Below are 71,845 nucleotides of genomic sequence, written 5' to 3'. Positions count from 1 at the left end.
CTAATGATCTTCATTAATCTGCTGCTTGGACACACCACACACATCAAGACCTGAGGGGAATGTCACAAAGCAGGATCAAGGAGTTATCCACCTTACTTTGACAAACATATATACTGTGCTGTAACCTTCTGAATAAAACCCGGCATTGACCAGCATAGGCTACCAGCCTTCATTGTGTTTTCTCTGGTGGCCAGCATGTTTTTTTGTGGTTTTGCCAGTGACCAGCCTTCATTGTGTTTTGGCCAGCATTATCTTACTTTATGCTGGTTTGCAATATGATGTCTAACTAGAATCCAGGCTGTGTGGCTAGCCAACAATTGGGACTTTTATTCAACCCCAATTTACATTTGGAATGACTGTCAGGATTAGAAAAATTATGAAATAACTCCAGACATCGTCTCATACAATTCAAGGTATTACACAGATTACACTATTCCAAAACCAAACTGCATAGGATATTTCCTGATACATCCCCTGTGTGATAAATGTCAGGCTAGAATAGTGGGGAATAAGGGGGAGGAATAAGTGGGAGGAGTAAGTGGGGTGGGGGGGGGGGGGTGACATCTACCCTCTTTCTTTCTACCAGTGCTTGTTCTGTATGTCGTGTTCTGTATTATTTGTTTTGTACCCAGAACTCTGGGTCTTGTTGTTTCTGTCTGCTCTTTTATGTTTAGATAAGAATGGTATACTTGTATTTTATACCTATACACCATTCTTGTGTGTGTTCAATAAAAACATAGGATAATGATGGGTGTGGTTTTGTCGACCAGCTTGACCAGATAGATCAACCAAACTCAAATCGCGGTCCGGGTCTGGACCCAGAGAAGGGTCAATACGGACCGGGTAACATCGCATTCAGTCATATCAAAATGAATACATTATTTTTAGGACAGCTTTCAAAAATCAACTGGGCATGACGTTATTTCTAACTCAGCAACTCTCTCTCTCTTGAAGCAACCCTCACCTCTACTAGTTCCCCGTCTAATTCAACCCCTCGTTTTACCCAACCACATAAATGCAAATATCCTCTGTGGAACCTCGGGACAAACAGACAGAAAGATACAAAGATTTGACCACTGTTCAAGTGTTAATATCACAGATGGAAGAAAGAGCTAAGTTAGCAGTATCTTTGTTAATATGACATGTTAAAAAAATACTCAAAGACGAGTGGACGGAAAAGTATGCGTACAAAACCAACGTGCCTGACATGCAGCAAGTCCATCGTCCTCGTGAAAAGTGTCAACATTAAGCTCTATTATGACACCAATCACATCCCAGATCCACCAAAGTCAATTACCTGACAGCCAAACAACGTGCAAGGGACTGTTCATTGCGGATAACTTTGGTTTTACTGACGCTGAGATGGTAAAATAATCCTTGTGTGGAGTTACTGACACCTTGCTTGAATGGAAAATATAAAACTGATCCCACTGTCAGATTCCACAGCAATGAGAACTGAAATATTTGCTGAAGTTTTGACTTAACAACTTGATGAGGCCACTCAAAATGCACCATGTACTTCATTAGATGTGGATGATTCAATGCCCAGCTTGATGACTTCACTGTTGGAAGAGAACTGCTGCTAATCCAGAACCTTCTTGGTCATAAATGTGACAAAATTGTCAGAGGAAGAAAAACAGATTTTCAGATGGGTAGATGTCACATCACTGCAAATGGAGTTGATTGAGCTGCAAGGAAATGTGGCTTTGAAGTAGCAGGCTTATGATTGTGACCCTGCCACCTTCTGGGGAAAGATGGTGCTTGCAGCTGATGTCCCAGTTCTCAAGTAACTGGCACTACACATACTGACCATGTTCAGCTCCACATACAGCTGTACATCAGCCTTCTCCATATATATATACATTTTTTTATAGTACTTTTTACCCCTTTTTCGTGATATCCAATTGGTAGTTACAGTCTAGTCCCGTCACTGCAACGTCCTCTGAAACACAAACCCACACAAACCCACCATGCTTGCTTAACCCGGAAGCCAGCTGCACCAATGTGTCGGAGGAAACGCCGTACAGCTGTCAACCGAAGTCAGCGTGCATGTGCTCAGCTGCCACAAGGAGTTGCAAGAGCACTATGGGACAAGCACATCCCAGCCGGCCAAACCCTCCCCTAACATGGACGATGCAGGGCCGATTGTGCACCGCCTCATGGGTCTCCCAGTCGCGACACAGCCCGGGATCGAACCCAGATCTGTAGCGACACCTCTAACACTGTGAAGCAGTGCCTTAGACCGCTGCGCCACTCAGGAGGCCCTCCACAATTAACTTCATTAAAAACAAATACCGCACCAGGCTCACCAGTGTCTCCGAGTTGCTCGCATGCACACCATTTGTGCCAAATTTCAAAGCATTGGCAGGAGACAAAAAGTGGAATTTCTCTCATCAAATCAAATTTATTTGTCACATACACATGGTTAGCAGATGTTATTGTAAGTGTAGCGAAATGCTTGTGCTTCTAGTTCCGACCATGCAGTAATATCTAACAAGTAATATAACCTAACAATTCCACAACAACTACTTTATACACACAAGTGTAAAGGAATGAATACGAATATGTACATAAAAATATATAAATGAGTGATGGCCGAATGGCATAGGCAAGATGCAGTAGATGGTATACAGTTTATACATATGAGATGAGTAATGTAGGGTATGGAAACATATAAAGCGGCATTGTTTAAAGTGGCTAGTGATACATTACATCAAGATGGCAAGATGCAGTAGATGGTATAGCGTACAGTATATACATATGAGATGAGTAATGTAGGGTATGAGAACATTATATAAAGTGACATTGTTTAAAGTTGTCACGCCCTGACCTTAGAGATCCTTTTTATGTCTCTATTTTGGTTTGGTCAGGGCGTGAGTTGGGGTGGGCAGTCTATGTTTTGTGTTCTATATTTTCTATTTCTGTGTGTTTGGCCGGGTGTGGTTCACAATCAGAGGCAGCTGTCTATCGTTGTCTCTGATTGAGAACCATACTTAGGTAGCCTTTTCCCACCTGTGTTTTGTGGGTAGTTGTTTTCTGTTTTTGTGTCTGCATCAGACAGAACTGTTTCGGTCGTGCTCTTTGTTTTGTTATTCAGTGTTCTATTAAATAATCATTAACACTTACCACGTTAAGCTTTGGTCCACTTCTTCAAACAGCCGGTACAAAAGTGGCTAGTGATACATTTAATTACATCAAGATGGCAAGATGCAGTAGATGGTATAGCGTACAGTATATACATATGAGATGAGTAATGTAGGGTATGTGAACATTATATAAAGTGGCTAGTGATAAATTGATTACATCAATTTTCCATTATTAAAGTGGCTAGAGATTTGAATCAGTATGTTGACAGCAGCCACTCAATGTTAGTGATAGCTGTTTAACAGTCTGATGTTCTTGAGATAGAAGCTGTTTTTCAGGTCTCTCTGTCCCCACTTTGATGCACCTGTACTGACCTTGCCTTCTGGATGATAGCGGGGTGAACAGGCAGTGGCTCAGGTGGTTGTTGTCCTTGATGATCTTTTTGGCCTTCCTGTGACATCGGGTGATGTAGGTGTCCTGGAGGACAGGTAGTTTGTACCTGGTGATGCGTTGTGCAGACCTCACTACCCTCTGAAGAGCCTTCCGGTTATGAGCGGAGCAGTTGCCGTACCAGGCGGTGATGCAGCCCAACAGGATGCTCTCGATAGTGCATCTGTAAAAGTTTGAGTGTTTTTGTTGACAAGCCGAATTTCTTCAGCCCCCTTAGGTTGAAGAATAGCAGTTGCGCCTTCTTCACCACGCTGTCTGTGTGGGTGGACCATTTCAGTTTGTCCGTGATGTGTATGCCGAGGAACTTAACTCTCCACCCTCTCCACTACTGTCCCGTCAATGTAGATGGGGGGGCTGCTCCCTCTGCTGTTTCCTGAAGTCCACGATCATCTCCTTTGTTTTGTTGACATTGAGTGTGAGGTTATTTTCCCGATAACACACCCTGAGGGCCCTCACCTCCTCCCTGTAGGCCGTCTCGTCGTTGTTACCCTTAGGTATCATCTGGAGGAACTCCACAACAGTCACGCGCTATCGCGGGACAACCAAACCAAGCAACCTAGCTCACATCCGGAGCTCAGAGACCGAAGGAATGTAGATGACAGGAGATTTCAGCCTCTTTCTCTTGGCCATTCGGCCCACAGTGAATTGGGGCCTCCTCGCCAACACAACCACAGCTTGACTTTTCCTCTTGGCCTTTCGGCCCACAATTCCCCACGGGAGAGTGCAGATGCTCCCCGTGCACTTGGCGGGGATCGCCTTGACAAAATCGTCAAAAACTTCCGCCTCTTTGACCCCGTTCCAGGAAAGCCAAATGACACAGACATTCTTAGCAGGCATAGAGGACGCCTTGGATGGCTACCCAAATGCTACGAATGCAGACAGGCTCTACCTTTTGAAGCGAACGTCCAACAGACACGTGACAATTTTCATCCGTCTACAAGAGCAACACGTGTAAAAACGACCATGCTAAACTTGCCACTGTTTTGAAAATAGAATTCAGTGGTTCTGCGACTCGCAAACACGATAGCTCGTTGGCTAACAATATCAGACAAGCTCGAAATGAACATCCACAAGCCTACTATCACCGGCTTCGTTCAGCTTACTTTGGCATGCTCACTGAAACCGGAATAAAGATCTATTACCATTTAAACAACTGTTCCTGTCAAACATGTCTCCCAACTTCATTAACTACTTGGGCCCTACTGCCCACGTTGGGTTGCCAATCTCGACACTCCGAGAATTTGCAAGCACCGCTTTCGAAGCATCAAAAGCAAGCCAGGCTAAGAGCCCGGACACCTCGACTTTCGAGCTTAGGCGGGAACCATCACTCGAATTAGAAGGTGCTGCATCGGGGACATGTGCGGTAAAAGATGACGATCAACGGGGGTGACTACCAAGTAACCACTACCCCGACAACCACCGCCATAACAATAGCTACGATGAACGTCCCCAATCTAACAGGTCTCGTAGAGGTCAACCTAGCCAATATGCCCCTGCACAAAGGGTCAGGACCTAAGGGTAACAAGCGTAACAAGGGAAACAAAGTGTTCAACAATGATCTAAACGCTAACCGAAATGATCTAGAAGCTCTGATAAGAGATGTACTGCATCGTAAGAAATCTGAGAAAGAGGACAAGGATAAGTCATCAGGACTAGGCGTAATATCGTTGGAAACCAAGTCCGCCGAAACTCATGCAATTCGAGAAGACGCAAACATTTCCATTACCCCCGCCCCCACTCATCCCTGTCCAGGAACCGCTCGTTCTAGACACAAGCCCGCAGGTTTTGTCTACAGACTTGGATACGGATGTGGAGATGCACAAGATGAGCAGCTTTGCAACAGATGATTCCTCTCCCATTCCGCTAGAGGACCCACTGGATCACGTAGGTGACTTATCTGTCTTGGAAATCGACACAGATTACAAACCGCTCCGTTCTCCCAACCCACTCCATTTTGTTGGGGATATGACGAGAAAAAAACAACTCGAACAGGCCATACCTTAGAACAGTCCTGGAGGACTGTTTGACCTGTCACAATCTGATAGATTCGGGTTCGACAATTTCCCTCATATCCAAAACCTTGCTGGATGAACTAAAAAGGGCAGTGGACCCTGCAAAACGTTGGTTGAAAACGGAACGTTGCGATACGAATCTTCGAGGCTTCACTCAAGCTACCTCGCCCCTAGCCAAACGTCTCCTACTTAAACTCAACTTCGAAAGCGTGTCACTGATCCACCCCGTGTCTGTGACTAGCATCAAAATTGAACGGATGCTGATTGGGATCGATTTAATTGACCGTTTGGTACCACTAATGGATTGGAAAACCAATCAAATCTGGTCACAAATACCTATGCCAACTCCGTTGACTTCACCACATTGTGCAACGACGTGGGTTCGACGTCAGCATCTGACACAAACCCGGTCAACTTGGCCATGAGCCCGCCATTGGTGGCAAATCTTTAGGAGAGTTCAACTCGGAACTTAACCGAACATGAGGTTTTCCTGTGTGGCTTGGGTGACTCACCAGCCGACACTTACCGCCCTCCTCTGGTAAGGGGCGTGTGCCTAAACGGCACTATGGTTGAGGATGCCAGACTGCCAACCTGGTCAGAAAAATCTGCAATCAGTTTGGAAATGTTCAACAAAATTTAGAAAACGGCTAACTGCCACCCCCTTGTCCCGAAAACGTTTAGATTTCCACTGGGAACGACTCCCCAGACGACGCTCACCGCAATAGGTGTGTGTGTGCTATCAATCCGCATTGGAACCAAGGAAGTATCTCACTACCTACTGGTTGTCGCGGACCTCCCACATACAGTCAATGTGGGAGTGGACATTTTGGTAAGATTGGGTGTTAAACTCGACACCATACACCAAGTTCTTTGGTCTTTGGCGTGGCCAAACCAACATGCCTTGTCTTTCGACCTGGTGCGAATGGCATCCGGGCAGACTATTCCTGAAGCTTGCAAGGTGATAATTGAGTCCGCCATGTTGATTCAAGAACCACAGAGGTATCTGTAAGACTGAACCTCGCGCCCGGATACCGGATGGAAGGCACCACTGCGTTCTTCCAACCCTCTCTGCAACTATTCGACCTGGGGCTAACTATCAATGGCAACCCGCTGTTTGAACTAACCGCTAGATCCACTTACCTCCTGGCACAAAATCTGACTCAAGCGGATATTTCCATTTCTCAGCACACTCAGCTAGGAATATTGATCGATTATTCCTTCCATGATTTTGAACTGGTTGTTCCCGTGATTGAGCCTCTTCCGTCCTCCCTAGACCTAGATGGAGAGGGAGGTACGCTGTTTACTTGTCAGTCAAAAGCAATCGCACTAACTCCTGTATTACCACTTGACGACACATCAACGTTCAGGCTGGATGTCGATTCTGACAGCAACCTGTTAATATACTCCAGCGTCACGGAGGATGATATCGTGTCTCCTCCTGCATGCGAAGTACACTCTTGTGAGGTAACAACCGATGACTCTCTCAAAAGTGACATGCCATCACCACCCGATGAAGACCTGTACAATGTCACCGAACCATATCCTGGTTTCCATGCACAGGTAATACAACTACTTTAGGAGGCTGATGCTCTTGTAAATGACACTGAACGCCATCAGTTGAGAGAATTGTTTAACAAACACAGTGAGATCTGGTCAACAGACTCACTGGATTGTGGTGTTACGGGTATCCATGTGGTGCGTATTCCTACGCCACCCGGAGCAACTGCTCCCGTGTGGCCTGATCTGAAAATAACGGGTAAATGGCGTCTTTACCGTTGACTATAGAGAACTCAACAAACTGGTTCCGTTGTCTCGTTGGCCAATGACACAGCTAGACCAAGAGTTGGCAAAGGTGGCCAAGTACTTCTCCACCATCGATGTGGCTAATGGTTTCTGGACCATGACAGTCGACCCTCATGACCAATACAAGTTGGCTTTCACATTCAATTGTTGCCCATTCGGGTATGGGAACTCCCCCTCAGAGTTCAACATCTTCCTGCACAAGGCAATGCCAGACGCAGCATCTAGGGGGACGATAATCTACGTGGACAACTTTCTAATGAGAAGTGAGACTTGGTCACATCACCTCAATGAAATGGACCACGTTCTCACCCAACTCGGGACTGCAGGGGCTAAGTTGGCCATCATGAAAGGACAATGGTGCAGGACCAAGGTAAACTACGTTGGGCTTCTGGTGGGTGCAGAGGGCATCCTGCCACAGTCTAACCGAATCCAAGCAGTCCGCAACACCGAGACACCTACGAACCTCCCAAGAAGTGCGCAGCTTCTTGGGAGTATGTATTTACTCCCGTCAATTCATCGAAAACTAAGAGGACTTGTCAAAACCGTTGACTCGTCTTCTTCAGAAAGACACTCCATTCGTTTGGGATGTCACTCACAGCGAAGCTGTGGCTTCCTTGAAAAACCTGCTTTGTGACGGCACCCTGCCTGGTATACCCCAACAAAGACAAGACATTATTTTTGGAAGTCGTTTCTCAGAGCACTGCCTTAGCGCTGGGTTGTACCATAAATACGACCAAGACAAATGTGTGGTTGCTTACTCGAGCAAAACACTCAACCCCGCTGAACACAAATACTCAGACTGCGAAAAAGCGCTGGTGTCGACAGTCTGGGCAATCAAACACTTCACCAGTTATGTCGGCGGACAAAACGTGATCATAGAAACATGTCACCAGCCTGTGACTTTTCTGAAAAGCCGGGTGCTGTACACAACAGCAGGATAGCGGCTTGGCTTATGATGCTGCAGTGCCATGATGTAGTAATCAACCTGCCTTTGGGCAGTGCTTTGGCGGTGTGTCAACGCTGTGGTGACGATGAAACCGACTCCGCACCACCCCCGCATGACATCGCTCCGCCATTGCCTTCGAACCATGACTACTTTGAAGAGAAAGTGTGTCTTGAAATGCCGATGGCATTTGTAGATGGGTGTTCTTACCACTATCTAGACCACTTGCAAGCTGGGGTGGGATTGGTATGGCACAATGACATTCCGTGCAAACCACTTCAATTTCAGCTTGGCAACAAGACCAGCCAGTTTGCAGAAGTGGCTGGCGTGCTGATCACCCTGCAAACGGCGGTGAAACACAAATTCTCAGAACTGGCGATCTGCACCGACTCACCTTCTTATGCCACTTGCCATTTTGGAAACAAAGCACATGACTACGTCATGTGGTAAAGAGGTGAAAAACAAAGAGCTCATCTTAGCTTGTGATGACCTCCTCACCAAACACGACATACAGGTGTATTGGGAGAAAGTCAAAGGACACTCCAAATCACCTGGTTGTGACAAACTTGGCAACGACCATGCGACAGCATGGCGAAATCCGGTGCAATTCACGGCACCCCTTGGGTGTTTGATGCTTTAGACGAAAAAACCACTGAGGAAGCTATGGTGTCTGCGGTAACACGTAGCCATGTAGCACCACAGAAAACATCTTTGCATTAATTCCTGAATGGCGACCTGGTAGCAATGCAACACCAAGATGAGTCCCTCGCCACTTTGATGGCGTTCCTGTCGGATCCTGTCAACCACCCAGTGTCCGAACTGGCTTTGGCAGGCTCACACGACTTGCGTTCGCTGCACGCAACTAAACAACACCCGACACCACTGAAAGGTGGGTGGTTCCTAAAACACAGAGGGGGATAATGATAGCCCATGGCCACGATGAGCCATGTGGAGGCCATAGGGGGGTCAAGGCTACATGTGAAACATTGCAACGGGTGGCCTCACATGGAACAAGACGTGACCCAATACGTGAGGGGGTGTCTAGTTTGCTGCCAGTTTCAACCCTCCAAGCCACTTCACAGAGCACCCCTGCAACGCAAGGGTGTGTCTTACCCCTGGAGCTCGATCCAGATCGACTGGGTCGGCCCAGTTGCCAGGTCGGCCAGAGGTAACAAGTATCTCCTCACAGTGACTTGCGCATTCACAAAGTGGGTGGAGTGCTTGCCAGCGACCAATGATACAGCGGAAACCACGGCCGTTCTTTTGCTAAACCACGTTTTCAGTCGTTTCGGCCTGTCGAGGAGAAACTGTGGACAGCGACAGAGCAACCCACTTCTCGGCAGCTGTAATGACCGAACTGTGGAGGCTTCTGGGACTCAAAGCTAAACTCCACATCGCATACCACCCTAGGAGCTCGGGCAGGGTAGAAGGGAGCAACCAAACAATCATCAGAATCTTGAGGAAGTATGTGGCAGCCAACCACAAAGATTGGGACCTCAAACTCCCATTGGTACTGATGGCGATCAGAGCCACACGCAACAGGTCTACAGGAATAACACCCTTCGAGATGATGACGGGCCGGCAAATGACGCTTCCACTGCATCTCCTGTACCAACCGGGAGATGTCGCCGCAGCCACCGCCTACACGGCTCATCAATACGTGACCGACCTGTGGAACCATCTCCAGACTACCTTTGCGTATGCTCAAGGACAGTTGGAAAGAAGTGCAGAAGGTGACAAGACCTATTACGACAAAAAGGCCTCACACCAGGTGTTCGAGGTCGGGGAAAGGGTGTGGTACTCCATATACACCAAACCCACAGACGTCGCAACAAATTCCTGCCCCACTGGAAGTGGGCACACGACATTGTGGTGAAGCTATCACCTGTAGCGTACCAGATCAGAATCAGCAAAGGTCGACAAAACGCCACATTAAAGTGGGTCCACCGGAACCAAATCAAGTTGTACACTCCGCCCATGGGAATAGAAGGGGTGCTAGCCAGCACCGAATAGATAAAACCTAGCAAAGTCAGAGGTACTAAGAAAATTCTTAAGTACCCTCAGCTGATCCCTTCCAGGAGATCAGTACGTTGCACCTTGCACGTTGCACGTTGCAGTACGTTGCACGTTGCAGTACGTTGCACCATCTCTTATTTGCTTCCCAGCTACCAGATATACATCTGTTGACACTATTGATATCGTCCTGCGTTGTACTGTTTTAAAACCAGAAAAATAGTTGTCAAAACATTTCTGTTTACAAAAACAAATAACTTAAATAATCCAACAATCTCTGATTATGCATGTCTGTAGGATGGAGTTCCTTTGGCTGATCCTGACACTCTGCGCCCTGGTCAAAACCAACCCAGCAGACGTAATCACGAACGGACCCCCTACGGGAATCGTTCTCCGACCCGACCCAGGACTCCTCATAACCAACTGCAGAGTACACACGCAGAGGGTGTATGTCCGCCTAGATGCAGAGAATGTGTACCGCCAACACATTCCACCTGCGGCGCATTTGATTTGGGCCGGGGCTGACTGGACCAGCCAGGCAATTAAGCACACCCAGCTAGACACTGCTCATATGTTGGCTCAACTCCAAAAGTTCACAGTAACCCAGTCAGAACTAGCCGAGCCCAGGTGAGAGAAACGATTTGTCGGGGCGCTACTATCGATAGGGGCAGCCGTAGGGTCACTATTTGCCCTAGGTACCACTGCCGTCAACGCAGTCAGTCTAGCCACAGTCAAGAGGAATGTTAGGGAGATTACTGAAGAGATGCCACTTATCCAGCTGCAGATTAAGGCACAGGCCCTCAGGTTGCAACATGTGGGAAAGTCTCTCCATGACACTAATTCTGGTGGTCAACACACACACTACTGTCCTGAACAAAACTATCCTGTCTGTAGGAAAGCGAGCAGAGATCATGAACCATGACTATGCCCATGTCCAATTGGTTTGATTGTTACTGGAGGATTTTCTCCGTGAAGTTAGCTCTTCTATGGACTACTTGGCCATGAATAGAATCCCCTCATATCTAGTGCCCCTCTCAAAAGTACACAACTTATTGACCTCAGCTACTTCAACCACGATAAGCCATTACAGTCACATTTGGCCTATAGTCTGGGGTCGGCCATCCCAATACACGTTGATGTTGGTCGTAAGGAAGTGGGATTTCTACTGACGCTGCCGGTTGTTGAACTAGAGAATATCTATAGATTGAAAACAGTTCTCAATGTAGGATTTTGGCGCGATAGTACCCATGTAAAGATTGCCACGCCCCCAGTTGTAGCTTACCAGGAAAACAACCCAGATTTCTATCTCACCCCTAACCTGTTAATGTGTACTCTAACCAAAGATGTCCACTACCTCTGTCCTAGCAAACCGTTTGTCAGGGATCTTTGTGGTATTAAAGCTATCACCAGCGAAGAACGCTATAGAGCCAAACTAACAGCCAGGGATGGGGCCACCACCACACAAGTGGAGGTGGTAGGGAACCGATGGTTGGTCAACACACCGTTTACGTCCGCCACTATGACTTACGAACGCCATGACTCCATCCCCCAATTGAACCTCCCCAACCAGACTGTTTTTGTTAAGGTACCAGAGAGGGTGATTATTCACATAGACGACCTCGCTCTATACCAACTTCCCAACGACAGGATAGACACAGAGATTGAAATGCCGGACGCTTTTGCTAAACGTTCCCTTGAGTTACCACAAGCCATTCAAAACCAAATCCAGTACGAGGGACCCATGACCGTTGATCTTAGCGTACTGGATGGGGCACTTTTAGTTGACCCGACTGACTACAGACCAAAAGATTGGTCTGTCGCCCGCTCTTGGACGGTGCCGGACAGTATCCTGACTGTTACCATGATCCTTGGTCTTATTTCCCTTGGCGTGTGCACCTACTACGTACACAGGCGCACACGTGCAATGGAAGACCTAATGAGGTCTTATACAAGGATCACCCGTGGGAAGGAAGCGATCCTGATTTTTGGAAAGTTGGCAATAGATCCTGAAAGCCCCTTAGGGGGCCCAGTCCCAGCCTCCTGTCCCGAACTCGCTAGGTCAATCCAGTAATGTGCCCAATGTAAGCTTTGGCCTTCAGGGGCCAAGTTTTTCCAAGTGCCTTAACTACCCACCTGCAAGTAGGATCACCCTAGACATGACATTAGAGACAATGCCATGATAGAGTCATTTAGCCAAGACCTTTTACATACAGTGGGGAGAACAAGTATTTGACACACTGCCGATTTTGCAGGCTTTCCTACTTACAAAGCATGTAGAGGTCTGTAATTTTTTATCATAGGTACACTTCAACTGTGAGAGACGGAATCAAGTTAGTTGTCTAAAATTGGATTTGAGTCAAATCTAGACCTGGTCCAGAGAATTGCCCTAAAGGCGGTTACGCCTGCTTCTGACCCGAGGGTATAAAACCTGTGAGTGAAGAATTTACAGATAAGACTGTCGTGTCTTTGGCTATGCCAGATTAAGTGATATGACATGCTATTCTATAAAATAATTTATCCGTAATTAATATTACCTGATTGAGCTAATCATGTAAATGTAATTAACTAGAGAGTCGGGGCACCACAAAATAATATTTATAGAGCTGTTATCTTCTGAATAAACTCTTAAAGACCTAGTAATATTTTACATCAATAGCAGTCAATATTAATCGTCATCTTAATTCAGTCTCATCTGAAAGTTGTAAAATCTTGGTTATCTGCACGAACCCTGGCTAACAAGTTGAATCAGCAATACAAAATTGGTTTAAATTATTTAATTACTAAATACCTAACTAATCACACAGAATTACACATACACATGATTACAAATTACGTCATAAAGGAAAACGCCCCTAGCGGGCGGAACAGATATGACAGCAGGTTACACAAAAGAAAAGGGGCTGGGTTTGAGTGAAAGAGTGGGAAGACTGAGGGACACAGGGAGAAGCTGTGCTATCATAAATACAGTATTTTATGCATTCTAAATTACCGCCCATTTGGAAAAGGAAAATGCAATAAATATTTACTCTGAGCTGCGCTTCGGTAGGTTGGTGGTAGATGGAAGGCCATGTTGCCCAACCGAGTCATTTGAAGAATGTCTCTGCTAGTAAATTGAATACGTTGTAGTAACGTCGTTGTGTGGTAGACGGAATACTCTGTCTGTTCCTTCCTAACCTGCGTTTGCAGCTGCTGTTGCTAATTCAACGGCTAGGCGGTATCACTTCTGTAGTGAATAAGAGTTCAAAGTTCATACCATTCGCAACCAAAGCTCACGCTGATGATGGCTTCGTTCTGTAGTTATTATTTGAACCATTCTGACATCGGACCGTCGTCCTCACATCCTCGGAACAGGAGGTTATATTGTCGTCAAGGCTTTATATAGGAAGGGAGAGGAGGGAGTGTTTGACAAGTTTTATAGCCCATGTCCCTTCGCAGGGGCGGGTCACTGATTGAGCAGAGCCCTAACCTTATGAAAACCCAAATCTCACATTTTAGAAGCTAAAATCACATTTCATCCCATCACAAATAATTTCATATTCAAACATTTAAATTGAACAACAATTCCATGTGAATCCGATAACTCTGATGTGTAGAGTTTATGTCATCTTATCATTGATGAGAATGTCTCAGGTGACCACCGAACTGACATCATATTCATTAAGTACCACCGCATATGTGCAATTGGTCAGATTACCAGAATATAGTTAATTTCCCCCCACCTTCTGATGTTCCCAGAATCTCTATGTTAACCAAGGGTTTTGCAAATGTAACATCAGTAGGGTAGAGAGAGCAAAAAGGGGGGAAGAGGTATTTATGACTGTCATAAACCTACCCCCAGGCCAACATCATGACAAGACTAAGTGACCCAAGCTGCAGCCGAGGTCTAAAAAGTCAACGAACTCAAAACGCAACACAAGTTTGAAGACAAAGAAATATTTTTCTACCCAAGCTACGGATGAGTAGCTGTGTCTAAGCGGGTGAATTCAAGTCGAACCACCAAGCCTCCACTCCCCATCGAATCGTGGTATCTACACTGTTTCATTCCTACGCTGTGAGCTCTGAGCTACAGAGCTGTCTGTCCTCAGAAGAGCCCTTCCAGAGCAAGGGCGAGGGAACAGACTCCTAAGCCAAAAGGACACTGACATTGTGAGGACAACCAAAGAGTTGCGCCGGAGAAGTGCGTCATTGAGCAGCCTGAACAGTCCACAGAGACTGTGAATCCACAGAGACCGAGAATCCACAGAGACCTCCCCCACTTAATTACATCATTATATTCTGACCCATAAGAGTGGCAGTTTGCGGCAAGGGTAGGGTTAGAATAAGCATAGCTGACAAATTCACCCAAATGTATATTTCTCTCGTGTACTTTCTCTTTTTCTCTCTTTTAAATCCCCATTTTTGGTAACATGCGCCATAGTGTGTTGGCCCATTATACTATGTTCTAATCAATAGCCTAGAATGTGTTTTTGTGTATGTATATCTTTTATCATCATTTTAGCTTTCTAGTAAATAAATACTAAACTAAGATTGGTGTGGTACGAACTCATTGGTGAGACCCGGGTCCGTGCAGATTCCCGGATTATGCGACGTTCAGAACGAGACTGTAGAGGTAACCGATTAATTAGCGGCTGTTGTAAAATCGATATTCTGATATTCTTTGAGTTAATTTGGGAAATAGAAACTCAATAAAACTAATTTTCCCATGGTGCCCCAGGTTAATGAGTTAATAATTACTTGATTCAGTTCATCACGCAATTAAAAACCTTTAATCATTCAATGAGCAACAGTCACGACGCAGTATACGTCAAGATTTTTCGGGTTATTGTAAATGGGATATGACGTTTATATGAGTCAACTCAAGAATAGAATACTTGAGTATCCCGAATAATAACGGTATATTGGTGTGCATATAAACATCATCAGTGTTCAAAATTAGGCCTACTTGGTAATAGTAACATTTAAAAAACACCCGTGCAAAACCAATTTTTAAGTGTGTTTTCTAAAAGCATTAGTTTATCATAATTAGGCATTCAAAATAGTTATTAAAAACATAAACTAAAACCTTAACTGAGTGCTTAACCTAAATCCATGAATCAACTATCAATAAATACAGATTCAATCAATTCACGTCTATAAGAATAATAGATCGTCATCCTCCTCGGGAACCTACATCAGAACAACTTAGACAGCCATTTCACAACCATTCCTCCTACTTTGGGAATTATTCCTGGAAGGAACGAGGCAGCTGCAGTCCCAATAGTATCCAGAGCTGTGCTCATAAATGAGGGTTTTTTCTCTTCCTCTTGTGCCTTCGCACCCTTAAGGGCATCTATCTCTCTTTGCATTTGGTGTGCTCTGTCATCAAACCCTTGCCGGACAAGGTCATTCTGCTCCTGAAATTACAAGGTTTGTTTTTACACATCACGGACTGTGTCATTAAAACAAAACACATACACACAGTCAATCTTACCGCTAGAGTTACTGTAGTTTTAAAGTGTACTTCTCAATGTTTGTGTTTTTTTATTCCTACCTTGAGTCTGGCCTGTAGAACTCTATCGTGCTCTGCTATGGCATTTCTACTGTCTCTCTCCATCCTCTCCATCAGCTGGTTCACATTCTCCTCATACGTCCTCTGCTGGTCCGCTCTCAACCTCTCCTGGACAACCAGCTGCTCCTCCATGGCTCGATTCTCCCGCTCAGATGCCTCCCTTTTTGCTTGCTCCGCTGCAGAGAAAGGTAGACGGAGTATGTGTGCAAGAGAGAGTGAGATAAATATCAAACAGAACGAGAGGTAAGCCTCCATTTGGAAGTCATTAGAATGTTGTTGCCAGGTCATGGAGTGCATATTCATGGTGACCTATATCACCTTCTGCTCTCTGCTCAGCTTCAGTGAGGGACTGGTCTGCTGACAGGATGGCCTCACCAATGCTGGCCTTCCTTCCCAAGTACTCCTTCAGTACCTCTTCAGCCTGGAACCACCACACATAATATTTAACTTCCAACATCACATCAGTGCATTCATAACTCCTTTGACCAGCATCCACAAAACATCATAATTATATAATATCCTAAAATAGCACCACCTCCCCAACATACCTTCACTCCTCTGCCTCCCTCAGATCTGTATTCGCTGGTGGCCAGTTTCAGGTCGTTGCAGTACTCTTTGTATCCTCCAGGGGTCATGTAGGAGCCATCCCTTATTTTCTCCTCCAGGGGGGCAAAGATGCATTGGATTTTGGACTCGCATGACTTCTGGGACTCCTTGTAGTTCCTCTCACAGATCTTATCGTACGCTTCTTGAAGCACTTTCTATAGAAAGAGGTTGGTTCAGAATGTACCAGAACAAACCAGAATGTTTGGTTCAGTTGAGGTAATAAATGGTGAATAATCTGTCAATGTGCCCTTGAGTAAGGCACTTCACCCTTAACCCTGCTGTAAGTCGCTCTGGATAAGTGTGTCTGCTAAAGGACTAAAATGTGCATGTAAGTGTTGGATAAAGGGGTAGCTCACCCAAATGACAGATTATCCTCATCTTGTAAATCCATACATCACTGAATTGAATATTGACTCATTGAATATAGAATCTACATTCTCATACCATAAGCTCCAACTGGTACTTCTGGTCCTCGTCTTTGAAGGAGTTGTTGATGAATATGGCCACAGCCTCCTTCTCCATGACAGCATGCACTTCAGACAGCTCCTCTTGGGTCTCTGTGGGGTAGGCCACCCAGTCAGCCATGCCCTTCTGGTAGTGGGCCCTGGCCCTCTCGATGGCACCGGAGTTCTCAATTTGGGCCAGCGCCAACACAGCATTGTCCAGGCAGGGGATCTGCCCACTCCGGATGGCAGACACATACGTCTCTGCCAGGTTTCCCAGCACTGCAGGAGAGGGCTGGAAATCAGCATATCTGGTAGATGGTAGTGATGGTGGTAGTACTGTGGTGGTCAGTGGTACTTGTATTTTTTTTTTCCTTTTATTTAACCAGGCAAGTCAGTTAAGAACAAATTCTTACTTTCAATGACGGCCTAGGAACAGTGGGTTAACTGCCTGTTCAGGGGCAGAACGACAGATTTGTACCTTGTCAAATCTGTACAAATCTTGTACTAGTCCAATGCTCTAACCACTAGGCTACCCTGCCTAGAAGTAAAGAAAGTAGTAGAATTAGTAGTAATTTAAGTACTAATGGTGTTGTTAGTTGTACTGGTCATGGTACTTGTAGTAATCGTAATTATAATAATAGAGGAAGTGGTAATAGTAGCAGCAGTAGTTTAGTTGTATTATCAAACATCATGACCCACTTTCATAACTGCTTTTCATCCTCAATATCAGTGTTGTAATACTCACGTCTGCCGCTAACTTTCAGGCCCTGTTTCAGGGTCTTGGTCTTGGCGTCATTGAAGACGTGGTCACAGAACTCCTTGGCTTGCTCCACAAAGGCAGGCTCCAGGTCAGCGTCGGTCAGCTCCTCCATACGTCTCATTTTGTCTCCGCTGGCTGGCCTCTCAAACACAAAGCACCAGCGAGGAGAGAAATAGTTCCGCAGGCAGCTACGAGGCAGATTGTATGCCTGATCTTTCTGACTATGACCTTTGTAAATGAAAGGACAAGTACATCAATCATTAATTAACTAATTAAATGTTTAACCGTGACATTTTTTGTGGAAGAAAAGCATTTCATATTTTTATGTCCAACGTGTCTTTTGTAAAAATATTATCAACATTGGTAAATTCAATCTAACCATAGTTTCTATTCAGAGATTAAGTTAGCTGTGCTAGCTGGTGTTCTCTTCACCTGTTCTCAGTTTAAGAGCGTTCTCCAGGTACTCATTGGCTGTGATGGGTCTCCCATCAACCTCCAGGGTCAGGGTGAAATCTCTGACTGTCCACACAAAGGAAGGAAAGTAACGCAGGTACTCTGAAGATTCCTCCCCGTCTCGCTGGTTGGACTTCACCTTGATGTGCTCTGTCAGTTCTGTCACATAGCTGTAGGGGTGGGGGGAGGTTGAGGACGAAATGAACCCAGATAGACAACACTACACAGTAAACTGCTGGTTGGTTCAAAGAGTAAGAAAGGATTGATTCTTACTCTGATTGTGTTTGTAGATTTCCTCTAACCAAATTAGACTACATCAATCTATATTTCTTTATAGGCCTGCTGAAGGATACTGTAGTTTCTCCAGGGCGTTGTTGTCGATGGTTCCCATGCTGTTGTACACCAGAGTACTGCTGAGCAGGACAGCCAGGGAAAAGATCCAGTTGTCATTCTTCTCATCACCCTGCAGACACAACAGAAGGAACACATTGGTACTCTGTTCATACTAGAGTGAAATTAAGTCAGTAACTAAATGTCTACTCCATATGCCGTTTTATGGGCTCCCTACCTAAATAAAGGTCAAAGCTGGAATCCTTAATTGAAACAATAACAAAGCTGCACCCTAACTCGGTTTTGGTAAAAAAATATAAATAAATTAGGGATGGGCCTGGAGAAATGTAACCACTCAAATTCATAGAGCTATGGGTGCAATGACTCACCATCCATGACATCATAATTGTAGTTAACCATGATGTTATACAGAGTTTAATTACATTTACAAACATTGGAGTAAAACAAGCTTATATTTTGGGTTCTGATGGGGTATGACAGTTGAACTAAGCTCATGGGTCATTATTTATTTGTTATACTCTTTAGAATCAATTGGTATACATCATACATTTATAAGTCAGACATTATATACAGATCAGTACTAGGCACAGTTTATTGAGATAACATGGGATTTTACCCATAGCAATGTTATATTCTGTCATCTAAACAGCCATAAAAGGTTTTTGACAGAGAGTGAACTTTGACCTCCCACCTTCTCCACATCCCCCAGCCCCTCTGTATCCAGCAGCACCAGGGTGTGGTCTCTTTTTTCAGGGTGAGGCACACACCACATCCAGATGCCCTTAGTTTTGGACTGGATGGTGGCTCCCAGGGCAAAACCTTGAGGACAGAGGATAAAAATGGTTCTTAGGATGGAATCTGTAAAGAGGCAGCAGGATGTAAAGTGTTAACTCAAGGCTGCTGGTTTTCAGATGAACCTGTTTGTCTAGTTATACTGCATACCATACTGACAGACTGAAAGTGAAACTAGCAGCCAGTGCAAAACGGCACCCTGATCTACACAACCCACCCTGAACAAATGTGGTCGGAAACAAAATGTTTTTTTGATGTTTGCTCTGCTGTCTGGTTGTATGTTATGGTGTAAAACAAAGAGAAAATGTAGTTTCCACAATGCAATAACAGTGTCGAATTTCCAATTTTGGAGAGAAAAAAACATCAAAGCATAATGTGTTCAGAACAGGACAAATCTGTACTTTGGTGCAGCATATCTGTCTCTAACTCTGAATGACAAATGCAGTACATAAGTTAACACTTTCTGTTTCACATTTCTATTACCATATCTTTATGAGAAATAATTATCTTATACATAATCATTCCTTATCCATATAACAGTGTTGAGGTCATGCATATTGTTATGTACATTGAACAAAAATACATGAAACAATTTCAAAGATTTTACTGAGTTACAGTCCAAAGATGGAAATCAGAAAATTGAAATAAATGACGCCATAATCTATGGATTTCATATGTATATGTTAGTCACCTATAGCTTTAAAAAAAGTAGGTCAGTATCTGGTGTAACCATCATTTGCCTCATGCAGCGCAACACATCTCCTTCACACAGAGTTCATCAGGCTGTTGACTGTGGCCTGTGGAATGTTGTCCCACTACTCTTCAATGGCTGTGCAAAGTCGCTGGATATTGGTGGGAACTGGAACACGCTGTAGTACACGTTGATCCAGAGCATCCCAAAAATGCCCAATGAGTGACAAGTCTAGTGACTATGCAGGCCATGAAAGAAGTGGGACATTTTCAGCTTCCAGTAATTGTGTACAGATCCTTGCGACATGGGGCCGTGCATTATCATGCTGAAACATGAGGTGATGGCGGCGGATGAATGGCCTGACAATGGACCTTAGGATCCCGTCACAGTATCACTGTGCATTAAAATTGCCATAGTTAAAATGCAATTGTGTTTGTTGTCAGTAGCTTATGTCTGCCCATACCATGACCCCAACGAAGGTGAGAATTTGCCCACTGAAGACTGTTAAGATGCCGAACTGCAGTCAGGTCAAGACCATGGTGAGGACGATGAGCACGCAGATGAGCTTCCTTGAGATGGTTTCTGACAGTTTGTGCAGAAATTCTTCGGTTGAGCAAACCCATAGTTTCACCTGCTGTCCCGGTGGCTGGTCTCAGATGATCCCGCAGGTGAAGAAGCCGGTTATATAGGTCCTGGCCTGGATTGGTTACGCGTGGTCTTTGTTGTGAGGTCGGTTGGACGTACTGCCAAAATGATGTTGGAGGCGGCTTATGGTAGAGAAGTGAACATTCAATTCTCTGGCAACAGCTCGGGTGGACATTCCCGAAGTCAGCATGCATATTGCACAGTCCCTCAAGACATCTGTGGCATTGTGTTGTATAACAACTGCACATTTTAAAGTGGCCTTTTATTGTCCCAAGCACAAGGTACAGTTGAAGTCGGAAGTTTACATACACTTAGGTTGGAGTCATTAAAACTGGTTTTTCAACCACTCCACAAATTTCTTGTTAACAAACTATAATTGTGTTAAGTTGGTTAGAACATCTACTTTGTGCATGACACAAGTAATTTTTCCTACAATTGTTGACAGACAGATTATTTCACTTATAATTCAATGTATCACAATTCCAGTGGGTCAGAAGTTTACATACACTAAGTTGACTGTGCCTTTAAAAAGCTTGGAAAATTCCAGAAAATTATGTCATGCCTTTAGAAGCTTCTGATAGGCGAATTGACATCATCTGAGTCAACTGAAGGTGTACCTGTGGATGTATTTCAGGGACTACCTTCAAATTCAGTGCCTCTTTGCTTGACATCATGGAAAATCAAAAGAAATTAGCCAAGACCTCAGAAAAAAAATGTAGACCTCCACAAGTCTGGTTGATACTTGAGAGCAATTTCCAAACACCTGAAGGTACCACGTTCATCTGTACAAACAATAGTACGCAAGTATAAACACCATGGGACCACGCAGCCGTCATACCGCTCAGGAAGGAGACTGTTCTGTCTCCTAGAGATGAACGTACTTTTGTGCGAAAAGTGCAAATCAATCTCAGAACAACAGCAAAGGACCTTGTGAAGATGCTGGAGGAAACAGGTACAAAAGTATCCATATCCACAGTAAAATGAGTCCTATATTGACATAACCTGAAAGGCCGCTCAGCAAGGAAGAAGCCACTGCTCCAAAACCGCCATCAAAAAGCCAGACTACGGTTTGCAACTGCACATGGGGACAAAGATCATACTTTTTGGAGAAATGTCCTTTGGTCTGATGAAACAAAAATAGAACTGTTTGGCCATAATGACCATTGTTATGTTTGGAGGAAAAAGGGGAGGCTTGCAAGCCGAAGAACACCATCCCAACCGTAAAGCACGGGGGTGGCAGCATCATGTTGTGCGGGTGCTTTGATGCAGGACGGACTGGTGCACTTCACAAAATAGATGGCACCATGAGGAGGGAATATTACGTGGATATATTGAAGCAACATCTCAAGACATCAGTCAGGAAGTTAAAGCTTGGACGCAAATGGCTCTTCCAAATGGACAATGACCCCAAACATACTTCCAAATTTGTGGCAAAACGACTTAAGGACAACAAAGTCAAGGTATTGGAGTGGCCATCACAAAGCCCTGACGTCAATCCCATAGAAAATTTGTGGGCAGAACTGAAAAAGCGCGTGTGAACAAGGAGGTCTACAAACCTGACTCAAGTTACGCCAGCTCTGTCAGGAGGAATGGGCCAAAATTCACCCAACTTATTGTGGGAAGCTTGTGGAAGGCTACCCAAAACGTTTGACCCAAGTGAAACAATTTAAAGCCAATGCTAACAAATACTAATTGAGTGTATGTACACTTCTGACCCACTGGATATGTGATGAAAGAAATAAAAGCTGAAATAAATCATTCTCTCTACTATTATTCTGACAATTCACATTCTTAAAATAAAGTGGTAATCCTAACTGACCCAATACAGGGAATTTTTACTAGGATTAAATGTCAGGAATTGTGAAAAACTGAGTTTAAATGTATTTGGCTTAGGTGTATGTAAACTTCCGACTTGAACTGTACATGCAGTTTAATCAGCTTCTTGATATTCCACACCTGTCAAGCAAATTCGAGCACAATATTTCAGAGAAATAAGCTTTTTGTGTATATGGAAAATATCAGGGATCTTTTATTTAGGCTCATGAAATATGGGACCAACACTTTACATATTGTGTTTATATTTTAGTTTGGACTGGTCGGACCATAGATTCAAAAATGCTTTAGTGGATGTACTCACCTTTTTTCTCGCCAGCCAGCTTGTTCATGAGGTAGGACTTGCCGGTGCGGTACAGCCCGACCACCGACACCACTACCACATGCTGGTCAATCTGGTCCAGGATGTCCAGTGCACTGCGGACCACACACAGCTTCCCATCACTGTCGTTCTCTATCAGACATACTGGTTCCTTCATGGATACTGTCTGGCCTGCCATGATGCTGTCCTATAGAAACACTGGCAAGGACACACATAAGAACTTTTGATTGTGTGTGTGTCATAAAAGTCCCTCAACTTTTTTTGTGCAATTAAACTTAAAGTGTTAAAGGCGCCACAGGGGCTGGTGATATGGAGTGAATAAAAGCTTATCATAACAGATTGGGTTTACAGTGACACAAAATAATTATTTCATAAAAAAGGTACATATTTTAAATTGTTACTTGGTTTCTTTCAACACATGAGACAAGCCTATATCACATTTTCTAGTTTACAAGAAACGGACAAAAAATTGCTCTATGAATTGTCTAAATATCAGATCGCTAATCCATTGATTATTAGTCTGACCAAAGTCGCCCTAAAAAAGAGGCAATAGTCTCCTACAAGCTCGAATTTGAATACAATTATATTTAGACTTACTCTACCCGTTGTACATGCTGTTAGTCCTTTTGGCAGTAGGAGGTGTCACACCCTGATCTGTTTCACCTGTCTTGGTGCTTGTCTCCACACCCCTCCAGGTGTCGCCCATCTTCCCCATTATCCAAGTGTATTTATACCTATGTTCTCTGTTTGTCTGTTGCCAGTTTGTTTTATTTCGTCAAGCCTACCAGCATTTTACCCATGCTCCTGTCTTTCTCTAGTTCCTGTTTTCTAGTATTCCTGACTCTGAGCCTACCTGCCATTCTGTACTTTGTCACACCACCCTGGATTACTGACCTCTGCCTGCCCTTGACCTGTCGTTGGCCTGCCCCCTTGCTTTTGAAATAAACTGTTGTTACTTCGAAACTGTCTGCATCTGGGTCATCTCCTGAGTCTTGACAGTACAAACTGGCCATGATGGACCCAGCAGACTCAGACCAGCGCCGCAACACCGTCTCCTCCCAAGGAGCCACCATTGGAAGGTACAAGGAGTTTCTTCGTGGGTTCCATACCTTAGCCGAATGCCATGATGGTGCATTGAACACATTGCTGGAGCAATTCCACAGGTTGTCTGTCAGGCAGCCTACCACAACGGTAACCTCCCAGCCCCTCAGTAACCCGGCTGTTAGCAACGCGGCCTCCCTGGCCACTCCGGTTTCCCAAGAACCCCACTTACCTCCCCGGAATGCTTCGTTGGAGAGTCGGGAACCTGTCGGGTATTTCTCGCACAGTGTTCTCTTATCATCGAGCTGCAGGCCTCCTCCTTCCCCTTCGACCACTCGAAGATAGCATACCTCATCACCTGTTCTGAAAGGCCCCAGAGTCTGCAACACCACTAAGCAAGGGGCACCGCACCACGAAGCAAGCGGCACCATGAAGACTAAGGAGCTCTCCAAACAGGTCAGGGACAAAGTTGTGGAGAAGTACAGATCAGGGTTGGGTTATAAAAAAATATCCGAAACTTTGAATATCCCACGGAGCACTGTTAAATCAAAAAAGATTTAATGGAAAGAATATGGCACCACAACAAACCTGCCAAGAGAGGGCCGCCCACCAAAACTCACAGACCAGGCAAAGAGGGCATTAATCAGAGAGGCAACAAAGAGACCAAAGATAACCCTGAAGGAGCTGTTAAGCTCCACAGTGGAAATTGGAGTATCTGTCCATGGGACCACTTTAAGCCGTACACTCCACAGAGCTGTGGTTTACGGAAGAGTGGCCAGAAAAAAGACATTGCTTAAAGAAAAACATAAGCAAACACGTTTGGGGTTCACTAAAAGGCATGTGGGAGACTCCCCAAACATATCGAAGTAGGTACTCTGGTCAGATGGGACTAAAATTGAGCTTTTTGGCCATCAAGGAAAACGCTATGTATGGCGCAAACCCAAAACCTCTCATCACCCCGAGAATCCCATGGTGGTGGCAGCATCATGCTGTGAGGATGTTTTTCATCGGTAGGGACTGGGAAGCTGGTCAGAATTGAAGGAATGATGGATGGTGCAAAATACAGGGAAATTCTTGAGGGAAACCTGTTTCAGTCTTCCAGAGATTTGAGACTGGGACGGAGGTTCACCTTCCAGCAGGACAATGACCCTAAGCATACTGCTAAAGCAACACTCAAGTAGTTTAAGGGGAAACATTTACATGTCTTGGAATGGCCTTGTCAAAGCCCAGACCTCAATCCAACTGAGAATCTGTGGTATGACTTAAATATTGTTGAACCCATCCAACTTGAATGAGCTGGAGCAGTTTTGCCTTGAATGGGCAAAAATCCCAGTGGCTAGATTGCCAAATTAATAGAGACATACACCAAGAGACTTGCAGCTGTAATTACTGCAAAAGTTGGCTCTACAAAGTATTGACTTTGGGGGGTGGGGGGTGAATAGTTATGCATGCTCAAGTTCTGTTTATTTGTCTTATTTATTGTTTGTTTCACAATAAAACATATATTGCATCTTCAAAGTGATAGTAGACAAGTTGAGTAAATCAAATTATACAACCCCCCCCAAAATGGTATTTTAATTCCAGGTTGTAAGAAAAATTGGAAAAATGCCAAGGGAGTGAATACTTTCGCAAGCCAATGACTACTAATTGCACCAGTGTTGAAAATAAAAACAGAAAAACCAACCAAATAGGCCTACAGACCAGCATGCTTAAAACGAGCTAATAAAACATCCTTGTGGATATTGTTTCAGATGACCACTTACATGAGGACAAAACCAGCAGACAACAGGTAAAGTACGTTCAAATAAAGTTAATTCAACAGTCGACTTGTGATGGCTGGTGTTTCACCAGCTTACATTACAACCAGTCAACTTGCAAATCAATACCTATATATCATATAGTAAAAAAGCTAACATTTTGCAGCGCTAATCTGTCGTTCTGCTTACCTCTGCGACGTTGTACAGTTGTTGTTCAGTCTGTAAATGAGATTGATTATATTGAAACTGAAAGTTATTCTCTAATGTTTAAAATTAGGTTTCTGGGAAGGCACGACTTATAAAACAAAATAACATCGTTATGCCGCGTTCATGTGCTGGTAGATACTAGGAACTCTGACACGAACGGCTTAAACTGTCATGTTTCACTGAAGCTGAGTATGGATTTATTTTTTAATAAATGTCGTGCTTTCCCGTGTGTATAACCAACACATAACTACAACCAATTAGCACCTTTATTTAACTAGGCAAGTCAGTTAAGAACAAATTCTTATTTTCAATGACGGCCTAGTTCAGGGGCAGAACGACAGATTTGTACCTTGTCAGCTCGGGGATTTGAACTTGCAACCTTCCGGTTACTAGTCCAAAGCTCTAACCACTAGGCTACCCTACCCGCCCCTTGAAGGCAGCACTATTCCTACCGAGAACAATAGCCCGATAATTGGCTCATTAACGACGTTCACACAATTTAACATTTAGTTAATTCATTAAAAAGTCGGATGCGTAAATTCCATATTTTTTTAAACTGGTGAAAATAATTGAAGAAAAATAGACGAGGCAACTTTCACTTTCTGTATCTGCAGGCAAATGGGTGTCAAAAGTTATGTCCCTTCTTAAAATGTTATTTTAATCCTAACCTTATCCACACCGCTAATATTATGCCTAACCTTACATTAAGAACAAAAAGCAACAAACTTTATGATTATAGACAATTTTGACTTTGTGGTTGTGGTAACTAGTGGAAACCCCCTTGGAATACAGTGCATTCGGAAAGTATTCAGACCCCTGGACTTCTTCCACATTTTGTTACGTCACATCATTATTCTAAAATGTATTAAATTAAATGTTTTCCTCATTAATCTACACACAATACCCCATAATGACAGTGATTAAAAAAATATATATATGTTTGCAAATGTATTTAAAAACCCTGAAATAGCTTATTTACATAAGTATTCAGAACCTTTGCTATGAGACTCAAATTTGAGTTCACGTGCATCCTGTTTCCATTGATCACCCTTGAGATGTTTCTACAACTTGTTTGGAGTCCACCTTGATTGTTCAATTGATTGGACGTGATTTGGAAAGAAACACACCTATCTATATAAGGTCCCACAGTTGACAGTGCATGTCAGAGCAAAAACCAAGCCATGAGGTTCAAAGGAATTGTCTGTGGAGCTCCGAGACATGATTGTGTCGAGGAACAGATCTGATGAAGGGTACCAAAACATTTCTGCACCATTGAAGGTCCCCAAGAACACAGTGGCCTCCAACATTCTTAAATGGAAGAAGTTTGGAACCACCAAGACTCTTCCTAGAGCTGGCCGCCTGGCCAAACTGAGTAATCGGGGGAGAAGGGCCTTGGTCAGAGAGGTGACGAAGAAACCGATGGTCACTCTGACAGAGATCCAGAGTTCCTCTGTGGAGATGGGAGAACCTTCCAGAAGGACAACCATCTCTGCAGCACTCCACCAATGAGGCCTTTATGATAGTGGCCAGAAAGAAACCACTCCTCAGTAAAAGGCACATGAGAGCAAAGTACAGAGATCCTTGATAAAAACCTGCTCCAGAGCACTCAGGACCTCAGACTGGGGTGAAGGTTCACCTTCCAACAATACAATGGCCCTAAGAACACAGCCAAGACACCAGACTTGAACCCGATTGAACATCTCTGGAGAAAATAGCTGTTCGGTAACGCTCCTCATCCAACCTGACAGAGCTAGAGAGGATCTGCAGAGAAGAATGAGAGAAACTCCCCAAATACAGGAGCGCCAAGCTTGTAGCGTCATACCCAAGACGACTCGAGGCTGTAATCGTTGCCAAAGCAACTTCAACAAAGTACTGAGTAAAAAGTCTGAATACTTCTGTAAATGTGATAAGTTTATTTGTAATACATTTGCAAACATTTCTAAAAACCTGTTTTTGCTTTGTCATTATGGGGTATGTAGATTGATGAGAATAAAAGTCAAGTAGATTGATGAGAATAAAAGTCAAGGGATCTGACTACTTTCCGAATGCACTGTATGTATTCTAGTGTGTCATCCCCCTGTCATTTTACAGCTGGTTTGGAGAAGTCAATTATGTGAGTAGGCTAGAATCGACAAATGCTTTTCCATAGCAAGAAAACAATTTCATTTTTGAAGACAAATTTCGTAATGAAATTGAAGCTAACATTGGACAATATTTTAACTTCACTTTTATTTGTATATGCATATGGCTAGGCTCAGCTGTTTTAATTATGCATATATTTTTAATATATATTTTTTTACATAGCCTATGCAGTAGTCCTAGGCTATATCATATTCACATTCACCTGAACTATACTTAATTAATCATTGTATTATAGATTGAATATTTCTGGGAGCTGTAGGCTAATCATCCTGTGAAGTCACACCATGGATTTCCCAATATGCCTGGTCGAAAACGCAGACGGCGAGCTTCATGTAGTTCCTGGTGCCATCAAGTACCTGATGGGACTGAACCAGCATGTGGTAGTGGTGGCGGTGGTCGGGCTGTACCGTACCGGCAAGTCCTACCTCATGAACAAGCTGTCTGGAAAGAGAAAAGGTGAGAGAGAATGACTGATGCTGAGAGACATATCTAAATTCACAAAGTGGTTTGGGCATCATCTGTGCCTCAATAGTTAATTCATTGAAAATATTTTTTGCATCAGTACATTTGTTAAAAACCTTTTTATTTTTCTTCTTAAAACGGTCTTTGAAATATTGATTTAGGTTTTGCCCTGGGAGCCACTATCCAATCCAAGACTAAAGGAATCTGGATATGGTGTGTGCCTCACCCTGAAAAGAGAGACCACACCCTGGTGCTGCTGGATACAGAGGGGATGGGAGAAGGTGAGAGGTCAAAGTTCAGTCTCTACAATTCACATTAGTAATCAGCACAGTGAACAAATATCTAAACACACATACACTACATGACCAAAAGTATGTGGACACCTGCTCATCAAACATCTCATTCTAAAATCATGGGCATTAATATGGAGTTGGTCCTTCCTATGCTGTAATAACAGCCTCCACTCTTCTGGGAAGGCATTCCAATAGATGTTGGAACATCGCTCGGGGACTTGCTTCCATGCAGCCACAAGAGCATTAGTGAGGTTGGGCACTGATGTTGGGCGATTAGGCGTGGCTCGCAGTCGGCGGTCCATTTCATACCAAAGGTGTTCGGCAGGGTTGAGGTCAGGTCTCTGTGCAGGCCAGTCAAGTTCTTCCACACTGAGCTCGACAATCCATTTATGTATGGACCTCGCATTGTGCATGGGGGCATTGTCATTCTGAAACAGGAAAGGGCATTTCCCAAACTGTTGCCACAAAGTTGGAAGCATATAATTGTCAAGCATGTCATTGAATACTGTAGCATTAAGATTTCCCTTCACTGGAATTAAGGGGCCTAGCCCAAACCATGACAAACAGCCCTAGGCCATTATTCCTCCTCCACCAAACTTCACAGTTGTCACTATGCATTCGGGCAGGTAGCGTTCTCCTGGCATCTGCCAAACCCAGATTTCTCCGTCGGACTGCCAGATGGTGAAGTGTGATTCCTAACTCCAGAGAATGCATTTCCACTGCTCCAGAGTCCAATGGCGGCAAACTTTACACCACCCCACCAGATGCTTGGCATTGCACATGGTGATCTTAGGCTTGTGTGCGGCTGCTCGGCCATGGAAACCCATTTCATGAGCCTTCTGCGAACAGTTTTTGTGCCTATGTTGCTTCCAGAGGCAGTTGGGAACTCGGTAGTGAGTGTTGCAACCGAGAACAAGCGATTTTTAAGCTCTATGCACCTGGCAGTTCTGTTCCTTGATCTTGTGTGGCCTACCACTTCACGGCTGAGCCGTTGCGCTTTTGCTCCTAGACGTTTCCACTTCTCAATAACAGCACTTATAGTTCACTGGAGCAGCTCTAGCAGGGCAGAAATTTGACGATGTGACTTGTTGGAAAGTCACTTAGCTCTTCAGTAAGGCCATTCTCAGTCTATGGCGATTGCATGGCTGTGTGCTCAATTTTATATATCTGTCAGCAACAGGTGTAACATAAATTGCTCAACCCAGTAATTTGAAGGGGTGTCCATATATGTTTGTATATATAGTGTATTTTAAATGATTTCATTTCATTTAGCCAGATCACCAATAGGCATGTTGCTGTTAAGCATTACTCTGGTTTACAACAGCCGAGGGACCATCGACAATCAAGCTGTGGAGAACCTCCAGTATCCTTGAAACTAACATCAATTTCCCCATGGCAATACTCCCCCCTTTTCTCTAGTGTTGACTTTAACAGGTGTACATATCACATGGATAGGGGATATTTCCCCCAACCGGGCCATTTCTTGGTATGCCTTCTCATATTGAAAGTGAAAGTGCTGTACATTTGTATATCTATTGGATGCTGAGCAAAATGCCCTTCCAGACCTGGAGCAATATATTGTGTTACTGACAGCGTTAATTACGTGTTTACAGAATGTTCAACACACTGTACAGTTGTGGCCAAGAGTTTTGAGAATGACACAAATATTAATTTTCACAAAGTTTGCTGCTTCAGTGTCTTTAGATATTTTTTACAGATGTTACTATGGAATATTGAAGTATAATTACAAGCATTTCATAAGTGTCAAAAGCTTTAATTGACAATTACATGAAGTTGATGCAAAGAGTCAATATTTGCAGTGTTGACCCTTCTTTTTCAAGACCTCTGCAATCCACCCTGGCATGCTGTCAATTAACTTCTGGGCCACATCCTGACTGATAGCAGCCCATTCTTGCATAATCAATGCTTGGAGTTTGTCAGAATTTGTGGGTTTTTGATTGTCCACCCGCCTCTCGAGGATTGACCACAAGTTCTCAATGGGATTAAGGTCTGGGGAGTTTCCTAGCCATGGATCCTAAATATTGATGTTTTGTTCCCCGAACCTCTTAGTTATCACTTTTGCCTTATGGCAAGGTGCTCCATCATGCTGGAAAGGGCATTGTTCATCACCAAACTGTTCCTGGATGGTTGGGAGAAGTTGCTCTCAGAGGATGTGTTGGTACCATTCTTTATTCATGGCTGTGTTCTTAGGCAAAATTGTGAGTGAGCCCACTCCCTTGGCTGAGAAGTAACCCCACACATGAATGGTCTCAGGATGCTTTACTGTTGGCATGACACAGGACTGATGGTAGAGCTCACCTTGTCTTCTCCAGACAAGCTTTTTTTCCAGATGCCCCAAACAATCAGAAAGGGGGTTCATCAGAGAAAATGACTTTACCCCAGTCCTCAGCAGTCCAATCCCTGTACCTTTTGCAGAATATCAGTCTGTCCCTGATGTTTTTCCTGAATAGAAGTGGCTTCTTTGCTACTCTTCTTGACACCAGGCCATCCTCCAAAAGTATTCGCCTCACTGTGCGTGCAGATGCACTCACACCTGCCTGCTGCCATTCCTGAGCAAGCTCTGTACTGGTGGTGCCCCGATACCGCAGCTGAATTAACTTTAGGAGATTGCTGGACTTTCTTGGGCGCCCTGAAGCCTTCTTCACAACAATTGAACCCCTCTTCTTGAAGTTCTTGATGATCCGATAAATGGTTGATTTAGGTGCAATCTTACTGGCAGCAATATCCTTGCCTGTGAAGCCCTTTTTGTGCAAAGCAATGATGACGGCATGTGTTTCCTTGCAGGTAACCATGGTTGACAGAGGAAGAACAATGATTCCAAGCACCACCCTCCTTTTGAAGCTTCCAGTCTTGTTATATGAACTCAATCAGCATGACAGAGTGATCTCCAGCCTTGTCCTCATCAACACTCACACCTGTGCTAATGAGAGAATCACTGACATGTCAGCTGGTCCTTTTGTGGCAGGGCTGAAATACAGTGGAAATGTTTTTGGGGGATTTAGTTCATTTGCATGACAAATAGGGACTTTGCAATTAATTTGATCACTCTTTATAACATTCTGGATGATTGTTGGAGGAAATTATGGTTGAAATGATTAATTATGTATACATTTAAACTAGAACCATTTATTTTAATACTATTATGTTATGGTATGAAATGTATGGGTCTTGGTTAAACTAGGACCGAAAATGTAGGTAAAACAAATTAATTGTCTGTACCTTGCGGGTTTAAGGGAGAAAGGAGGGCATATATCTTTTCAGACAGATAAGAATGTTTGTTTGATGTTCCATTAGTGGAGAAAAGTATATATTTTAGACAGATTGGAATGTTTGTTTTATGAGGGGAGTAGAAGACATCTCCAGACCCGAAGACACTGCGCTATTGTGTGGATCGGAGAGAGTGTGAGAAACTGATGACGTCATTTTATGTTCTCTCTTTAAAATGTAATGTTCTTTGTATTTTGGGTCAGTACTCTCTTGAATTAAACGCTGTTACCTGAGTTTAAGACTGGGGCTCTGTCCATTCCTATAATAATATGGATTTTACAATCCCATAGAATGCATTGACAGAGTCATTCATTCTGATTGGGAAACAATACAGAGGAATTTAGAATTCCACTAACAATGATATACAAATTGCCATCATACAAACTTAGGCAGCAGACTTTGTGAAAATTAATGTGTGTCATTCTCAAAACTTTTGGCCACGACTGTACTTTGTTGGATCCATTCCCTTAGGGGTTACTCAGTCCATTCAAAAATAAACTGAAACTGCTCGTATGCTATAACTGTTGTATAGCAAGTCCTTATACAACTGTCGCAGGCACATGCACATTATTTTTTAGAGCTTTTGTAGCTTTTATCAGTCAATCCTCAACCGTCCCTAAAGATATGTGAGTGAGCTGACAGAGCGGATCAAGGTGAATTCTTCCAGTGCAGCTTCATCCTCTCACGATGACGAGGAAGGAGGGGACGCCCAGTTTGTGCAGTTCTTTCCGAATTTTGTGTGGGCCGTCAGAGATTTCACTCTACTACTCGAGATCGACGGTAGAAACGTCACCGAAGATGAGTATCTGGAGCATTCACTGGAACTCAGAAAAGGTGACATTAGCACTAGCCACCACACCAATGATCAACTGTGCACAATGTCTCTACATAGAATAGTGCACCATTAACAATTATACAGCTGGAATAATCATTATCTCACAAAGAGCATAGGGGTTGTGAAACAAGATGATTGATATTGGCTCTGACTGTCTAAATGACCTATTATAAAATCATTCCTATGAAAATATGCACTCATAAACAATCAAATCAAATGTATTTATATAGCCCTTCGTATATAAGATGATATCTCAAAGTGCTGTACAGAAACCCAGCCTAAAACCCCAAACAGCAAGCAATGCAGGTGTAAAAGCACGGTGGCTAGGAAAAACTCCCTAGAAAGGCCAAAACCTAGGAAGAAACCTAGAGAGGAACCAGGCTATGAGGGGTGGCCGTCCTCTTCTGGCTGTGCTGGGTGGAGATTATAACAGAACATGGCCAAGATGTTCAAATGTTCATAAATGACCAGCATGGTCAAATAAAAATAATCACAGGCAGAACAGTTGAAACTGGAGCAGCAGCACGGCCAGGTGGACAGCAAGGAGTCATCATGCCAGGTCCTCCGAGAGAAAGAAAGAGAGAGCATACTTAAATTCACATAGGAAACCGGATAAGACAGGAGAAGTACTCCAGATATAACAAACTGACCCTAGCCCCCCAACACAAACTACTGCAGCATAAATACTGGAGGCTGAGACAGGAGGGGTCAGGAGACACTGTGGCTCCATCCGATGATACCCCCGGACAGGGCCAACCAAGTGTCAGCATTATTTTATCCAGTTTATTGGTCATAAAGTATTCTTCTTTTGCTTGTCTGTTAATGATTGTGTTTTTGGATGGTGAACTAAGGGCCAGTCTCCCAGACACAGATTTTTTAAACATTTATTTATTTATTATTTCACCTTTATTTAACCAGGTAAGCTAGTTGAGAACAAGTTCTCATTTACAATTGCGACCTGGCCAAGATAAAGCAAACAGAGTTACACATGGAATAAACAAGTGTACAGTCAATAACACAATATAAAAAATAATGTCTATATACAGTGTGTGCAAATGGCGTGAGGTGGTAAGGCAATAAATAAGCCATAGTAGGGAAGTAATTACAGTTTAGCAAATTAACACTGGAGTGATAGATGAGCAGATGATGTGCAAGTAGAAATACTGGTGTGCAAAAGAGCAGAAAAGTAAATCAAAACAATATGGGGATGAGGTAGGTAGATTGGATGGGCTATTTACAGATGGGCTATGTACAGCTGCAGCGATCGGTTAGCTGCTCAGATAGCTGATGTTTAAAGTTAATGAAGGAAATATCAGTCTCCAGCTTCAGCGATTTTTGCAATTCGTTCCAGTCATTGGCAGCAAAGAACTGGAAGGCAGCCAAAGGTGGTGTTGGCTTTGGGGATGACCAGTGAGATATACCTGCTGGAGCACGTGCTACGGGTGGGTGTTGTTATCGTGACCAGTGTGCTGAGATAAGGCGGAGCTTTACCTAGCATAGACTTATTGATGACCTGGAGCCAGTGGGTCAGGCGACGAATATGTAGCGAGGGCCAGCCGTCAATAGCATACAGGTCGCAGTGGTGGGTGGTATATGGGGCTTTGGTGACAAAACGAATGGCATGGTGATAGACTGCATCCAGTTTGCTGAGTAGAGTGTTGGAGGCTATTTTGTAAATTACATCGCCGAAGTCAAAGATCTGTAGGATAGTCAGTTTTACGAGGGTATGTTTGGCGACGTGAGTGAAGGAGGCTTTGTTGCGAAATAGGAAGCCGATTCTAGATTTAATTTTGGATTGGGGATTTTTAATATGAATCTGGAAGGAGAGTTTACAGTCTCGCCCGACACCTAGGTATTTGTAGTTGTCCTCATATTCTAATTCAGAACCTTCCAGAGTAGTGTTGCTAGTCAGGTGGGCGGGTGTGGGCAGCGAACCGTTGAAAAGCACGCATTTAGTTTTACTAGCGTTTAAGAGCAGTTGGAGGCCACGGAAGGAGTGTTGTATGGCATTGAAGCTCGTTTGGATGTTTTTTTTTACACAATGTCCAAAGAAGGGCCAGATGTATACAGAATGGTGTCGTCTGCGTAGAGGTGGATCAGGGAATCACCCGCAGCAAGAGCGACATCGTTGATATATACAGAGAAAATGGTCGGCCCGAGAATTGAACCCCGTGGTACCCCCATAGAGACTGCCAGAGGTCCGGACAACAGGCCCTCTGATTTGACACACTGAACTCAGTCTGAGAAGTAGTTGGTGAACCAGGTGAGGCAGTCATTTGAGAAACCAAGGCTGTTGAGTCTGCCGATAAGAATACGGTGATTGACCGAGTTGAAAGCCTTGGCCAGGTCGATTAAGACGGCTGCACAGTACTGTCTTTTATCGATGGCGGTTATGTAATCGTTTAGTACCTTAAGCGTGGCTGAGGTGCACCCGTGACCAGCTCGGAAACCGGATTGCACAGCGGAGAAGGTATGGTGGAAATCGAAATGGTCAATGATCTGTTTATTAACTTGGCTTTCGAGGACTTTAGACAGGCAGGGCAGGATGGATATAGGCCTCTCAGACGAGATTCTCCATTGAACATGATGTACAACCGCCCACGAGAGCGCATCCGGAACTACTTCCCCTCGCGCAAGTGCTTTCTATTCCCCACCCCTACAACTCCTGCCAACATGCCCCATCTGGATTCCATGGACGAGGCTGACCTCTGTGGAAGCTTCCGAAAGGTTGCAGACACCTTCTGCCGCTTCATTTTCTAGGAGATCCACACAAACTGTCAAAGGGGGCCACATATTTACCGGGATAAGTCAAATATCAGCAAATATTCTGCACAGATGCATTGAATGTATCCTATGTTATTGTACCCCCAAATATAAACACTTTCCTTCCCGCCTCCATTTGATTGCAGTGCTCGGCCACTTGGTTTAACACCTACAGTTGAAGACGGAAGTTTACATACACTTAGGTTGGGGTCATTAAAACTCATTTTTCAACCACTCCACAAATTTCTTGTTAACAAACTATAGTTTTGGCAAGTCGGATAGTGCATCTACTTTGTGCATGACACAAGTTATTTTTCAACAATTGTTTACAAACTGGTAATTTCACTTATAATTCACTGTATCACAATTCCAATGGGTCAGAAGTTTACATACACTAAGTTGACTGTTCCTTTCAACAGCTCGGAAAATTCCAGAAAATGATGTCATGGCTTTAGAAGCTTCTGATAGGCTAATTGACATCATTTGAGTCGATTGGAGGTGTACCTGTGGATGTATTTCAAGGCATACCTTCAAACTCAGTGCCTCTTTGCATGACATCACAGGACATCTAAAGAAATCTGAAAAAAATGTAGACATCCACAAGTCTGGTTCATCATTGGGAGCAATTTCTAAATACCTGAAGATACCACATTTATCTGTACAAACAACAGTATGCAAGTATAAACACCATGGGACCACGCAACTGTCATTACCGCTCAGGAAGGAGACGAGTTCTGTCTCCTAGAGATGAACGTAGTTTGGTGTGGAAAGTGCAAATCAATCCCAGAACAGCAAAGGACCTTGTGAAGATGAGGAAACAGATACAAAGGTTTCTATATCCACAGTAGAATTAGTCCTATATTGACATAACCTGAAAGGCTGCTCAGCAAGAAAGAAGCCACTGCTCCAAAACCGCCATAATTAATGCCAGACTACAGTTTGCAACTGCACATGGGGACAAAGATCGTACTTTTTGGAGAAATGTCCTCTGGTCTGATGAAACAAAAATAGAACTGTTTGGCCATAGTGACCATTGTTATGTTTGGAGGAAAAAGGGGGAGGCTTGCAAGCCGAAGAACACCATCCCAACCGTGAAGCACGTTGTGGTGGTACTTTGCTGTAGGAGGGACTGGTGCACTTCACAAAATAGATAGAATCATGAGGATGGAAATTATGTGGATATATTGAAGCAACATCTCAAGACCTCAGTCAGGAAGTAAAAGCTTGGTCGCAAATGGGTCTTCCAAATGGACATTGACCCCAAGCATACTTCCAAAGTTTTGGCAAAATGGCTTAAGGACAACAAAGTCAAGGTATTGGATTGGCCATGACAATGCCCTTACCTCAATCGAACAGAAAATTTGTGGGCAGAACTGAAAAAGTGTGTGAAAGCAAGGAGGCCTACAACCCTGACTCAGTTACATCAGCTCTGTCAGGAGGAATGGGCCAAAATTCACCCAACTTATTGTGGAAAGCTTGTGGAAGGCTACCCGAAACATTTGACCAAAGTTAAACAATGTAAAGGCAATGCTACCAAATACTAATTGAATGTATGTAAACCTCTGACCCACTGGGAATGTGATGAAAATAATTCTCTAGTATTATTCTGACATTTCACATTCTTATAATAAAGTGGTGATCCTAACTGACCCTAAGACAGGGAATTTTTACTAGGATTAAATGTCAGGAATTTTGAAAAACTGAGCTTAAATGTATTTGGCTAAGGTGTATGTAAACTTCTGACTTCAACTGTATGTGGAGACCATATCCAAAGGCTCTTCGCCTGGTCTGCGGTTCTGGCCATGACTTAAATTGAGAACCAGGCTGCTATAGATGAGGGCCTGGAAGTGTACCAGAGGGGCATGGCGGTGGTAAAGGCCTTATTCCCTGTGGCGCTCATCACCTCCGCTCAGACCACTTGGCCACGCAGGCGTTCATGAACAGATCCTTCAAAGGCTAATTTGAATTTCTTGAAGGTGTTGGTGGTAAGGGTCATCATTTGAGATCTGTGCCTGGTACAAACACTGACTTTGTGCTTAACTGTCAAGGACCACTTTTTACAAATGCTTCCCTAAAAACGTCTCGACTCTTCCAGGTGGCCATTTCAAAGCACTACGATGACCTTCTCTGAGGCATCCTCGTTCTTGATGAGAAGAAGTGTGCAGCCCTTCTGGAGAAGCTGTCTGCTCAGATGGCCAAGAAGATTACAGAGGGGATCTACGAGCTTTACTGCAATCACCATGAGAACATGCTGGCACAGTACCGGGCCAAGCCCGACAAAGGAGTTGGGGTAAGAGCTTCGAGTTGATTCCTTAGAGCTGAAGCATTCATCAAAAACTCCATATTGAACATTGGAGCTGTTTTCCTCTTCCACTTAGTTTTGTTAGGTAATAATTATCAGAGTAAAAACTCGATGATCCCTGACGGCTAACGTTAACGTATCCTGACAGAATGTAAACTTTATACATTCCCCTCTCTCCCTCAGTGACACAAGTATATTTCATAAGTCAAGAAATCAGAACAGTTTCCATGTCGTAGATGACGTGTTCTTTCTCTCAACCTCTAATGTTACTGTTATGTTATGATTTACAGTGGCTTCCATAATGTCTTTTTTAGGCATCATACCAGAAACACATCCAACCGGTTTTAGATGTATCATTGTTTGATGGCAAACATGAAGCCTTTGGGGATGTTTTCTGCAGGCTGAGGAGATTCTTGAGCAGTTCCGGAAGGAAAAGAGTATAGAGAAGTATTCCATCCTGCAAGCTGACAAAAAAACGGACCGAAAATTTGAAAAAGTATCAAATATGTCATGGGATGTTATTTTCTGATTTAATTCAGGTTTCTGGTTGAAGTGACTTCTCAAAATACATTTTTGATAGTTCTTGCACTAAGTCAACATAGATCTGGGATGTTTAACAGTAGGTATGCAAGCTAAAGTTTAACCTAAAACTTGTGGTCTTCTCCAGAACATGGAAAATGTCAGGGGTTGTCTATTGACTCTGTATGAGAGAGAACATGAAGCTAGAGTGTTTTCCTACCATAATATCTTAATTTGTATCATTCACAGAAGAAGGAGGGATCAGCTGTGCTGGAGCAGGAGAAGAAGGCTGTTGGAGAGGAGGACGATCGCAGAAGCAAAGACGAGAAGTTGAAGTGTTACGCCCCTGAAAACAGGGGAGAAATAATCACGAGAGTGATACGGTGTTGTATTCTCAATTCAACTTTTTTGTTCAACGAGAAAAGACCGCGATTTTCCCCAGGAATATGGGTGGAGACCAGAGCAATCGATCTCCGGCTCATAGATTAAGAGCATTTCGTAGATCACAGATTAACACTTTTAGGCACCACAAAATAAAGTAATCAATATAACGTTTACACATTACTCTCACAATTCGTACCCTTTGACAGATTTGAACTTTAACACAATTATATGAATGTTATCAATCTCTATCAACTAACACTGAATGCATCTTTTTAACCTTAGATGTTTTAAGATCCTCACATACTATGAACTTACTAATACTTTTTAATGTATAACAGGCTATGAATATTTCCTTTAACTTGTCACAGAAGCAGATGGAAGATGAAGGAGGATTTGAAGCAACAGGAACGGGACTTCCACAGGGCCTTGGAGTGCAAGATACAGGAGCAGAAGGATCTGCTGGAGAAGGGCCACAAGGAGAAGGCTGACTTAATGAGACAGGAGATAGAGGAGTTCAAGAATAGCAACAAACCTGAGAAGGAAGGATGTGGTTGCCTTGAGTCTACAGTCATGCCTGTTCTTTGATTTGGATTGGATGCTGCCAACACTTTCTTTCAATATACGCTCATGAAGGTAGCTTTTATGAAGTAGAACCATTGTGTATTACCTGAGCATGTACACATTTGCTAGCTTTATCAATGTAAAGCAGAAAGTCAAGTTGATAGCCACACTTAGAATCAGTATCCGCTTTATATGAAAGAGTTAATTATTTTTCTTGTGTGTTGACATATTTTGGTGAAATGCTCTCTACTAGTGTAGCACTTAAAATGTAGAGGCTTTAATTCTTTTTTTAAAACATGTTTATGTTCTTTGAGAACGTTGCCTAGAGGCAGATAATAAATTTGAATATTATATAAATCAGTTTATGAATAAATGTGTTGTTTTGAATCCACTTTGAATCTGTTAGTGTTTATGTAAGTAGTAGTCGTCTAACTGATTTACATCTGGAAACCCCATTTTGCCTTTGTGGCCTGACGTTCCTCTTACTTCAATCTCTGATAACAGGCCACAATTGTGTTCGAATAGTTTTCAGACCAAAAATCTATCAGTTTGCCTGCAAATCCATAACCATGATGTCTGTGTTGTTCTCCCTCTGTGAATCTAGGCTAAGATGGTCCAGGAGGCGAAGGAGGAGCCACAGGAGTTGGAGCGAGCACTAGATAGCAAGCTCCATGAGCAGGAAAAGCTGATGGCTAATGGCTTCACATAGAAAGAGGCAGCCATGAATGAGGAGATACAGAGCCTGAGAGAGAAGGAGGAGGCCAAGCGCGAGGAGAAGGAAGAGCAGTCTCGTAACTTCAGAGCCATAGCACAGGGTGTCATGGAGAGTGTCAGCAATGGCTTAGGTCACTACTTTAACTATAAGAAAGCCTGTGAGCAACGCAAGGCGATTGTGTTCAAGGAGAACATGACACTCAAGCAAGACGGCCACACCCAAACTCAAAACAGGAGCAGATGGCAACTCTAAAGACACAACTCTGCCCAAAGTCAACACAGGTACAACTGACAAAAGCCCTGGCTCAGAGGTCTAAAGGATTCACCAGAGATTGGTCAATGGTCCAGATCAGCAGCCACACCTTTCTCCAGTCTCCAGCCATTTGCATTGTGTGCCCCCCCCTGCTACTCTCTGATCATCATATATGCATAGTCACTTTAACCATGCCTACATGTACATACTACCTCAATAAGCCTGATTAACCGGTGTCTGTATATAGCCTTGCTACTGTTATTGTCAAAATTGTGTTTTTACTGTTTTTATTTCTTTACTTACCTACACACTTTTGTTGCACTATTGTTTAGAGCCTTTAAGTAAGCATTTCACTGTAAGGTCTACTACACCTGTTGTTTTTGGCGTACATGACAAATAATCTTTGATTTGATAACTTTTCACATTTTCTCTGATAGGGTTAAGGATAGGATAAAGCTAAACTTGTTTTAATAGAGATATTGATCAATGGGGAGAACTGATGAGCTGAACACCACCAGCTGAATCTCTACATGGAAACATAAGCCCAAGCATTCACATGAAAAAGAGACATCCTGTCTTTCAGTCACCTCATATCAATTTAATCAAATACAAACATGAGTACATCAGCAGCAGGACAACAAGAGGAACTGTAATTACGGAATGATATGTACACATCTCTACTCAGGATGACCTGTACCCAGATCAGCTTTTGATCCAAGATGAGACATGCAGTAATGATACTCCTATAGGACTAATGATCTTCATTAATCTGCTGCTTGGACACACCACGCACATCAAGACCTGAGGGGAATGTCACAAAGGAGGATCAAGGAGTTATCCACCTTACTTTGACAAACAGATCAGGAGTCACACACACACACAGTACAGCCACCTGTGAGCATCATACAACACCACACAGAAGCACTAGCCTGGGAACAAGACAGCTCCTGTATTAACAACATTGTTGCCAATGACAAAACGTTGACATAAGCAGAAAAACAGACTGGTATCCAGGCTACAAAACACACCTAATAATATCATGATCAAGTTATTTCAAATCCTAAGGCAGTCATTCAGATAATGTAAATCAGTATTGCTGTATGAATCAGCATGGAACTCACATTTTTACTGCTAACAATGATAACAAATATTGTTCTTTACTGTACAGAGGGCATTAAATGAGGACACGAATAGGGATAGTATAATTATTCAATCCAGTGATCGACTACCTCTGTAAATAGCACTATAGCCTGAGAGCCATTCTCCACCAGTAGATATGCATTAGCCTAGGCCCAAGATGTGTGGCTTCACTGATTATTAAAACAACATGCTAGTACTTGTGAAAAATGACAATGGGTAATTAGGTTTTATATCCCAAATATCAACATGCAGACAGATTGTTGTTTTACAATCGTGGTTCTGTCTAAAAACAAATCCAAAAGCAAATCCAGTGCATGAACTTAACTTGAACTATATTATATCCATAATAACCATCAATACAATTTGAGAATGAACTTTACACGTGTGGTGTAGTAGGCTACATGAGAGATGTCTAGCTTTGAGGCACCAGTAACACACAGCAATAAATAAACTCATAACACAAATACATTTGACACACAGCCACTAACATATCACCAGTCTGTTATACGTACGCAATAGAAAAATCTAATATTTTCAGACTTCAACCATATGTCATTTGTAGATAACAACATATTGTAAGTGTATGCATTGGACAAAAAGTGCTTAGCTATGATTTTGTTCTCTTAGAAATCAAACCGTAACAATTGAAGTGCAAAGAAACTAGAGATGACACGTGGTGAATAATGTTTTGGTCCACCACCAAAGTCCAGAGAGTCGTAGGTGACATTTCAATAACTCTACAATAGAGTAAAAATAAATCATAAAAAGATGATTGGAATTAACTTGTTCTTTATGATTTATCATTTCAATTGGCAAGCCTAATCAAGAACTTCAGTTAGCAAATCAATATTAATTTGGAAAAAAAATACTAAAGAATGAAATGTCTTTCTCCACGTCTCCTACATCTGTGGTCGTCAACCGTTACCCGACAGTGAGATACACACAACTGGTGAACAAGTCTACATGTGGTATGTATGACTACAGGAGAGCCTATAAGCTAGGTAACTGCCAAAGTAAATGGAAACAATTGAGTAAATGAGGCATACAAAGTATATTGAATGCAGGTGGTTCCACCCAGATGTGGTTCCCGAGTTAATTTGGGGTGGCAGGGTAGCCTAGTGGTTAGAGCGTTGGACTAGTAACCAAAAGGTTGCAAGTTCAAATCCCCCAGCTGACAAGGTACAAATCTGTCGTTCTGCCCCTGATCAGGCAGTTAACCCACCGTTCCTAAGCCATCATTGAAAATAAGAATTTAGAATAAAGGTAAAATAAAATAAATAAATAATTAAGCAATTAACATCCCATCATGCTTAGGGTCATGCCCAGTTGCCTAATTATTATGGTTAGATGAGATATTAGTGAATTTGAAAGGTGGGTCTCAAATGAGCATAGGGGGTTTAAAACTGTGTGTCTCAGTTACCACATCTCAACCCAATTGAACAATGGAGCGGCGCCTGAGACAGCCTTTTCAACCACCATCAACAAAACATCAAATTACAGATGTCCTGTGGAAGAATTGTGACACATCCCTCCGAAAGAGTTCCAGAGACTTAGAATTTACGCCAAGGCGCGTTGAAGCTGTTCTGGCAGCTTGTTGACCCAATGCCCTATTAAGACAATGTTGGTGGTTCCTTTATTTTGGCAGTTATCTGTAGGCTATGAACACTTCTGACACCTCAACTGAAACAGGGTCCACCCAGAAACAGGGCTATTCTACCCTCCACCTGCTGCTTCTATGTACAGCAGCTAACAAGCAAAGAGCCAATCAAAACAGGATGAGTTATAAGAGGTCAACTTTGGGACCTTCTTGAGTTGTGATTATATTAGAGTATTCCATCTTGCTAATGTACATACTCCAGGTTACATATCTCACTGATATTCATATAACCCCAGTACATTTTTTAATAATTTTATTTTAACAATTGTTTCACCTACTTTTTTCATGCTCTGTTTGCCATAGTGAGAGCTGCAATATGATATGAGGAAGGCACTTAAATATAATATTTTTATTTGCCCGACTAGCTGTATGTGTTGTTCAGCAGGTAGCCTAAACGGAGTTTCTTTTACTATGGACCCGTTGTTTTAAATATAATAAACCAAAGAATATAGGGAATTATGTATGCACAATAACATTTTAGTTGAAGTTCCAAATGTTGTTCCAGAGTGACATACTGTAGGTAAGGGGGATCCATAAAACTAACAAAAAAATGCTCTTTCATAGTCCTGATACAGCACGCACACCTTCGTCCTCTTCAAGGCGTCTCTATTCCAAATCTTTCCATCCATATCGGGAGCCAGAGTACAGCTCTTCCTCAGCACATTTAGTCACCAAGAGGGACAAGGGGCAGGTAAGAAAGGCCTGGTATTTCTAGGTTCTGTGGATGTTACTATTGTGGTGGTTGTTCTTGTGGACATTACCACCTCCTCTCAGGATGACGTCCACCATGATGTAAGCTCTCACCTGATAGGTGGATGGAGCTCCATGATGCTCCATCAACAATGACCTTCAGGACACCACTGGAGTCATGTCCCAGAGCTGTTGACACAAACATAAAGGTGTATAAAAAAAACAATGCCTGTCATTGTATCAATGCCTCCTTCATATGTGGATATGCACTGTCATTAAAAGGTCATTGTATCAATGCCTCCTTCATATGTGGATATGCACTGTCATTAAAAGGTCATTGTATCAATGCCTCCTTCATATGTGGATATGCACTGTCATTAAAAGGTCATTGTATCAATGCCTCCTTCATATGTGGATATGCACTGTCATTAAAAGGTCATTGTATCAATGCCTCCTTCATATGTGGATATGCACTGTCATTAAAAGGTCATTGTATCAATGCCTCCTTCATAAGTGGATATGCACTGTCATTAAAAGGTCATTGTATCAATGCCTCCCATTCCTGTATTAGGCTATTTTTCTCACTAATTGGTCTTCCCTCAATCAGCTCAACTCTGAAAAATATCTGATGTGAAAAGATCTGTGATTGGTCAAAAGACCAGTTAGTGGAAAAAAGATCAGAAATGGGCTGCCTATCTAAACGCTGCCTTAAGAGACATCGTGTTTGTCTCACCTTGACGACCTTGTCTGCCCCAGAGGTCAGTAGCCAGCCCATGGTAGGCTCGTAGTGCATGTAAACTATGCTGTGTTTGCTGTCATGGAATGTCGCCGTGGGCGCCCGGCTGTAAGACATGGGGAGGGGGCAAAATAGTGTTATCACCATGGGAATTAAAGTATAGGATAATATGTGATGACCAGAGGATGATATAGGCTTTTTTGTGCATGCATGTTACTCACTCCTCGTCCGTGATGGACTCGTGGCAGCTGTCACACACCCGCACCTCAAACTCGAAGCCCATGAGAGGGATGGTGGAGCGCTTGGCCGAGCACTTCCCACACACTGCCTGCCCACACTTCCTGCAGTGGTGCTGGGGAGAGGAGACAGGAGACACTGAGCCTTGGGTTCAGCCTACAGATAAGGCCAATGTGCATATATCTCACTTGCCCTCACTCATGTAGTCACAAACAGCGGAGGCCACACCGGGTCTATGTTTCTGCATTTCACACTGCCATAGAGGGGTTCACTGTAAAGTCTATACCTGTAGTATTTGGTGCATTTGACAAATACAATTTGTTTGTTTAGCAACAAAACTGATGCGTGAAAGCAATTATGGGGCAAACAGGCAGGGTTGGCCATTCTGTCTCCAATGTTTATTGAAAACAGAAATACATTTGCACAATGAGCACTTGTCTCTCACCTACATCACATTTTGGCCATATTAGCAGACAAGAGTACATCAGTCAAAACAAGACATGGTATCAAGAACAAGATAAAACTAGCTAAAAATGAGCCATGATTCCCCATGGCAGCTTCTTGTCACTGTTGCGAGCTATCTAGCCACCCAGAAAAACAACACAAACTTCTGCTCCATTGAAGAGCGAGTATTGTTTGTGACCGAGCCAGTTTATAGGAACATTTACGTTTTTCTCCTGCCCTCTTGTGGACAATATGTGAACTATATCCCACAGTGACAGTATGGTGCCCACTGTACCTGTCGCAGGCCGATTTTCTTACTGTCCCACATCTGTTTGAAGTTCCAGAAGAATGGCTGCTCACACTTCTGACACGAATCACTGTCCAGCCACTCTGGGGTCTGAGGGAACACAGACAGGTTAAGTACAGACTCTAAATACTACTCTAGTCAGCTTTTCCTTACTAAATCCTACCTTTAACCACCAGGAGTTTTAAAAGGAAACTAACCCAGATTAAGTGGTTAGGTATAACGTAAGTGAGAGAAAGAACCAGTCAGAGCCACAGGTAGTCTACACTGAACACTCATTTGCATTCAGCACGTTACCATTCTGAATTTCATTCAGTTTGTCATTCTCTCTCTGTACGTGTTCACATTTCAGGTATCCCTCCATGGTGACAGAAACAGCCAGACAAAGCACTCTGCCATACCATGCTGTCAATGACAGAGGTGACAATGCACTCACAGAGCTGTGACTGGCCCATATCTAGGGCTAGACAGATTATACGGAAGAAAGGTGTGCTTATGTCGGAGTGACACAACCCGGCCCTGTGCTCCAGCTAATCCTATACACAGCCCTGCCCAACACTCAGGCCTCACTGCAGATTTAGCTCCATAGCACATTCATTCTCCTTCCCTCACCCACTCTCTCCCTGAAAGTCCTATTGCATCCAAGTTGCTTAAATCTGTGGGGTGTGTGTGAACCTTCGAACCCCCCCTGGTGACAATATGTGCCAGGAACTCAACCTGTCTACTTCACACACACACACACACACACACACACACACACGTCTCACAGCCTTGAGGTTTAGTCTTCCTCCCTCCTTCTGATCCATCCCTCCATCTTTATCAGTCCATCCCTCCCTCACCTCTTGTCTGGTCACGTCCATGTTCCAGATGACGATGCCCCCATCTGAGCTGCAGGAGATCAGCTGACGTGTATGTGGCGCGTAGCATAGGCCCTGGACCTTCTCACTGCATTGTTAACACACACACGTAAAGAGAATGTGGTACAGAAATAGTGTAGATTCTCCCCACCACCGGAATGACATCCTTGGGTGTGACATAAGTCACTTTCAAACGCTCCCAAAAATTTAACTGACCGTGAAACATCCAGGAGTTATGGATAATGAAGCGCCCTAAAGGAGACTACTAAGGACATTTCAACAGTTTCTAAGACTATCATATTGATTAAAGGCCCAGGTGCAGTCAGATGTGATTATCCTGTGGTTTTATAGAACATTTCCACACTGAGGTTGGTATAATACTGTGAAATTGTGAAAATTATGATAAAGCCCTTTTCGTGTTTAAGAGCTGTTTGAAAAGACCGCCTGAAATTTCCACCTATTTTGGTGGGATGGATTTTGGCCTGCCTGGTGACATCACATCATTAATTAATAAACTAATAAGTGTTCCAAACCTCTGTCAATTACAGCTGCTTTTCCCCTTTCCCTTTTTTCCCCCCTTTATTCGGTCTGATATACCACAGCTGTCAGCCAATCAGAATTCAGGACTCGAAACAAGCAGTTTATAATCTAATCAAATCAAATCAAATGTATTTATATAGCCCTTCGTACATCAGCTGATATCTCAAAGTGCTGTACAGAAACCCAGCCTAAAACCCCAAACAGCAAGCAATGCAGGTGTAGAAGCACGTGAATGTTTTTTTTATACTACAATGGAGACTACATTTGAAGACTGTATTGGAGGACTCTATTGAGGTTCAGTGTGTGAATCTTACTTGTGTCCCTGAAGTTCAATAGCGGTGCCTTTGCCTCCCCCGATGTCCCACATGATGATGGAGTGATCGGCGCTGCCGGAGAACAACACTCTCTGGACCGGGTCCCAACACAGAGCTGTCACATTGCCTAAAGACAGCAGAACACAAAACACACATTCCTCAGCTCATCACTGGTTCTTAAACTTGACCTGGTCAAGTGGAACAAAAACAAGAAACTAAAAGGCCTCAATTATTAGAAAGTGGACAAAAGTGACTCAGAGCAAATTCAAGTTGAAATTAACTAACCTCTCAATAACTGCCAAGTCTTTTGCTTTTAATGAACCACAATTCATCCATCTTGAGCACCCTTTTGTGTCTAATTCAAAGAGAAATATGTTCCAGTGCTTTTCACCGGCAGATATTTGCATAATGACAAACATGTGTAACCCCACTGATAACAGATAGGCCTGGAATAGTGGTGCTGTCAGCAGCATTGTCAGTCACACGCTCTTCTGTCAATATAGGAAGTAGGAGATGTGAGAGTGCTAAAACAACTGACCCCAGATCAGAACAGAGGGTTTATAAATAGCTGTGAGGGTTGTCCTCTGGAGTATACAATGTCCCACATTACCTCTAGCCCTGCTGGCAGGTGGCCCGAGTGGACAGGAGGGACGGTCAGTTAGGATGAAAATAAAAAGTGGGTAGTAGACCGATTTATAAAATCTCCAAGGGTTTAAAATAGTATGTGTGCTTTCTTTCAAATATTTAGGGGCACTTTATTTTGCTTCCTCTGTGTATAGAAACCAATGGAGGAGTCCCAAATGGTGGTGTTTCAAGGCTGGGGGAGGATGGGGTACTAGGGGTTAGGGGACAAGTGTTGTTTTGCAACATGGGGTGTAGTAGTAATACCGGTGTGTCCTTTGAAGGTGGTGACCAGACTACAGCTGTCCAGCTCCAGCTTGAGGATGGTCACCTGACCAGAGTAGTCGCCCACAAAGGCGTGCCTCGTCTCCACGTCGAACCTGGGAGGGGCAGGGTCAAGGATGCCAATGATCGTTTAACTGAACTGTTTGCATCGGAGCAACTTCAGGGATTTGCACACACTGTATTTATTCTATTCAATCAGTGTTTCCTGGTTGAAACCTACTCGTATGTGGTTCATTCTATTCAGTGACGGACTGACTGCCTTACACCTCTTAAATTTCCAACAAAAAAAACCCACATCAGATAAACCTTACCACAGTTAACTGTTCATTAGCTACAAAATCATACGTATTTAGTCTCTGAACTCAAGAGACCTTTCAGTGAGAGGCCAAAATTATAAATAAAAGCAATCAAAAGAGAGAAAACAATAAGACAAATCTTCTCAGAACACACATTTCTCCTCCTGAAAAGGGTTGCTGTACTAATCGGATCCCAGGCCAACTCGGAACCGTGGTTGTTTAGAAACATTTGCTGGATGAAATACTAAATAAACACATTCCAAGTAGTTCATTTCAAGAATTTTGAATAACATAATAAAAAATATAATACAAATTATTTCACCTTTATTTAACCAGTTGAGAACAAGTTCTCATTTACAACTGCAACCTGGCAAAGATAAAGCAAAGCAGTGCGACAAAAACAACATAGAGTTACACATGGGATAAACAAACGGACAGTCAATAACAATAGAAAAATCGATGTACAGTGTGTGCAAATGTAATAATGACTTCTCTGGGTTTGTAAAAAGGTATACAAAACCAAAACAAACAAAATGGTTGCCATATGAATGTCAGGAAGAAATCAGATTTTTTGTTGTTGTTGTACTTAACATTGGAATTGTTTATCCCGGTCTTTGAAGCATAAGTCAGTCTCAAGACCTCACAGAGCTAGTTGATAGAGAGCCCACCACAGCAGAGTGGACCCAGACCTTTTATCTTGCCATTACGGAAATCTCCCGGACCATTGCCTTGGGCCACATGACTGAAGGCTATCGTTAGCGTTCCCAATTAAGAAAAGCTACTGGGACGCTTACCTGGCTCCCTCTCTGGTCTACTGCATTGTAGGAGAAAGCACAAGAGGGCCACATCCTCCCATAACGCCTCAAATATATACTTGTTTGAGGTGGAGACCCAGTCGAGTGCGCTGTTACCACTTGAAATGTTGTCTGTGGCTTTGGACTTCACACACAGGTAGTACTTGTTAAGATATTTGCTACATAGCAACTAGAGCTGGGAATTACCTCACAATACAATATTATCACGATACTTAGGTGCCAACACAATATGTATTGCGATTCTTATGATTTGATTTTGCGATTTAAAGTCTCAAACATTTTGCTCACTATATGTCTTCTGCAGAGAGACAAGACAGCATGAGAAAACTAGTTTTGATCAGTCAGGGAAGTAAAAGTACTGAAAACATGTTGGCTCAATATTTATAAAGAAGATGGAGAACAAAAGCTATAGATTGAAAAATAGCTAACGCTACCTACAGTAGCATATTATTTTAAATCTTTATTATTTTTTACAAATTGATACTTGGAATCAAATATCATCCCAAAATAATATTGCGATATGTAACTGTAGTGATTTGTTTTACCCAATCAGCAACAGCATGTGAATGGAATGGAATGAATAGAATAGAGGAATGTGGTTTGTAAAAGATGAAGGATACTGCAGTCCAGAGACCCAGGCGGTGGTGCGGTATAACCCCAGCTGTGTTCCACTCTCAGAGCAGTGCCAGGTGAAGTTCTTGTCCTGTCCTGTACTGAGGACCCACTCCATCTCCAAAACAAACAGCACCACTGTCACTCTGCCCTGGTGGGCTGATACAGAACACACACAATGTCATGATAATAAACAAAAAATACTGGTCATATACTGTACAAAAAAAGTAGACGGATTGGTGTTCTTTGCATCCTTTAAAATGGATAAAAACAGACAAGATGGCAGTCGTACAGTAGAGCTGTTGGCAGCAAGCTCAATATTAGTACATTGCTTTCAGAGGCCTTGTAGCTAAAACCAACAAAAGTGCCATGAATAGGAAAAAAATCCATTATTTTGCCATGTTTCATCCCTTCCTGCCATTGACCAGAGTCAGCTGAGTCACACAAAGAACACAGCCTGTGGCCACACTTCCCATCTCACCCTGATAGGTCTGTGCCGGAGTCATCTTGTTGTAGTCTTCTGACAGGATGAACTCCTGAAAAAGAGAAAGTATGTCACTCACTGGTTTTCCCAAGAGAAAGCACAGTATTTCTTTGATATGGGCATACTTTTAGGTCAAAGTTACACAACGCTTGAAATGACCTTCTGACTCAAAAGGAAGAGCTTAGGTTTAGCAAAGTATATCCATGTTAGTTTTAGGCTATGAATCCCATAAGGAAACCCAGGTCTACACTTCCTGTAGATAGACATATTTAGTATCCATGTGTTGATTGATCCACCTAACTGCTTAGCCAATCACGCAGAAGATTAGGTTACTCAGATGCAACCCCTCTGGCAGTATTGATCAGTGCTGTTGTATGGAGAAGCAAAGACTCAGTGCAAAAGAGCGCGAGAGCAAGAGACAGTAGCTAGCTACTTAGTGACCCGCTAAATGTTAAACATGAAATCATGACTTGAACCAACACAACCAGACCCCAATCTGGCCCTGGGGTTTTAGTATGTATATCAGGCTTGACTGGGGGATAAGAATGGATGCTTGGTATAAAAGTATGACTCATGAGTATGACTCATGAGTATCTTAGACAACAGAAACGGTCACTTACAGAGATGGTTCCATTCTCCATCCCCATAGACAGCCTCCTGGTCTCTGGGTTAAAGGACATACAGGAGCAAGAATCTAGGAAGAGAAAGGAACTAAACTAAGAAAAGGCCTGTAACACTGTACAAGTGTGGGGTGTCTCCACTCTCCAGTGCCATGTGCATTGAGGGGGAAATCACTGACTGGGGTAGTGACTACATGATGGATTTTCAGTGATTGCACAACATGCAGAAAGAAAAAACAAGGGAAGTAGGGAACATGTCAAAATGAAGATGATTACTTGCAGTACACTTTAGGAAATGGAACTGAAGAGGGTGGTGACTTCCTGAATAACTTAAGACAGACTTTCCAGACAGGCACATGCATAGGCTTATCTCTAGGAATCCCAATTTGGAATGCATTTCAAACTTAAGCCTGCCAGGCACAATGCACCAATTAGTCATTAAAGGCCCAGTGCAGTCAAGTGATTTTCCTGTGTTTTATACATTTCCACACTATAGAGGTTGGAATAGCCTAATACTGTGAAACTGTGAACAATATGATAATGGGCAATTAGTGTAAGAGCTGTTTGAAATGTTAGCCTGTTTTGGTGAGATGGAGTTTTGGCCTAGCTGGTGACTAGAGCTAGGACAATAACCCAAAAATTATTGACAATGTCCAAACTAGAAACTTCAGAAAGTATTCAGACCCCTTGACTTTCTACATTGTTAGTCTTACTCTCGAATGTATACATTTTTTTTTTAAATCCTCAACAATCTAACCCTAATGACAAAGCGAAAACAGGTTTGTAGAAATGTTTTGCAAATGTGTATTACAAATTTAAAAAACAAATACCTTATTTAGTTAAGTATTCAGAACCTTTGCTATGCGACGTGTAATTGAGCTCAGGTGCATCCTGCTCCCATATATCATCATTGAGATGTTTCTACAACTGGATTGGAGTCAACCTGTGGTAAATTCAATTGATTGGACATGATTTGGAAAAGCACACACACCTGTCTATATAAGGTCCCACAGTTCACAGTGCATGTCAGAGCAAACACCAAGCCATGAATGAGGTCGAAGTAATTGTCCGTAGAGCTCCGAGACAGGATTGTGTCGAGGCACAGATCTGGGGAAGGGTAGCAAAACATTTCTGCAGCATTGAAGGTCCCCAAGAACATAGTGGCCTCCATTTCTAAATGGAAGAAGATCAGGGGAGAAGGGCCTTGGTCAGGGAGGTGACCAAGAAATCTGTGGAGGTGGGAAAACCTTCCATCCCTACGGTGAAGTATAGTGGTGGCAGCATCATGCTGTGGGGATGTTTTTCAGCAGCAGGGAATGGGAGACTAGTCAGGATCGAGGGAAAGATGAACAGAGCAAAGTAGAGATCCTTGATGAAAACCTGCTTCAGAGTGCTCAAGACCTCAGACTGGGGTGAAGGTTCACCTTCCAACAGGACAACGACCCTAAGCACACTGCAAAGATAATGCAGGAGTGGCTTCAGGACAAGTCTCTGAATGTCCATGAGTAGCCCAGCCAGAGCCCGGACTCGAACCCGATCAAACGTCTCTGGAGAGACCTGAAAATAGCTGTGCAGTGACGCTCCCCATCCAATCTGACAGAGCTTGAGAGGATCTGCCGAGAAGAATGGGAGAAACTCCCCAAATACGGGTGTGCCAAGCTTGTTACGTCATACCCAAGAAGAGTCGAGGCTGTAATCACTGCCAAAGGTGCTTCAACAAAGTACTGAGTAAATGGTCTGAATACTTATGTAAATGTCATTTCAGTTTAGATGCAACATTTTTTTTAAACTTTTTGCTTTGTCATTATGGGGTATTGTATGTAGTTGATGACGGGGAAAAAACAATGTAATACATTTTAGAATAAGGATGTAACGTAACAAATCAAATCAAATCAAATTGATTTATATAGCCCTTCGTACATCAGCTGATATCTCAAAGTGCTGTACAGAAACCCAGCCTAAAACCCCAAACAGCAAACAATGCAGGTGTAACAAAATGTGGAAAAAGTCAAGGGGTCTGAATACTTTCCAAATGCACTGTATCATGGACATTTTGCTGATATTGTTCATTACGATAAATAACCTACAGGGCCCTACTAGAGATATGTGAAGCTCGAAATGAAAGAAGTTAGCTAATATGGGTGATTGTTAATGGGACAATTGATAGCTACATCATTCAATGCAGTAGTTTAGGGTAATATAAAAAAATGCTTAAAAAAATAACTGTTGCACATGGTATAAACGTATTGTTAAATGTATCAGTGATATTCAGTCAATTTAACTTGATATGGATTTTTGTCCATATCGCCCAGCTCTACTGGTGACATCCCCAGGCAGTACATTAGTTAGACAATAAGAGTGTTCCAAACCTCTGTCAATAACAGCTAGTTTTGTTCTGCCCACACTGACCACTCCCAGACAGCCCACTCCCAGACAGCCCACTCCCAGACAGCCCAGCAAAAAAAATTGGATGAGAAGCTGTATTTTGACTATTTTAATTGAATTAAGGTACTTAATTGTTACTCAGAAATGATTATTTTTTAAATATTTTTTAACCCCTTTTTTCCCCAATTTCGTGGTATCCAAGTGTTAGTAATTACTATCTTACTATCTTGTCTCGTCGCAACGGACCTCCCGGTCGCGGCCGGCTGCGACAGAGCCTGGGCGCGAACCCAGAATCTCTGGTGGCGCAGCTAGACCACTGCGCCACCCGGGAGGCCCTTACCCAGAAATGATTTGATAGAGATACAAATGGCTGCATTGGACCTTTAAAACATTGGGTCAAACTGAAATATAGACTAAATGGTTGTTTAACTCATTCAAACTGGAACAGACGTTAAAACCACACAGGCAGAAGAGCTGTTGACAAAATGAGGCCAATGGAATAGCTAGGCCGAGGCGCCTAACTCAGTTATAAGCATTTTGCTAAACCAGCGATAACATTTGCAAAATATGTGTACGCGACCAATCTTTTTTATAAGTAGGGCAAATCCATGCCAGAGTAACCCTAAGATATTTTGGTATCTCAGATTGTTCTAGCAATTATCACATAAACTTCACTGGTAAGAAGTATGATTAACATGGTTTTTACATTTGTAGCACAAACCATTTGAGAAAATCGTGATAAAAGTGGCCATAGAGTACCACAGTACCAGTCATAATACTCATAACCTGGGAACGGTTCCAATTGTTTTTCCACCACTCATTTTTCCCCATAGAGGATTTATTTTTATTTTTTTCTATTTTAGGTCCTATTTAGACCAATACATGCCTACTGTAAAACCCTATGAGCCGTGATTGGTTCATGATACAGGCAACATCCTGGTGTCATTATATTCCTTATAGTGTGCTCTGAAATTTGGAGGTCTAGATTCTGAAATACATATTTTCACATTAATTTCCTGAACATTAAAAATAATGTAAATATCTCAACTACCCTTTTTGATTTGGCTTATTTTCTGACAAATGGTTTGGAACAATATACTGTAATGGGAATTTGAATGTTCGTTCTTTTCTTATAACTAATATAGGTGTTCTATTCATGTTATGTTCTCTAAACCAATTTCTGTGTTCATGCAAGTGGCTGAGTTTACAAATCCTCACTTATCAGTAGCTGCAATTTGGCAGTACGCCCAGACGTTTTGAGAACAAACTAACGATATCTCAGTTTCAAGTTCTCAGCTTAGAGAGAAGCCTTGTGAGGTGTTGATAGGTCACATGAATGAAACAAAATGGTAATGATTAATGAATTATGCAAATATAACTTGTCTGTGTATAGCTGTATATCAGACAACTGCTGGGTCTACCCAAGGAGGAGCTCCTGATTGACATGTGTACTTTGGTGCATTGAGTTGGTTGGAAACTCTCCTGCGCACTGACAATGAACAATGACATTCAAGATTGAAATTGAGTGTCCCTATGTGTAAGAATTTTTCCACACCAATTCTCTTCAAACATGACATTTCCAGTAGGTTCTCTGTTACTTTACATTTCACACATAGAAATTGACCATAGGTCATTAACTAATCACAATCCTCTTTTAGGATTGCACATTCAGCAGAGGGTTCTCTTTGAATCCATTTATTGTTGGTGGTGCTCATAAACTTCAGAATTAGCGGAGAGCCCACTCTGGAAATGTTATGCACTTATATTGTATATTGTTCCAAACAATACGTCTTAAAATTAACTAAATCACAAAGGGTACTTTTGAGATATTCATGTTATGTTTAATAAATTAATGTGAAGATGAATTTCGAAATCTAGACTAGAGGTCGATCGATTATGATTTTTCAACGCCAATACCGATTATTGGAGGACCAAAAAAAGCCGATACCGATTATATCCGCCTATTTTTAAAATGTGTAATAATGACAATTACAACAATACTGAATGAACACTTATTTTAACTTAATATAATACATCAATAAATTAAATTTAGCCTCAAATAAATAATGAAACATGTTCAATTTGGTTTAAATTGTATTTGCACTAAGTGTTGGAGAAGAAAGTAAAAGTAAGAAAGCTAATGTTTCAGTTCCTTGCTCAGAACATGAGAACATATGAAAGTCTTCAATATTCCCAGGTAAGACGTTTTAGTTATTATAGGAATTATAGGACTATTTCCCTCTATACCATTTGTATTTCATTAACCTTTTGACTATTGGATGTTCTTATAGGCACTTTAGTATTGCCAGTGTAACAGTATAGCTTCCTTCCTTCTCCTCGCTCCTACCTGGGCTCGAACCAGGAACACATCAACAACAGCCACCCTCAAAGCAGCGTTACCCATGCAGAGCAAGGGGAACAACCACTCCAAGTCTCAGAGCGAGTGACGTTTGAAACACTATTAGCGCGCACCCCGCTAAGTAGCTAGAAATTTCACATCGGTAACACCAGCCTAACCTCGGGAGTTGATAGGCTTGAAGTCATAAACAGCTGCTGGCAAACGCATGAAAATGCTGTTTGAATGGATGCTTACAAGCCTGCTGCTGCCTACCATCGCTCAGTCAGACTGCTCTATCAAATCATAGACTTAGTTATAACATGATAACACACAGAAATACGAGCCTTAAGTCATTAATATGGCCGAATCCGGAAACTATCATCTCGAAAACAAGACGTTTATTCTTTCAGTGAAATACGGAACCGTAAGTCTAAATATTCCTGTTGCATTGCACAACCTTCAATGTTATGTCATAATTATGTAAAATTCTGGCAAATTAGGCGGCCCAAACTGTTGCATATACACTGACCCTGCGTGCAATGAACGCAAGAGAAGTGACACAATTTCCCCTGGTTAATATTGCCTGCTAACCTGGATTTATTTTAGCTAAACATGCAGGTTTAAAAATATATACTTCTGTGTATTGATTTTAAGAAAGGCATTGATGTTTATGGTTAGTTACACATTGGAGCAATGATACGCACCGCAAAGATTATATGCAACGCAGGACACGCTAGATAAACTACTAATATCAACCATGTGGAGTTAGTGATTAAGATTGATTGATAGTTTTTTATAAGATAAGTTTAATGCTAGCTAGCAACTTACCTTGGCTTCTTACTGCATTCGCGTAACAGGCAGTCTCCTCGTGGAGTGCAATGTAATCAGGTGGTTTGAGCATTGGACTAGTTAACTGTAAGGTTGCAAGATTGTCAGCTCGGGGGATTCAAGGTAAAAATCTGTTGTTCTGCTCCTGAACGAGGCAGTTAACCCACCGTTCCTAGGCCGTCATTGCAAATAAGAATGTGTTCTTAACTGATTTGCCTAGTTAAATAAAGATTAAATAAAGGTAAAAAAAAATAAAATAATAATAATTTAAAATCGGCCAAATTGGTGTCCAAAAATACAGATTTACGATTGTTATGAAAACTTTAAATCGGCCCTAATTAATAGGCCATTCCGATTAATCGGTCGACCTCTAATCTAGACATACTCCATGTGTTAGAGCACATTATAAAAGAGTATAACGACACAAAGATGTTGTACGGTTCACGGATCATAAAGTCTTACAGGAGGCATGTATAGGTCAAAATAGGACCTAAAATGGCAAAATGTCATCATGATTTTCCCCAAAAATTGTTTGCAATACAAATGTAAAAAACATATGAAACATTATTCCTCCCAATGAAGTTCTAACGTGAGAATTGCCAGAACAATCAGAGATACCAAACATTTCCACTCCTGCTGTCGTGGAATCGCCCAGTAAGACATGAAAGGTGATGACTCACCTGGCATTGTGTGGTAAATGCTGGGCCAGTACTGACCACTGTCTCTCTTCAGCCATATCCGGATCGTCCTGCGGGTCACAAAGCCATTCTGGTTATGTATTGGTCGCGACTATCAAACTGCCGTAGGGACCACCATGTCAGAGAGGTATTGACTCAAATACAGTAGCATATAATAAACTCAGCAAAAAAAGAAACGTTCCTTTTTCAGGTCCCTGCTTTCAAAGATAATTCGTAAAAATCCAAATAACTTCACAGATCTTCATTGTAAAGGGTGTAAACACCGTTTCCCATGCTTGTTCTATGGACCATAAAAATTCATGAACATGCACCTGTGGAACAGTCATTAAGACACTAACAGCTTACAGACGGTAAGCAATTAAGGTCACAGTTAGGGCACTAAAGAGGCATTTCAACTGACTCTGAAAAACACCAAAACTAAGATGCCCAGGGTCCCTGCTCATCTGCGTGAACAGGCAGCAAGGAGGCATGAGGACTGCAGATGTGGCCAGGGCAATAAATGGCAATGTCCGTACTTTGAGACACAAAAGACAGCGCAACAGGGAGACAGGACGGACAGCTGATCGTCCTCGCAGTGGCAGACCACGTGGAACAACACACAGGATCGGTGCATCCAAACATCACACCTGCGGGACAGGTACAGGATGGCAACAACAACTGCCCGAGTTAGACCAGGAATGCACAATCCCTCAATCAGTGCTCAGACTGTGCGCAATAGGCTGAGAGAGGCTGGACTGAGGGCTTTATAGGCCTGTTGTAAGGCAGGTCCTCACCAGACATCACCAGCAACAACATCGCCTATGGGCACAAACCCACCGTCACTGGACCAGACGGGGCTGGCAAAAAGTGCTCTTCGCTGATGAGTTTCGGTTTTGTCTCACCTGGGGTGATGGTTGGATTCGAGTTTATCGTCGAAGGAATGAGCGTGGAGAATCCATCATGGTCTGGGGCGGTGTGTCACTGAGTCATCAGACTGAGCTCGTTGTCATTGCAGGCAATCTCAATGCTGTGCTTTGCAGGGAAGACATCCTCCTCCCTCATGTGATACCCTTCCTGCAGGCTCATCCTGACATGACCCTCCAGCATGACAATGCCACCAGCCATACTGCTCGTTCTGTGCGTGATTTCCCGCAAGACAGGAATGTCAGTGTTCTGCCATGACCAGCGATGAGCCCGGATCTCAATCCCATTGAGCACGTCTGGGACCTGTTGGATCCGAGGGTGAAGGCGAGGGCTATTCCCCCCAGAATTGTCCAGGAACTTGCAGGTGCCTTGGTGGAAGAGTGGGGTAACATCTCAAAGCAAGAACTGGCAAATCTGGTGCAGTCCATGAGGAGATGCACTGCAGTACTTAATGCTGCTGGTGGCCACACCAACTGTTACGTTTGATTTTGACCCCCCTGTTCACCCTTTGTTCAGGGACACATTCTATTTCTGTCAGTCACATACCTTTGGAACTTGTTCAGTGCCATGTCTCAGTTGTTGAATCTTGTTATGTTCCTACAAATATATACACGTTAAGTTTGCTGAAAATAAACACAATTGACGTTTCATTTTTTGCTGAGTTTCAATCTCTGCGTCTTTTAGTTAAGAAAACTATTTTCAAGCCACTTCGTTACCGAAGTGACTTTTTCATAACAGGTTATGAGAACTTATGCAGCAGGTTAGAAGAGAGCGGAGGAACGCTCAACTCCGTTCGCTTATATCGAGGCGGAGTTGACTATCGATAACTGGTCGCGCGATTTGCTAGGAACACCATTGAGTCACCACCTGTCGATACTTGTAAAAATGTCAAATCTGAAAATTATTGTACCTATGCTTGTCCTGTACTACTGTGGGGTTCATACTTTTAGCGAATAAAACCACCGACCTTTTCCTCATAAGTCGGTGGATATATTTGAAAAAAAGTCATGACAGGTAATAATTTCAGAACCCCGCGGAAAGACCGCAATTGTAGGTACTGGCAGGCCTAACAGTTATCAGAATTTACATTTTTGCAAGCATTGACTGATGGTGACGCATTGTTATGGCTCCGTCTCGAAGTAAGAACGGAGTTGCGCGTTCCTCAGTTAGGATACCGAGGTTATAGTTTGGTTTAGGGCTAGAGAAAATGCTCTCCTAACCTGCTACAAAAATGACTTCGTATCTTAGTGGCGTGAAAAGATGGTAATTTGTCTCCGTTTTAACGCCGACCATGATGACCGTAACGAGTAGCGATAGGGAGCTTATAGTGCCAGTACATGTTTGCGTTGCTATAAATAGTGCACAATCTGTAATATTATATTTTACCTACTGTGGTCACATATTTGACATGGTCTCAAACAGTTTAATTTAAAGACCCTTGCGCCCTTCGGTCTCAACGTAGACTTTGATCTGAAGCCATTCTTGTGATTATTGTGACTTTGCCATTGTAATTGTTTGTAAACTTGTGTAGTTAAATTAATCTATGATCGTATGCTGTCCATGTGTTGTTTGTATGCTGTTCTTTGTATGACATTTTAATATTTGATTATTAACCAATGATATTAGGCCACTCTTGACCATAATTACAGACACCTGTGTCTTTTGACACTATATAAACGAGTCATCCCGCAGTGCTTCTGATTATACCCTGATGAAGACAGCTTGGCTGTCGAAACGTTGGTATTACATTTTTGCATCTGAGCTCCTAGAGTGTGCGGCTCTCTTTTATTTTCAAATGGTCTCAAACAGTATCATCCTACCTGTCCTCTGAGACACTGATCACCCCGTCCTCCTTTGGAATTATGACCGCTGTGTTCACAACATCTTGGGAAGCTTCGATTTTGTTGAGCAGAACAGGAGTCCGAGTCTGCGGTTTGGGTTGTATTTCTGCCGCCATTCCGGAGGTGTAGGCCTAGCTGGTTTTGGCTATCCGTAACATAACGCCCTAGTCGAGCCGCAAAAGTGTGTTGTAGCAGCACTTTGAACACAGCATACGGTGTGTTGTGACAGCCAAAGACGCTGCTAGTCAGCTGACCACGGAGTTCTTCTTTGGAATTGGGTTGGCAGATTGAATCCAACGTTAAGGTGCAAACACCGCCACCTACTGTACTGGAGTGTAAGCCCAGTCATGGCCAACCTACATTAAATGATCTTCATTATTCCTCTTACTCTAAGTGAAAGATCCCTAGACACCACCTCTTCCTTTGCTGACCAGTGCAAGCAATAAAATTACCTCCCCTTAATACTAGCATCCCACTCCCTTTGCCAAAGATTGAGCCCTTTTCCCCGGATCAAGGACTTGACTTCCTGCGACCAAGCGGGACCCGAATATCTACCCCTCTCCTCACAGCACTCTTAGCCACCGCATTGCCATTCTCATTACCCTCCACACCCACATAGGTGGGAACCCAGCAAACGCTTACCACCACTCCCATCCTCTTCAATCCCATTAACAGCACCACCACCTCCACAAACAAGTCTCCCCTAAACGACCTGCTCGTCTATACACTACTCGACACTGCAGCCTAATCAGAGCAGATCACCACTCTTGAGCGGCCATGAACTCGGCCACATACATTGACACAATTAGTTATCCGCTTACATTTCTCTAACATTTAAATCTGGGATATACACCCCTGCCCCCACCCTACCACTGACTGAATCCTTTGAACCATCTGTATACATCCTTAAAAACAAATAAAAACAAATATCCATACACACAAAGGTATGTGGACATCCCTTCAAATGAGTTGATTCAGCTATTTAATCCACACCCGTTGCTGACTGGTGTATAAAAATCGAGCACACAGCTATGCAATCTCCCTTGACAAACATTGTCAGTAGAATGGTCTTACTGAAGAGCTCAATGGCACAGTCATAGGATGCCACCTTTCCAACAAGTCCGTTTGTAAAGTTTATGCCCTCCTAGAGCTGCCCCGGTGAACTGTAAGTGCTGTTATTGTGAAGTGGAAACAACTAGGAGCAACACAAAGTTGTAGGCCACACAAGCTCACAGAACGGGACCGCCGAGTGCTGAAGCATGTAAAAATCATCTGTCCTCTGGAAACAATGTCAGCACAAGAACTGTTCATCGAGAGCTTCATGAAATGGGTTTCCATGGTCAAGCAGACGAACACAAGCCTAAGATCACCATGCGCAATGCCAAGCATCGGCTGGAGTGGGACAAAGCTGGCCACCCTTGGACTCTGAAGCAGTGGAAACACGGTCTCTGGAGTGATGAATCATGCTTCACCATCTGGCAGTCTGACGGATTAATCTGGGTTTGGTGGAGGAGGAATAATGTTTTGGGGCTGTTTTTCATGGTTCGAGTTAGGCCCCTTAATTCCAGTGAAGGGAAATCTTAACACTACAACATACAAATGACATTCTAGACAATTCTGTGCCTCCAACTTTGTTGCAACAGTTTGGGGAAGGCCCTTTCCTGTTTCAGCATGACAATTCCCCGTGCACAAAGTGAGGTCCATACTTGTCGAGATCTGTGTGGAAGAACTTGACTGGCCTGCACAGAACCCTGACCTCAACCCCATCGAACACCTTTGGGATGAATTGGAACGCCGACTGAGTCAGGCCTAAATCGCCCAACATCAGTGCCTGACCTCACTAACGCTCGTGGCAGAATGGAAGCAAGCCCCCGCAGCAATGTTCCAACATCTAGTTGATAGCCTTCCCAGAAGAATGAAGATTGCTTCTATAACAAAAGGGGTACCAACTCCATATTATTGAAAATATATGTTCGATGAGCAGGTGTCCACATATACATTTGGTCATGTGGTGTCTCTCCACCCAGTCTCACATCCTCACCCCATTCTCTCCTGCCCTCAATCATGTCCAAATTACACTTGGTTTCGGAAACAGCCAGAGGAATGTTCCCCAATGCAATTGCCAGCCGCCTCTCTCTCTCCACCAGTTCATATTCTACCACCTTCTGCCCGATTGTCCACCCGTATACCCTCTGCTTACACACTCCTCACACCCAGCATTCCCCCAGTTATCTTGACTGCAGGATGTCCTTCTGAACTCCCTTTCAACCTCACCCAGTACGTTAATGCAAGTTTGTCACATCTTTTACTCAGTGGCAGTTCCCCACTATCTACCTGCACTGCCTCAACAGGTGTCGTCCTGAATGCACCCACACACAATCTCATAGCCCTTGACTGTATGCTATCCAGGAGCTGTAGTAGCGTTATGGCTGCCGATTGATATGCAAAGCACCCATAATCCAAAGATTACCTGATCAATGCCTGGTACATATACAACCGTGTTTGTCTATCCGACCCCTAATCATATCCTGCCACTGCCCTCATGAGGTTCAGCACCTTCCTACACTTCATTTCAATATGCTCAACATGTCTCTTCCACGTTGGCCTCTCTTCAGACCACATAGCTGAATACTTAAACTCAGACACCCTAAATAGACATACCCAAAAGTAACTGCTATTCATGTGTAATGACATGATACTGACATGCAAAAACTTGGTAAAATGACATCTGGGAGATTATGAGGAAATGATCAGAAGATAGGAGTTACATAGTTCAGAATACATAATAACCGTTGAATTTTTTACATTTTGAAAGTCATCTTTCATTGACAAGCTATAAGAGAATTATTGATGACTAGAGCTGGAAACACAGATGGCTTCCACAACATGTGAACAATATCATAAAAAAATGGGATTGATAACAACTAGAAATTGGCAGATGTTTAAGTAAGTGATGTCAGGTGTCGTCACGGGACGTTTCCAAGTGTCCCTGGAACTTTCCAAAGTGGCATATGTCTGTAAATTAGATAATTAAAGTGCCATTACATATTTGTAATCCCTAAATGTCATTTGTTCAGTATAAAAACACAATTTCTAACATATCAGCCTCACTAACACATTGTGGTGGTGTTATGGGGTATCCAGGGTACATTCAAGTGTCTTTTCAACCTCTCCGAAGTGTTCGAATGTGGTAAATTGCACTGTTTTTGCACACTGGATGTGGCTAAAAGTTTTGTTCACCATTAAAAAATAAAATACAACACCAACCTCTCTGAAACATTGTGGTGGTGTCAGGGGACATACAGGGGAGGGGATATCCAAGTGTTCTTTCAACCTCTCCAAAGTGCCTGAACGTTTAGCCTAGGCATGTCCAATGTATTGGTCCCACATACAAATGAACTGTTTACAAAAACAATATAAAAGCAACAGACATACAATACATTAAAACATTTATAGAAATGTCTCAAACACAAACTTAGTTACACACGTGCCCTACACTAAAAGTGTGCAAAATTAGAAATAAGCTGAACAATTTGCAAATGGCATTCGTGTTCATATTACATCCCAGGTGTAGATGATTAGATTTCACTTTCACCATAGCTTGTATGTGTCATGATAGTCTTTGAAGCAGTCTCTCTGCCAGGAAACAAAAAGAGATCTGGCATTTTAGCTTTGGCTATCTGCTTGTACAGAATGAAAGCATTTACTGTAGAAATGTCCACAAAGTGGTAAAAAAAAGGTCTTATACCACATCCTGGTCTAGTGGAGGACCTGGTGGTAGCCTATCAGAGCAACAGATAGGTTGACACCCTCCATGCTGGAATTGTAGTCATTCACAGAAACAGGGACATTCTTCCTCACCCATGCCCCTTATTGAATGCCTTATGTTGTGTGGGGAGCTTGGTTACTTCCCTAGTGTCCTTCCATTTCACAAAAAGCAGTGTGTTAGTCCTGATTCAACGTGCGGTCCCCTTCTCCACTGTCTTTGCCATGTCGTTTACCTTGGTCTTGGGGAAACCTATTCTGTTAGGACGAATGATGCCACAAGCCCCCATTTTCCTTTTCAAGAGGTCTATGAAAAGCATGGGACGAGTATAAAAATCGTCCACAAAGAGCTTGTACCCACTGCCAAGTAAGATGAAGTCCATCAGATGCATGACAGAGTCATAACTAAGGCCCTTCCCAGTGGGTGTGATCACCTCGCCTTCATAGATGAAAAGTTCCACGTGTAGGCATAGGCTGAATCGGCTAGCACAAAGAGCTTGTAGCCCCATTTGGTCTGCTTATTTTCCATATATTGCTTCAAGACAATTCAAGCCTTTGAGGCAACCATGCGCTCATCTATAGATTAATTTTGAGCAGGCTGGAAGTACGTTTTGCATGCCCACCATGACTCTTGCAATACAATCATACCCTGCGGTGCCCTTCTTCTGGTCATTCTCCTGATCATTTTGTGGATCACTCATGTGAAGAGTACGGTTGATGGCCAAGAATCGGTTTTCACTAATGATGGAGGTGGGGAACTGGCACCAATAGTGGGGACTTGCTCCAGTTGTCAACTAGTCTCGATACCTTTATCAGTCCCATGTAAATCACCAAGGAAATGTAGCTGAGCATGACAACCATGGTGACAGGTTTCTAGGACATCTTCCTTCCCCCCTGCTGCAACTGTGGGCCTTCCGGTCTTTAGGGTTTAAACCTAAATTGTTCTGGCTCCTCATCATCCTCAAGGACCGTATGCCACCGGTCCTCAGTTTCTTCTCCCTCTGTTGTGCTGCTTCCACTGCCTCTCCTCTGTTGAGGCCTAGATCTCCTCCCTGCCCTGCACCTCCAGATGAACTTGCAGTGGGAAGTGGTGCCAGGGCCTGCAGTGGGGGGGGTTGAAGAGGAGTGGGGTCTTTGTCGAGTGGTGGTTGTAGAACCATCAGACGGGTGATTGACATTGCAGTGGGGGTGAAGACCTTGACTGGTGGCAGCACTTGCTGGGGAGGGGTCTCTCCCTAACGTCGTCATCCAAATCCTCTGCATCCTCCACTCTGTGGTGAATAAAATAATGGGATATTGTTGTAAGTCACAGAATTCCAGCTAACTAAATATACAAAATGACATTACTGTAAAGTAAAAACACCAAGCATAAACTTCACCTGTACAGTGACTCACATAGAAGGTGAAGGACACACAATGCAAACAGTAACACTTTGGAGACAAAGGCAGAGGTGAGAACCACAAATAAACAATGGCCATGAGAGAGTAGTGGCCTCTACAAAGTTACAATAATGGAACTTAGAACAGGAAACAGTAAACTAATATGAAACAGCCAATAACTACTTTGGAATTATATAACATTAAAATGACTTGTTACATAGGCTTATGTAAACTAAATCCAAAGCACAGAAAGCAGACAACTTGTAAAAAACTAAATACATATAGTAAATTAGCTATATAATGTCATGAAAATAAGTGTGGATCGCCACTTTTATTAGAAAGCAATCTTCGTCGGCCAAGTCGAAATCCTCATTGTCCAAATCGCTCCCCTGATCCGAGTCCGACTCTAGGTTTTTATTCAATACTTCTATGTCGGTATACTTATTCATAGCTGCCTTCTTTTAAGGTTCCTGTTCAATATTCTTAGTTTTTAACTTCTCCCATTTGAGAAGCCATCTTTCATGCTAAAGCAATTCAATTAAAGAGATTAAATCTGTTTACAATGTAAACAATGTATGTCAATGTAGCGTGCTCAGGGCTTCTCGTCTCTGAGCCAGGTAGCAATAGTTCGCATTACGAATAAAGGTTCTAAGCCTTGCTTTGTCCCACCCAGGTCAACTATATATCCCTGGAAAGCTTATCTCATTGGCTACAAGACTGTCAATGTGCCATAGTAGCCAATCCCCTGTGTAATGGATACCTACAGCGCGTAAGCAGACAACATCATTTTTGATGCGCATTAAGTCATACATAATTAGATAACACTGGCAATAGCCTAGATTTGTTCCAACCAACCTAAGGATTAATTTGATACCACCCGTGTAGCTATAGCTGAAACACAGAGCAAATCGAAGCTTACCTTGCAAGATGTTTGCTGTTTGCAAGATGTTTGCTGTTTGGTGAAAATGTTGTGTAAAATAAACATTTTGATTCTCGGGGCTGGTGATCAATAACGGTAGGTCACAGGCAGACAAATAAGATATCCTCATGATCTGTGGAGTCCCGGCTTTCAGTGTGTATCAACATATTTTGTGTTTATTTCGTTTGTTCTTCACAACGCTAACCTGAATGTAGTTAGCAACCATCTTGAAACGAGGTCATTGGTTCGGCCTGTCTTTATACAGTTGTATGCCCATATATGGTAGTAAGTCACACAAAAGATTTGAAAGCACCGATCAATAGCCAAGATACTCAGCTTTCCGCAGACACCCTGCTTTTGCAGATAGGAGTTACCGTTCTCATACCAGACTGAATTGAATAAAACAAATACAATCAAATAAGGTATTTTATATTTAAGAGGTTAAAACCTTCCTCCTAGAATACACCATAAAGCAAGACTTCGCCACAGACATCCTAAACCCGCTTATCAGAGACCAATCTTCCACAACTCCCACAGCTTCTTGCATCTTCCTCATTGCATACTTCCCTTCCCACCTCTCTCCCATATATCCCCATCTTGACATTCAAGGCCACACCCACTCCCTGTTCGACCTCCTTAAATATGTAATATATCATCAGGGAGAACATAATCAGACGAACCACACTTCCCTGAGGAGTAACGTTGTCCATTTCAAACCCCATTGACAATTCTGACCCCACCCTCACCAGTATGACTAGATCAAACAGGATTTCCATGATCCAGTTATACAGATGACCCTTAGTGCCCAATGCACTCAACTTGATCAACAATCCTTCCCTCCACATGGTATAGTAAGCTTTCTCAATGTAGAAGAAAAATACCATACTCATTACCTCTTTTATTTTCATTCTCTGTGCTAACTGTCACCAGGGCATCCATGGCAGACCTCCCTCTCCTGAACCCACTCTGTGCTACGCTCATCAAACCCCTGACTTCCAAGAGATACATCATCCTACTCACTATAATCGTTTCCATCAATTTACACATGTTCGATGTCAGCGCTATAGACCTATAGCTGCCCACCCTAGCGGGATCTTTACCGAGGGTAAAGATCTTTACCTAACGGCAACACAACCGCACGTTTCCACCCAGAAGGTATCAATTCAATTCAAGGGGGTTTATTGGCATGGGAAACATATGTTACATTGCTAAAAAAAAAGAGTTAAATAAACAATAAAAAGTTAACAGTAAATATTACATTCACACTAGTTCCAAAAGAATAAAGACATTTCAAATGTCATATTATGTCTATATGCAGTGTTGTAACGATGTGCAAATAGTTTAAGTACAAAAGGGAAAATAAATAAACATAAATATGAGTTGTATTTACAATGGTGTTTGTTCTTCACTGGTTGCCCTTTTCTTGTGGCAACAGGTCACAAATCTTGCTGCTGTGGTTGCACACTGTGGTATTTCACCCAATAGATATGGGAGTTTATCAAAATTGGATTTGTTTAGAATTCGTTGTGGATCTGTGTAATCTGAGGGAAATATGTGTTTCTATTATGGTCAAACATTTGGTAGGAGGTTAGGAAGTGCAGCCCAGTTTACACCTCATTTTGTGGGCAGTGTGCACATAGCCTGTCTTCTCTTGAGAGCCAGGTCTGCCTACAGCGACCTTTCTCAATAGCAAGGCTATGCACACTGAGTCTGTACATAGTCAAAGATTTCCTTAATTTTGGGTCAGTGACGGTGGTCAGGTATTCTGCCACTGTGTACACTCTGTTTAGGGCCAAATAGCATTACAGTTTGCTCAGTTTTTTTGTTAATTCTTTCCAATGTGTCAAGTAATTCTCTTTTTGTTTTCTCATGATGTGGTTAAGTCTAATTGTGTTGCTGTCCTGGGGCTGTGTGTGTATCATCACCCTAGTCCTCCACATCCTTTTATACAACCCTAACACTGCTTCCATCACACTGTCCGGTGCATGCTTAAACATCACATAACACACTATCTTCTCCGGGAGCAGTACGCCCGCAGGTTACAACGCCCTTGTCATCCCAAACATATAGAATGACCACTGAGTTATTGAACGTGGCAATAGATACAGTGCCTTGCGAAAGTATTCGGCCCCCTTGAACTTTGCGACCTTTTGCCACATTTCAGGCTTCAAACATAAAGATATAAAACTGTATTTTTTTGTGAAGAATCAACAACAAGTGGGACACAATCATGAAGTGGAACGACATTTATTGGATATTTCAAACTTTTTTAACAAATCAAAAACTGAAAAATTGGGCGTGCAAAATTATTCAGCCCCTTTACTTTCAGTGCAGCAAACTCTCTCCAGAAGTTCAGTGAGGATCTCTGAATGATCCAATGTTGACCTAAATGACTAATGATGATAAATACAATCCACCTGTGTGTAATCAAGTCTCCGTATAAATGCACCTGCACTGTGATAGTCTCAGAGGTCCGTTAAAAGCGCAGAGAGCATCATGAAGAACAAGGAACACACCAGGCAGGTCCGAGATACTGTTGTGAAGAAGTTTAAAGCCGGATTTGGATACAAACAGATTTCCCAAGCTTTAAACATCCCAAGAAGCACTGTGCAAGCGATAATATTGAAATGGAAGGAGTATCAGACCACTGCAAATCTACCAAGACCTGGCCGTCCCTCTAAACTTTCAGCTCATACAAGAAGAAGACTGATCAGAGATGCAGCCAAGAGGCCCATGATCACTCTGGATGAACTGCAGAGATCTACAGCTGAGGTGGGAGACTCTGTCCATAGGACAACAATCAGTCGTATATTGCACAAATCTGGCCTTTATGGAAGAGTGGCAAGAAGAAAGCCATTTCTTAAAGATATCCATAAAAAGTGTTGTTTAAAGTTTGCCACAAGCCACCTGGGAGACACACCAAACATGTGGAAGAAGGTGCTCTGGTCAGATGAAACCAAAATTGAACTTTTTGGCAACAATGTAAAACGTTATGTTTGGTGTAAAAGCAACACAGCTTATCACCCTGAACACACCATCCCCACTGTCAAACATGGTGGTGGCAGCATCATGGTTTGGGCCTGCTTTTCTTCAGCAGGGACAGGGAAGATGGTTAAAATTGATGGGAAGATGGATGGAGCCAAATACAGGACCATTCTGGAAGAAAACCTGATGGAGTCTGCAAAAGACCTGAGACTGGGACGGAGATTTGTCTTCCAATAAGACAATGATCCAAAACATAAAGCAAAATCTACAATGGAATGGTTCAAAAATAAACATATCCAGGTGTTAGAATGGCCAAGTCAAAGTCCAGACCTGAATCCAATCGAGAATCTGTGGAAAGAACTGAAAACTGCTGTTCACAAATGCTCTCCATCCAACCTCACTGAGCTCGAGCTGTTTTGCAAGGAGGAATGGGAAAAATTTCAGTCTCTCGATGTGCAAAACTGATAGAGACATACCCCAAGCGACTTACAGCTGTAATCGCAGCAAAAGGTGGCGCTACAAAGTATTAACTTAAGGGGGCTGAATAATTTTGCACGCCCAATTTTTCAGTTTGTTAAAAAAGTTTGAAATATCCAATAAATGTCGTTCCACTTCATGATTGTGTCCCACTTGTTGTTGATTCTTCACAAAAAAATACAGTTTTATATCTTTATGTTTGAAGCCTGAAATGTGGCAAAAGGTCGCAAAGTTCAAGGGGGCCGAATACTTTCGCAAGGCACTGTATGTGAGGAAGAAAAACTAGTATGGTGAAGCTGCTGGAAGTTGCAACATTGAGTGCGTTCGAGCAGATCACTTTGTCAAGTCGCCTTTCAGAGTGTATTGCATTATGGGGATAAAAAAAAAGTGTGACTTTGGCCTACATGTACTACATGTATATCTACTGCTGCCGATAGTGAAAGTGTCTACCGACGGACTGATCTACAAAGAACCTTGCATCATAATAACTACTCATTATTATTATTTGCAGGGGTGAAAGTAGAATTCAACTCTTCCCAGTACAGGTCCTCCTATATCTGCATGTACTTAACGTGTGCCCCAACATTATTTATGGGTGTAACGCTCGAAGAGTGATGGGTGTGGAGTCAGGCACAGAGAGCAGAGGATTCAGGAAAAACGCTTTAATGTCCAACAGAAAAACGTACAATGGGTGACGCCAAACACAGGCGTAAATACACATGCCCAAGTACAAACTGGTACCTCACCGGACAGCGGAAAAACCCAACAATCATCAATAACACCTCTTGACACCTCTTGACATAAACGGTAACAAGCCCGCACAAACACAGACGGGCTAACCGAACTAACCCCAACAAGGAACAGGTGAAACCATTTAGACAAAAAAGGGAAAAAAGGGATCGGTGGGAAGGAGAGCCACCTTCTGTGTCCTGCAGCGCTCCGACATCGGCCTCGAGGACGACCCGGAGGGCGAAGCGCAGGGCGATCCAGATGGAGGCGATGGAAATCCCTCAGCATAGATGGATCCAATATGTCCCCCACCGGGACCCAGCACCTCTCCTCCGGCCTGTACCCCTCCCAGTCCACGAGGTACTGCATGCCCCTCACCCGGCATCCAGAATGGCCCGTATCGTGTATGCCGGGGACCCCTCGATGTCCAGAGGGGGCGGAGGGACCTCCGGAACCTCACCTTCCTGCAGGGGACCAGCTACTACCGGCCTGAGGAGAGACACATGAAACGAGGGGTTAATGCGATAATACGAAGGAAGTAATAATCGATAACACACCTCGTTTATTCTCCTCAGGACTTTGAATGGCCCCACACACTGCGGACCCAGCTTCCGGCAGGGCAGGCGGAGGGGCAGGTTTCGGGTCGAGAGCCAGACCCTGTCCCTCGGTGCGAACACGGGGGCCTCACTGCGGTGACGGTCAGCGCTCCTCTTCTGCCGTCCACTCGCCTGACGTAATGATTCCTGGACGGCCCTCCAGGTCTCCTTAGAGCGCTGCACCCACTCCTCCACCGCAGGAGCCTCGGTCTGGCTCTGATTCCATGGTGCCAGGACCGGCTGGTACCACAAAACGCACTGAAACGGTGACATGTTGGTAGAGGAGTGGCGTAGTGAGTTCTGGGCCATTTCAGCCCAGGGGACGTATCTCGCCCATTCCCCCAGCCGGTCCTGGCAATACGACCGCAGAAACCTACCCACATTCTGGTTCACTCTCTCCACCTGCCCATTACACTCCGGGTGATACCCCGAAGTCAGGCTGACCGAGACCCCCAGACGTTCCATAAACACCTTCCACATGTAAACTGGGGACCCCGATCAGAAACGATGTCCTCGGGCACCCCGTAGTGCCGGAAGACATGGGTGAACAGAGCTTCCGCAGTCTGTAGGGCCGTAGGGAGATCGGGCAACGGGATAAGACGGCAGGACTTAGAGAACCGATCCACAACAACCAGGATCATCGTGTTTCCCTGAGACGGGGGAAGATCAGTGAGAAAGTCCACCGATAGATGGGACCACAGCCGTTGTGGAACGGGGAGGGGTTGTAACTTCCCTTGTGGCAAGTGCCTAGGAGCCTTGCTCTGGGTGCACACCGAACAGGAGGAGACATAGAATCGCACGTCCTTAACTAAGGTGGGCCACCAGTACTTCCTCCTAAGTTCCCGCCCTGTCCTCGAAATCCCCGGGTGAACCGATGAGAGTAGACTATGAGCCCACCGAATCAATTGATCACGAACAGCGAGCGGCACGTACCTACAACCCTCCGGTTACTGTGGAGGTGCAGGTTTCTCCCTTAGTGCCCGCTCGATGTCCGCGTCCACCTCCCATACTACCGGTGCCACCAGCCTAGCCGCCGGAATGATGGGAGTAGGATTGATGGCCCGGTCCTTGGTGTC

At 43.2% G+C, this 71,845-nt stretch overlaps 3 protein-coding genes across 9 annotated transcripts; 1 reads left to right on the top strand and 2 right to left on the bottom strand.

The window, feature by feature from the left end:
* Nucleotides 1–13,064: 13,064 nt before the first annotated feature.
* Nucleotides 13,065–25,862, bottom strand: LOC115129239 (guanylate-binding protein 1-like). 2 transcript variants are annotated; one of them, XM_029659377.2, is made up of 11 exons: nucleotides 25,740–25,862; nucleotides 22,735–22,950; nucleotides 19,161–19,288; nucleotides 18,472–18,581; nucleotides 18,098–18,288; nucleotides 17,651–17,893; nucleotides 16,904–17,184; nucleotides 16,402–16,614; nucleotides 16,172–16,274; nucleotides 15,836–16,029; nucleotides 13,065–15,698 (listed from the first exon to the last, which is right to left on the bottom strand). In XM_029659377.2, the coding sequence occupies exons 2-11, from the start codon at nucleotides 22,928–22,930 to the stop codon at nucleotides 15,477–15,479; spliced, it is 1,881 nt and encodes a 626-aa protein (XP_029515237.1). In that variant the 5' UTR covers nucleotides 22,931–22,950; nucleotides 25,740–25,862; the 3' UTR covers nucleotides 13,065–15,476. The 2 variants fall into 2 exon arrangements, with proteins under 2 accessions (XP_029515237.1, XP_029515227.1); XM_029659367.2 differs by lacking the exon at nucleotides 25,740–25,862 and having other exon boundaries at nucleotides 22,735–24,308.
* LOC115129267 (guanylate-binding protein 3-like) lies at nucleotides 25,423–42,266 on the top strand. 3 transcript variants are annotated; one of them, XR_003863646.2, is made up of 6 exons: nucleotides 25,423–25,582; nucleotides 28,135–28,355; nucleotides 28,523–28,642; nucleotides 37,636–37,830; nucleotides 38,611–39,378; nucleotides 39,911–42,266. XR_003863646.2 is itself a non-coding variant. In XM_029659442.2 (4 exons), the coding sequence occupies exons 2-4, from the start codon at nucleotides 28,184–28,186 to the stop codon at nucleotides 31,471–31,473; spliced, it is 306 nt and encodes a 101-aa protein (XP_029515302.1). In that variant the 5' UTR covers nucleotides 25,423–25,582; nucleotides 28,135–28,183; the 3' UTR covers nucleotides 31,474–32,181. The 3 variants fall into 3 exon arrangements, 1 of the variants encoding a protein (XP_029515302.1); XR_010463869.1 differs by lacking the exon at nucleotides 25,423–25,582 and adding an exon at nucleotides 25,861–25,946; XM_029659442.2 differs by lacking the exons at nucleotides 37,636–37,830; nucleotides 38,611–39,378; nucleotides 39,911–42,266 and adding an exon at nucleotides 31,460–32,181.
* LOC115129248 (WD repeat and FYVE domain-containing protein 2-like) lies at nucleotides 32,980–60,166 on the bottom strand. 4 transcript variants are annotated; one of them, XR_003863642.2, is made up of 14 exons: nucleotides 59,898–60,166; nucleotides 57,157–57,224; nucleotides 50,926–50,999; nucleotides 50,303–50,357; nucleotides 49,830–49,980; nucleotides 48,081–48,193; nucleotides 47,193–47,319; nucleotides 46,321–46,426; nucleotides 45,473–45,574; nucleotides 44,718–44,848; nucleotides 44,494–44,602; nucleotides 43,875–43,949; nucleotides 39,105–39,204; nucleotides 38,621–38,707 (listed from the first exon to the last, which is right to left on the bottom strand). XR_003863642.2 is itself a non-coding variant. In XM_029659409.2 (13 exons), the coding sequence occupies exons 1-12, from the start codon at nucleotides 60,032–60,034 to the stop codon at nucleotides 43,920–43,922; spliced, it is 1,203 nt and encodes a 400-aa protein (XP_029515269.1). In that variant the 5' UTR covers nucleotides 60,035–60,166; the 3' UTR covers nucleotides 32,980–33,339; nucleotides 43,875–43,919. The 4 variants fall into 4 exon arrangements, 2 of the variants coding, with proteins under 2 accessions (XP_029515269.1, XP_029515250.1); XR_003863643.2 differs by having other exon boundaries at nucleotides 39,105–39,201; XM_029659409.2 differs by lacking the exons at nucleotides 38,621–38,707; nucleotides 39,105–39,204 and adding an exon at nucleotides 32,980–33,339.
* Nucleotides 60,167–71,845: the final 11,679 nt, after the last annotated feature.

The sequence above is a fragment of the Oncorhynchus nerka genome, linkage group LG1 (genome assembly GCF_034236695.1).
Source record: "Oncorhynchus nerka isolate Pitt River linkage group LG1, Oner_Uvic_2.0, whole genome shotgun sequence".
Classification (NCBI taxonomy): Eukaryota; Metazoa; Chordata; class Actinopteri; order Salmoniformes; family Salmonidae; genus Oncorhynchus; species Oncorhynchus nerka.
Note: the sequence above shows the minus strand (reverse complement) of the source record. Positions and strands in the feature narration are given on the sequence as shown.

Excerpts from the sequence above, each read along its gene's own strand:
- LOC115129267 (XM_029659442.2), top strand. The coding sequence starts at position 28,184 with ATGGATTTCCCAATATGCCTGGTCGAAAACGCAGACGGCGAGCTTCAT. Across the intron at positions 28,356-28,522 it reads GCTGTCTGGAAAGAGAAAAG|GTTTTGCCCTGGGAGCCACT; the intron begins GTGAGAGAGAAT and ends ATATTGATTTAG.
- LOC115129239 (XM_029659377.2), bottom strand. The coding sequence starts at position 22,930 with ATGGCAGGCCAGACAGTATCCATGAAGGAACCAGTATGTCTGATAGAG. Across the intron at positions 18,582-19,160 it reads GGCTGGGGGATGTGGAGAAG|GGTGATGAGAAGAATGACAA; the intron begins GTGGGAGGTCAA and ends TTGTGTCTGCAG. Across the intron at positions 15,699-15,835 it reads TTCTACAGGCCAGACTCAAG|GAGCAGAATGACCTTGTCCG; the intron begins GTAGGAATAAAA and ends TTGTAATTTCAG.
- LOC115129248 (XM_029659409.2), bottom strand. The coding sequence starts at position 60,034 with ATGGCGGCAGAAATACAACCCAAACCGCAGACTCGGACTCCTGTTCTG. Across the intron at positions 48,194-49,829 it reads GCCTGGGTCTCTGGACTGCA|GTTCGACGTGGAGACGAGGC; the intron begins GTATCCTTCATC and ends TGCCCCTCCCAG. Across the intron at positions 45,575-46,320 it reads TGGACGTGACCAGACAAGAG|ACCCCAGAGTGGCTGGACAG; the intron begins GTGAGGGAGGGA and ends GTGTTCCCTCAG.